Genomic DNA, 72,089 nt, shown 5'->3' with positions numbered 1-72,089 from the left:
CCGTTCAGAAATTCCATCCATCGGTACCTGAGAGAAGAAAGAGAAGAGAACAAGAGTCAGTACAGCAACGAAGGACATACCTGCATAATTCAATCCCATTGGTTTCGCCTTCAGCAGTTCTCCGGACCGCTGCACTTGCTGAAAAGAAGGTATCTGCTCTGGCATCCAATATTCACCAGCATTGTCAGCAGTGGCCAGCATTCGTCCAGAAAACGTTGGAGCGGTTCATCGATCTTGCAGACCAACGCCTCTTTGGGGATAGAAGGGAGAAGTTGTGGCAAGCTACATCATCCACGCAGTGCCACGCCAGAGCAGACATCATTCGTGCAGCCACGTGCTACGCCCCCATAGAGACCAGGTGAGCGTGACAGGATTTACATTTTAGTGTGCTGCTAGTACCTTGGTTCAAATAACCACAAGACTAACAATCACAAGAAGTTTATTTTAAACAAAGTCAAAGTATGGAGAGTAATAGCCAGGAGACACTCCTTACTAATACTGCTGATTATTTAAGCGATCTTTGTAGACAGAAAGGTCTTCCTGTCAAAGGCAAGAAATCAGAAATGATTGATAGACTGTTAGAAAAACAAAGTCTGGATAGTGGTGGTGTAGGGCCTACTACTCCAGCAATTGTAGCAGACATTGAGATTGATAATGTTGAAAGTGTTATTGTTGAAGCAGATGAGGAAGAGGAGGATAACAATGTCACCCCCTCTGGCCCTCTGCCTGCTCAAAGGCCTCACCCTGTGGCTACTGGACCATTATCATGTCCCACATAAAGTCCTGAATTTATCACCTTAGAAAAAATGAGACTTGAGCTAGAATTCAAATGAATTAGTGCCCAAACTGAACAGAGACATCAAGAACTAAGGCTCAAAGAATTAGAGGTCAATCATGAGCTTGAGATGAAGAAATTGTCTTTGGAAAATGCTTCTCTCCCTGAATCCTCTAGATCTTCCAGTCCAAAAAGACCATGGATGTCTAAAGAGATTGTGGGTATGTATGAACCTAAGTTGGATGTATTAGATTGGTTAGCTATGTTTGGATACAATCATGGGCTCCAGGATATCACAGGGAACCAGTTGATCCCCTGGTTATTCTCTAGGCTCCCCTCTGTTGCATCTGATGTGGTAATGTAGTTGGGGGAGGTGGATAGGATGGATTATGAATGTGTGAAACTAGCTTTAATAGCTAGATTTGGGAAGACTCCTTCCCAGTACCTTAAGAGGTTTAGGGCCCTCAAAAAGCATGATAGCACCCCTTGGTCTACTTGGGTGAATGAGTGTTTCAAGAATTTAGAGGGATGGATTAAGGGTTACAGAGTTAACACTTATGAAGGAATGAGAAATCTTGTAATTTTGGAGTCTATCTATGATGCCTGCTCTCCTGAGCTCCGACAGCACTTGGCTGATTCAAAAGAACTAGATTCTAAGAAACTGGCCAAGGCTGCTGACTTGTGGGTTGCCAACATGGCTACTCACAAGGATTCAGGGGTCACTCAGGAAAAGGATGAGGGAAAGCAGCCTAAGAAAGACAACAAAGAGAATTCAAATAATTCCAATTCCAAAGAGGCCCCCAAACAAAATTCTAAGGGTAAGCCCCAAGGGAAACCTAATCAGGCTAGTGTGCCTTCTGGTCCCAGAACAGAAGGAGGTCAGAACAACCCACCATTCATAAAGATATTTGGGAAATGTTATGTTTGTGTCTTTACTGACCATGTGAAAGGGGATCCCAGATGTAAGGGTAAACCTTCAGGGGTCCACACTATCTCCTTAGCCTTCGCTCCAGAGGAGGAAGTACATATGGCCAGTGGAAACTTTCAACTACTAGCTGAAGACCCCATCAGAGTCTCAGCTAGTGTATCTTTAGTATCCCTAGGGTTGTGGGAACAACAGAATTTAGATGTGTATAATTCTATCCCTCCTAATACTAAAGAGTATTATAAAGACAGTGTCCTAGTAAATGGTCAGCAGACCCCTGCCATTAGAGACACTGGGGCCAGTATAACTGTGGTGGATGAATCTTTTTTCAAGGTGGAGGACGTTGCTAAGGCACCCAAACGCCTCACCAAGTTAGCTGGAGGGCCTGTGCAGATGCTTCCCCAATTACCAGCTCTCATCCAGTGCAATGAAATGACTGTGAGGATTCCTGTTAGTGTGTAATCTGAAGTGCCTGGAAGGGTTCTTTTAGGGAATGACCTTAAGGAACTAGGAGTAGTGTCAAGTACTCCCAGACCTCCCAGCAAAGGATTGCAGGAGCTCACCAGTCCTGCAAGGGAGAGGACCTTGAGGGGCTCTCCTGAGGAGATGATAGAAAAAGAAATCACTCCTACTCCACTGGAGTTACTAACTGCTATTTCAAAGCAACCAGAAGCAAAGGGGAAACCCAAGACTTCTAAGAAGAAACCCGCAGAAAGCAATCCAGTGCTTCCAACCAGGCAAATCTCCTAGGTTCTCCAAAATCACACATGTGATTCCTCCTCCAGATGAGTCTGAGAGTGAGGTACAACCCTGTGTGGTTGAACTAGAGCCTGAGGACTCAGATCTAGTAGAAGTCCAGGAACTCATTGGAGATCTTGACCCTGTGGACCATCCTGAGCTGCAGTCTTTACTGGCAGAAGGTGGCCCCAACAGGGCAGACTTCAGTAGGGGACAAAGAGAATGTCCAACTCTGGAAGGTCTTCGCCACCAGGCAGCTTCTCAGCTTGAAGGGCAAGAGCCTGGGAAGTATAGGTTACACTGGGAAGATGGCCTCTTCTATAGTGAACCAACAGAGTCAATCCCTGGAGACTACAAAAGACCTGTAGTGCCCCAAGAAAACAGACTCCAATTCTTGCAACTAGCCCATGAGATACCTTTGGCTGATCACTTGAGTTTCAAGAAGACCAAGAAAAGGCTCTCTCTCTACTTTTATTGGCCTAAAATGGGGGCTGAAGTAGATAAGTATTGCAAGAGTTGCCACACTTGCCAAACCTCTGGTAAAAGTGGCTCCAAGAACGTGGCACCCTTAGTGCCTCTCCCTGTGGTGGGAGTACCATTTGAGAGGGTAGGAATCGACATTGTTGGTCCCCTTGATCCTCCAACATCTTTAGGCAACAGGTTTATACTTGTTGTAGTAGACCATGCTACTAGATACCCTATAGCAATTCCTATGAGGACTGTTACAGCTCATGCCCAAGCTCAGGCCCAAGCCAACTGCCTTGTCATCCCGCGTTTTAATCTCCAAAGATCAGGTGGAACCAGCTTCCCCATCCTGGCAGCCAAACTTTGGAACTCACTCCCCAATGACCTTAGAGCAGAACCTTCCTTCCTGAAATTCAAACACCTTACCAAAGCCTGGCTATCCGCCCAAGACAGCTAACACTAGTTTACTGCCCTACTTGCACTTTGACCTACTCTGCATCCCTTATTAACTACCCTGTAAATCACTGCCTTATCGATATTCGCTTGAATGTATATTCTGTAAATTCTCCTGTAATACTCTGTCACATTGCCTTGTCATGCTTTCATCTTGTTGTAACTAAGTTAAGCGCCCGGTTGCCCCTGGGCCTGGTGCGCTATAGAAATAAATAAAATACAAAAATACAAATGCTGTGGCTAAGGCCCTGCTTGGTATTTTTACCAGGTTTGGGTTTCCTAAAGAGGTAATATCCGACAGGGGGGTCACATTTTATGTCCCACTACATGAAGGCCATGTGGAAAAACTGTGGAGTTACCTACAAGTTCTCAACAACATACCACCCTCAGGCAAATGGGTTGATAGAAAGGTTTAACAGAACCATGAAGAGCATGATAGGAGCTTTAGAGGATCCCCTTAAGAAAAAGTGGGATCTCCTACTGCCATGCCTTCACTTTGCATATAGAGAAGTCCCTCAGGAGGGAGTTGGTTACAGTCTTCTCTATGGCCATCCGGTCAGAGGTCCATTGACCCTAATCAAGGAGGGGTTGGAGAGTGCTCCTTCCCCCACACCAGTCAGAGTTACTGACTATGTGATAGGACTCCGGAGGAGAATGTCACACATGATGGTTGAAGCAAGTGATAGCTTGAAAGCAGGTCAGGCTCTGGTGAAGTATTGGTATGACCAGAAGGCCAACATGGTTGAGTTCTCTCAAGACCAGCTAGTTCTTGTTATGGTACAAACAAGGCAGAGGGCCTTGCAGGACAAATGGATGGGACCCTTCAAGATTGTGGGAAAACTTGGAGAGGTGAACTATCTGGTAGATTTAGGCAATCCTAAGGATCCTAGAGTCTTTCACACCAATCGTCTAAAAGCTTATGTCTCGAGATCAGAACTGGGAGCTTTGCTTCTAGCTTCAGCTCAAAAGGAGGAGGAGAGTGAACCTCTACCTGACCTCCTCAGAGGCAAACCTTTAGATGAGAAAGTAGAAGGAGTTAATCTCTCTTCTAATCTGACACCTGAGCAACAGAAGGAGTGCAAAGTTTTGCTAAATCAATTCGCCCCTCTGTTTTCTCTAGCACCAGGCTTGACCCCTTGATATCAATACTGGTAACTGTTTACCTGCCAAAATCAGGGCTTACAGGATGTCAGAAAATGTAAAAACCCACATCAAAGGAGAGGTCAACAAGATGCTTGATCTCAGGGTAATAGAGCCCTCTACTATTCCAAGGTCTAGGCCAGTTGTGTTAGCACCAAAGGCAGGATCCAAGGAGTTGAGATTCTGTGTGGACTATAGAGCCCTAAATGCAGTCACTAAGACTGGTGCCCATCCTTTGCCAAGGACAGATGAGCTGGTGGATAGACTTGGTTCAGCCAAGTTCCTCAGCACATTTGATCTCACATCAGACTATTGGTAAATAGCTCTGACTGACCATGCCGAGGAGAAAACTGCATTCTCCACCCCAGTTGGCCTATACCAGTTTAAGCTTATGCCTTTTGAACTAAAGAATGCTCCTGCTGCATTCCAAAGGATGGTTAATCAGGTTCTGAATGGGATGGAGGACTTCTGCATGACATACTTGGATGACATTGCAGTGTTCAGTCCTACTTGGAAAGAACATATTGACCACTTAGGATATGTTTTGCAGGCTCTTGAACAGGCCCATCTGACCATAAAGGCAAGCAAATGTCATATTGGTCAGAGTAAAGTGGTCTACCTTGGGTATGAGGTAGGAGGAGGTAAAATAAGGCCTTTGCTCAGCAAGATTGAAGCTGTGCAAAATTGTACAACCCCTTCTACTCAAACCCATGTGAGAGCCTTCCTAGGCCTCACTGGGTACTACAGGAATTTCATTGAGAACTATGGATCTATAGCTTCTCCTCTGAATGTAATCTCCTCTCCAAAATTCCCTAAAAAGTCAAATGGAATGAAGAGTGCAACCAGGCCTTTGAAAGCCTGAAGAAAGCCCTTTGTCAAGCTCCAGTTCTCCGAGCTCCTGACTACCACCAACCCTTCATTGTGCAGACAGATGGTTCTAATATAGGTATAGGTGCAGTCCTCAGTCAACTGTATGAGAAAGGTAGGGAGCACCCCATTTGCTTCATCAGTAGGAAACTGAAGGAACCTGAAACAAGGTGCGCAACTATTGAGAGAGAATGTTTTGCCATCGTGTGGTCTTTGAAGAAGTTTACACCATAACTGTAGGGATCTACTTTCATTATTCAAACAGACCACCAACGCTTGAGATGGTTGATGCAAATGAAAGGGGAAAACTCAAAACTGCAAAGATGTTCAATCTGCCTCCAAGGGTTTGATTTTACCATTGAGCACAGGTCAGGATGTCACCACAAAAATGCTGATGGTCTCTCTAGGATGTTTATAACCGACTAGAGGTAAGAGACTCATCCAGGAGTGGATTAGATCCTCCTGTTCCTTAGTCTGGGGGGAGGAGGGGGGCGAGTGTTAGGGAGAATTCTCATTCTATGGCTAATGTCCCTTACCTAACGGGTCCCCCAGCAGCTTTGCTGGATTTGAAGTTTTTTTTTTCCTGCTAAGAATGTGACTCTTTTTCCTACTCTTAGGCATATTTGCTATTTGTGTTCTAGACTGTGATTTAAAGGGGGCATACCTTTTTTCATCCCTGGGTAGTGCAGTAACTCGAACCTTCCTCCACGACGAGAGCCTCTCTTCCTCTGCTGGATCCCCTGAACTGCAGGAACTACCAGGAACAATCGCCACCGCTGGAGCCTCTTCTTCATTTTAAATTACTTTGTTCTGCCAGGCCTCCCTTTTCGCGTGGTAGCGCTAAAGGTGTTTTAAATCCTTGACCTACCTGTTGGGTTGGCCGCCCCTATCCTCTAACATTGTCTTTCACCTTCTGCATCCACCTGTTTGAATCGTTAACCAAAGACTTGACTGCAGCTACAAGAACATTTTGCTCCTGGGCCCTTTGCCCTCACCATTGACACTGGCACAGGCCTAATGACTCTGGCTGAATTTGTTAGCACTGCTCTCTCTAGATTGCTTCTCAACTAGAACTGTGTTGATGTACCTAATTCTTATAACCACCTTTTCCTTCCCACTTTTAAAACTTGTGAAGTGCCATTTTGCTCGGTTTTCATTTAAGTATTATACATGCTAAAGTACTGCCTTGCCTAAACTTGTTCACAAACTTATGGGAAGTGTTACTAGGGTGTGTAAGAAGATATTCCTGTATAACTTGTGCTTTCCCTCCCTTGTGAGAAATTGCTAGAGTGCCATTTGTGTTTGGTTTTCACTGTGCCGTTTTGCTCAGTTTTCACTCTTGCTCAAACTTGTCTACAATTTACCTAGGGAGTTGTGTATACTTTTCTTGACTGATTCTAACTTGCTTTATTAACTGTGATCAATGTGTTGAACTAGAAGTGTGTAAAATAAATATATATTCTTTTTAATACAAAGCTTTGGTCAGTGTTTCTTTGTGCCATAGTATTGTAGACCTATTGTGTAAACCCGGAATACTGCTCATCTCCCTCTTGAGATAAGTCTGACTGCTTAGCCACAGATACCAGCTAAATCTTTGTGGTACAGACTGATACCGAAGGGGATTTATTGCTCATACCTGTAGTCTTAATCTTCTGTAGTGCTCCCTAAGGGAACTGCACAGGATTCTGCCTAACATACTCCAATTGGTCTTCAGTGTCTGAACAAGGCCTTTCGTGATCACCTGGGTACACATTTCTTAAGAATTAACCTCACAAAGTCTGAAATCATAGGTTTTTCTAGGTTGAAAAAACAACCTATTACACACGGACAAAAGGAAATGTCAAACTTGAAACTATGGAAACTCTGTATCTGGGCTTTCCATTAACTAGACGTCCAAACAAAAGGTATTTGATAGAGTATCTATTTGTATGTGTATTTGTATTTATTGTGTTTACATAGCGCTTTAATCCAAAACGCTTTACCTTTTAACAACTGGATACATATAACATTATAACAGTAGAAGCAATTTACAATTATGAATCAAACCAACAAAACAGTAAGTAGAGCAATTAAACTGTGAGGGAAGAGGGAAGGGTGAGGAAGGGATGGAGGAGGGAAACAGAAGGGGTATAAGGGCGAGAATGGGGGAGGGTGGAGAGAAGGGGAAGGTAGAGGATCATAGGGAATATTCAAGGAAAGGAGAGGGAATGTGGCGGGGAGGGTTTCATGGCGGGCAATGGAGAAGGAGAGATTTCAGGGAAGTGCGGAAGGAGGAGAAGGTAGGTATAGAGTGGATTGAGAGAGGTAAGCAGTTCCAGTGCAGGGGGGCTAAGAGCTGGAAGGAGTGGAAACGGGAAGGGGCACACAGGGAAGGAGGAACAGTGAGAAGGAAGTGGTCAGCTGAACGAAGGGAGCGGGAAGGAGTGTAGAAAGAGAGGTGAGAGGAGAGATAAGGGGGACCAAGGTCATGGAGAGATTTAAAGACTATACAGAGGAAATGAAATTTAAGTTGGTAGTGAAAGGGAAGCCAGCCAAAGGAGGAAAGCGAAGTAGAAATGGAGTCTCGGGAGGCCAGGAGACAGAGGGTACAGACGGCAGATTGGTAGATAGAATTGAGGGGGAAGAGATGAGAAGCAGGTAGTCCAAAGAGTAAGGAGGAGCAGTAGAAGAGGCGAGAGAAGATAAGGGAGGAGATTAAAAGCTTAGTAGCATGGAAAGTGAGAGAGGAGCAGACTTTGCGAATATTAAAGAGCTGGTAGCGACAGGCACGAGAGGTAAGGGAAATATGATGGAAAAAGGAGAGGGAGGAGTCAAAGTGAATGCCTATATTGCGATTGTGGGCAGAGATAGGAAGATTAGAGGTGGGGAAGTGAATGAAAGGTGGAGGAGAGGGAGGGGGAAGAGAATTGGAAGGGAAAAATAAGACTTCAATCTTATTAGTATTGAGGGAAAGAAAGCGGGATGACATCCAGTTTTGAATGGCAGTAAGACAGGAAGAGAGTTTAAGGTGGATATCGGAAGAGAAGGAAGAGAAGGAAAGGAAGAGCTGGGTGTCATCAGCATAGAAATGGCGGGAAATACCGAATGAAGTGATAACAGGGGCAAGGAGAGAGAAAATCTAAAAGAAAAGCGGTGATATTACCAGTACAAATGATAAAAGTTAACAATATGGTTCTTTCTTAACTCAAACGCCTGTCTACGATATAGCGAAAAAGCCCAGGAAACACAAGGTGAGTTAGCTATAAGAAGCTAACATAGATCAGGGTGACGCTGAAGAAAATCCAGCTGTCTTAAAACCAATACAATGGGCCTCATTCTAAGTTTGCCTGTCCGGAAACATGGGTGCCGGTAAGCTCACGGCACCCTTGTTTCCGGACCGGCAAACAACATGTTTGCCTGCCGTGGCCGCTGTGCCTAACAGGTCTGACCGTGCTGGTTGCAGCTGTCACGGTAGGCAAACCCTTCAAGGAAGCACCGGCACCGAGAGCATTGGTGCTGGTGTTTCTGTGTCCCCACTCCATAGAGTCCTCTAGGACTCTATGGGAATGGAGACTTACAATTTACTGGTGCCTGACTTCCCGGGCCGCCTAATGAGCCGGTGGCACCGGAAAGTCAGGCGCTGGTAAATTATTACAGGTCCGTTGGCAACCCGCCATTAGCACCGGCAGGGTTACTGCCGGACCCGTAATGAGGCCTGATGTTTCTCTTTCTAATGTGCAAATATGCAGGATAGAGCATGACAAAGAGTAGCAAATCTTCAATGGGTTCGTTAAATAACGGCCATCGTTCGGCTGACCTTTCCATTTTGCGGTGATGGCTTTGAGTGTGCTCTGGTGATTAGCCATCTATAATAGGTCTTAAGGCTCCATGTCAGATAATCCTGTAAAGTGTCTGGAATGGAAAAAAGCAGCATATCTACGGTTAAAATTGGTTAAAAGCTCTCTTTATTACGAGAATTTAAAAGTGCCTTATAATGTGCATCTGTGTTTTATCAATTTTACAAGATGAGGAAAAAGTGCTTGTGAATTGATTTTAGCTAACCTATTTTAATGTGTTGAAGCAAAGGAATTCTAAAAGCAACGCTCTTTATTAGCAGCTCTTAATAATCTGTGTTAATGTTGCCTCGGGGTTTGACCAAATCCGTAGCCAATGAGTGGCTGCTTCTAGTCACAACTCCTCCGCCAAGAAGCTCATACCTAGCTCGACATGCAGATCGCAGAAGATAATAGGGCTTCTTAAGAACGTCATTTTCCATTACTTGGCTATTAACAACATTACAAAAAACCCATAGCGATGCACCATATATAATGGCTGTTTTTGCTTGTGTTGGGTGTCCTGACCCACGTTTGAGCTATCATGCTGCAACATTTGGTGCTGTGCGCTTAGAAAATCCAAGATGGCCAAAAAGCCCACAAGTGCGCCAGAATCCAGGAGAACCACGCAGTTTGTGCGCACACCAAAATGGTTACCTCACTTGCCACCCACCAGTGTAAAGAAAGATCTTTGTTAACAAAATCCACTGTTACTGATGTCAAAAAGTTGCTGAAATCGTGGCTCACTGGACCACTTTAAAGATTCAACCCTTTTGTGGGGTTCCACATAACCATTTTACTGTAAGGAGCCCATCAAAACAATGTTAAGCAAGGATTATTTACTACCATGTAAGAACCATTCCTGTTTGGAATGCATTAATCCAAGAGAGATCCCAAAAATGGATGCAGTACCAACAAAATCCTCAAGGCGGCGCTAGCGGTCTAAACTCTGACAGGAGAACTAAGTGCAGTTGCTGACAAAGGGATTTGACTCAGCTGACTTCAAAGGCTGCATTTTAATTAAAAATTAGCCACCTGCTGTTCCCAGAGGCCAGACGCCTGGGAAACCCTCTCACCTCAAGAGATTCACACCACAGCCCAGGATATCACATGGTCATAATAGCCAAATGCAAAGTGACCCCCTGGTCTGCTGACCTCAACCTCCTGGAGACCACACAATAGGCTATTGCACTTGAATAGAATATGTTGATTTTGACTGTTTCCTGTCAACAAAGGCCTGCCTGCCAGAAGACACATGTGATCACTGACCCACCCAAGTCTTGGAGGTGGACTCCAACACTCTGAGAACAGAATTGAAAGCAAAATATATATTTTACAGAAACACTGATAACTCTTTGTAATCAAATGACAGGAATGTATAACTTTGCGAGCCTTCATTTAAAAAATGTACCTTCGATTCAAGCCCAAACTCCAATTTGTGTGATGTTCTGGGGCAAAACCCTGCTATTTATGTATACTACAGACTCTGTGTTTAAGCTAGATACATGGTAATTTACTGGCGTATGTATGGACAGGCCGTGTACATGTGTATAAATCTGGAGAAAAATCCGATGTTGCAAAACCCACTAAAAAGCACCAAAGGTTGCCATTTCTGAATGCAAGCCCCCAGGAAGAGCAGAGTTTGAACAGGGTATATCTCATGTGATATGTGATGGGTGCATGTAATTTCAAACCACTGTGTATCTATGAAATATGTCTTTTGGATCAGATATAGATTTGGGTGTCAAGTTAACAGGGGTGGGTTCTCTGTATCATAAACAGACCTCATCATGATGACACTTCATTTCATTCCCCCAATCAAGGGGAAGAGGAGGAAGTGGCCAATGACAAGTGGAGAGGGGTAGGGCCTAGAAAGCTAGCCTCTCCACCCACTTTCAAAACACATAAAAGCAGACAGTCAGGACAGATAGGGACATTCTATTCCATCTGCTGCGGGATGCTCTGCCGGGAAAATCCATACTTTACCTCCATCAACCTCCAGAGAGCCAACATAGAGACTTCAATCTATCCACCTTCAGAGACCAAGACTTTACTTCAGAATTTGTAGCAGAGAGGTCAACTACAAGCTAAATCCCTCTTTAGCAGGCCTCAAATGATTGCCACTATTCACAGCCAGGCGAGCTGTTTGAATTCTTTGCAAGAACTCTGGCCATTTGCCAGGGAGCAGTGTTGTATCCAGAGAGAGACCAGCTGAACCGGAGACCGCTGTATCCGGACCCACAGACCTGATCAGAACCAGAGACCCAGACCAGACCAGCAGAGTAGAGCGGACCCAGACGCTGTGCGCAGAAAGCGTCCGTGGCGAGTGAAGAAAACCTGTTGACCAGATCCGTGGCGAGGCCCATTTCTATTTCTAAATATATTGTGAGTACCTAGCAGAACTGTGCAGAACCAATCGCTTAGTTAAAATAATATAATTCAATCTATTTTAATCTAACCAGAACTGCCTCCTAACTGTCACCTGTCATTTGCAAAGCTGTCACCTGTCATTTTCTAGCTGCAAGCTGTAACCTGTCGCTTTGAACTTTTAAAATTTCAAATCCGAAAAACTACCTTTATTTAATCGTCCATATCTCTGGAACCGTTTGGGCTAGGAACTTGGTTTAACTTTCATCTGAAAGCTTAGAATCCCAGCTTTTCAAAAAGCTTAGAACCGACTTCCTACTCCATAAACGTTCTCCATAATCACGATTCTCGCATTCGCGAATTTTGCTGCGATTTGGCCCGATTTCTTTACTTGTAAAAAGACAGCTGCTGTTGCCTGAGCTACTAAATTTCGTTTGCCTCTTAAGAACCATCCCTGAATCATTGCTAGAGTGAGCCTGGACTAATATTAACTAGATACCACTCACCCTGAACCTCCTAAAGGGAATTAAAAGCATTTTAGCATATTTTTCACTTCCTTGCAAACCACATTCAAAGCATTTTGGGCCTGTGTTTAAAACTCCGACCTGTTTTCCTCTAAGCTTGCTGGGGGGGAACTGAATTTCGTATTGTATTGATTGCATTCCTGAGAACTGTGTGCTTCCCTTCCATTTCCTTGCATTGCATAAAGGGGGGAGTGAATTGCCAGAGAAAAGTGATTACATTGTCTTTTGCTGAAATCCTATCAAGTTTTTTTTCTGTACTGCATTTTCATTCCACCTTGCATCCATTTGAAACCATAAAAGTATTATTGCTATCTTATCCATCCTATAACCACTCATCATTGATTATAAAGAAGTGTGCTAGTGCCAGACTATCCATTATTGATTACTGCTCAGATTAAGTGTGATATTCAATTATTAATTTATTATAAAGTGTGATATATATATATATATATATATTGTTTAAATTATCAAATAAACTGTTTAAAGTTGCAAAACAGAACTACTTCTTGGCCCAGTGGGGTCAGGGGGATTCCAAGAGACGGGTGTTATATAGGGGTAGTCATCCAGAACGCATGAACTGGACATAAAGATACATCAATAAGGGTTTCCATTCAGTATCCCAGACTAGGCATTGACTTAGCTGTAGTGTTGAATTGAATCCTCTTACAAATTGGGGGCTCGAGCCGGACGTTTGGGTTAGATCTATCACTTGTGCAGATTAATACAGTGTGCCAGCTGACCAGATACACATATCCGGTCGGATCACCATGCTGTGTTACGCTGTAAAGCACTCCTCAAAGGAACGCTCTAAGGAAAAGGTCTGTTTTGCAAAAATAAAATATAAACTTCTGTAAGTCAGGAAGGAACTCAAATTCCAGAATGACGACCTTGGTAGATATGAAAATAGCCAGAGAACACTTCTTACATAAGCTATTTGTGTATTTGTGAGAGGTGAGTGGAATCATCAGGACCAAACGGTCTGGTTGCAGGCAATCGCGCAACAGGTCACTGAAACAGGGTCAGATACATGGGGAGATCAGGGTCCCCTACATGTGGCCCTGAGTGAACTATACATGGCCCCGAAGGCAAAGGATGAGCACCACAAGATTGCCAGGGTAGCGGCATATTTATATTTACATATGGGAGCCATGCAGGACAAATGTGCTGAAGGCCAAGATCTGGCGAGTAGGCAACTGCTGGCACTACAGAAGGCCCAATCTGATCTGGACTCTTCTGAGCAGAGGCTGCTCAGGAGCCAGGAGTCAGAAAATGACAGCAGACGGTACATCACTAAAATAAAGGAGGATATGGATGTGCTGCAACAGGAAAAGGCGGACCAGGATACCAGATTTCTGGCCTTGCAGAAGGAGCACCAAGAAGGTTTGGACTCCCTACTGCAGAGCCAGAAAAAGCTGGAGCAACAGTAAGACTTCAATAGGGCATGTGCTGAGCAGGTAGTCACCCTGCAAAGCCACCTAGATAGGGAGAAGGCAGAGAGCAATAAACTGATTTTGAAAGACCTGGATACCCAGGCAGAGTTTGACCAGGAGCACCAGAAAACTGGTGCCTTCCAAAGGCAAAGGGACGACCTGGCGGCACAGATGCAGGCTCTTAGTCAGGAAAGGGATACCTTAGGCCAGGAAGTCTGCCACTTAAAAAGGAAAATGGAAGAAAATCACCTGGCCCTCCAGGGACTGGGTGACCTCCAAAAAGAACACCATAACTTGTTAGAGCACACCAGGAAGGTGGAGGATGCTCTGGCAAGAAAGGAGCAGGCCAATAGGGACACAGCTCAGGAGGTAACCCTCCTGCAGCAAAGACTGGCCCAGTGCTCCAGGACCAATCAGGAAACGCAGAGAGAGAATGAGGCTCTCTGCCAGCACAATGATAGCCTCCAACAACAGGTAGCGATGCAGGAGAGACTGATAGAGTCTAGTAAGGCCTTAACTGAGGAACTGAAGGCGCAGGCTCTTGCATTGCAACAGGGAGCAGGGGCGGATAGAGACCATGTTCGCTGGAAAAGGGAAACTCCTGAGCATAACCTCAGGAGCCCTAGTACCAGAGGCATTTATCTCTCTCAGTCCCTGGACTCTGCCACCATCCTGTCCCCTGGCGCACATGAGCACCGGGCCACAGGGATGGCAGATTACTATCCAACCAGAAGCATGGGGCTCATAGGCCAGTACCTCCCAGGAATGGATGGGCGGGCATCCGGGTATGGGCACCCAAGCACAGTGCAATTTAGTGGGGAACCCCAGGAGAATAGGCCCATTAAGGGCATCCTGAAAACTTCTGGCCAGTTAGGTTAGTGGGGGGGGGGTACCCATCAAATCCTGGCAGCAAGGAGGAATCTGAAGACTCCTCTGAACGGCGCAGGACACAGGAGACCAGGTCCCCACATTCTGCCAGCCACTCCCAGGCTCGCAGAATCCGGGAAAACCTGGAAGAGCAGACAGGAACCTCTGGGAGTAGTGCCTCTGAGTCAGAGGATGAATGGACTAGGGTTACCCGAACCAAAAAGGCCAATAAGGCATAAAGGGCCTTGCTTAAGGACCCATTGAAACAGATTAAGGCAATCAGGAGTGTCATCACGCCTTATAATAAGAACGCCAAGTACTCTGTTTGGGAACACTTGGAGCTCTATGAGCAAATGATGGAGACTTTTCATTTGAAGGACAGCCAAAGCTGTATCCAATATGTAAAGTGGACCTTCTCACCAGAATACTCCAGTTTCTTTGCGGGGCTGGAGGACCAAAATCATTTAAGATGGTCCACCTATAAGGCGGCCATCTTGAAAAAAAATTCTGTTCACAGAAATCCTGAAGAGGCTCCCAAGGCAGCCTACAATTTGCAATGTGGGGAGGATCAGGCCCCACAAGAATTCGTGCAAGAACTGAAACGGGCCTTTGCGCAGACCACCAGAAGGGTGCGCACAGACAGCAGAGAATTTGTAAATACTTTTTTCCATGCCTTGCCCAAATACATAATGACCCAGCTCGTGAGAGATTTTCATGAGAAAAGATCTTTAGAATGGGTCATTGAACAAGCCACCCGCATCTACGAGGTGCAGAAACGGGTGGAAAACAAAAACCAGCCCAAAAACCCCAAAACCAACAGCACCCCTGCTGCTGCCAAGGTGGCAGAGGTAAAGGTTGCCCCCGTTTTGGATTTGGAGATGGGGGGGCCTAAAAACCTACCTGCACCTAATAATGCTAGGCCCAGAAGGTCCTCGGGCCAGTCACAGACAGGGAGCCAAGGAGGCAGCCCCACAAATGGGGTCCCTCGCTCTCCTGATTATTACAAGGGAAACAGACCAATCCTGGGTTATGTGTGGACTCCTCCAGCCCAAGGGGGGGGGATCCAGCCAAGCACCTGACCCGGGGAACTTCCCTCCTAACTTCCCCAAGGAGGGCAGAAATTCTCCAAATCCTGGGCAGAACTTTTTCCCCAGGTATCCACCCAATTTCCAGCCCCAAAATCATCCATCCTTCTTTCCCCAATTCCCTGAGCCCAGACAACCTAATCCGGGAGAGGGAAGGCCAAGGGTGGAGGGGTACCAAAATCTTCCCAACCAGGGGTACTACCAGAGAAGGGATAGCTACCCTTCCCGGGATAAGCCCAGGGGAGAAAATAGAGCCCCGTATCAGTTTGAGCAGGTTTCCCAGTTAGAGCGCCAGGTCCAAAATATGGCACGGGATCTGGGTCACATACTGAGGGCTCAACAGAACCCTCAGATGAGCATGCCACCGCAGAATGCCCCAAACTCTGGACCTGGTGCTCCAGAACAATGACGGGGGCATCACCCCGATAACACACCGGTTCCCAGGGAGGAGGCACAAGGGGAAAGGGGGTGTAAAGCCTTCGAGGAAGCTTCCCTCCCAACTTGTAAACAGCCCCTGGAAAACCAGGAACCGGAAACAAAATCTCCTGCCCCTGAAAGCCTGCCTCCCAAGGAGCAGAGGGGGGGTAGGAGAAACAAAGGACCCAAACAGACCCGTTTTGTGGAAGAAATACAGATCTTCCAATTTGAAGGAGAGGGATCCCCAGAGGATCCTGGGAAAAGGATCTTCTCCTTCAGAGATGGGCGAACTCCTCCCAAAGAAAAATGGGTCCCAAGGGATTCCAATCCAGACTGGGGAGATATGGAGACTGAGCTACCGCCGCCCATCATCTCATCCAAGAACCCAAAATACCAAAATCCCCTGGTTCAAACCCATCCTGGTGACTGCCTCCAAAAAGGGGGGGGCGGCCCAGAACCGGAACCAGGGGAACCCACAATGGCTCTGATCTCCAGTTGCCAACTTTTTCTTTCAGATTCCCAAGACTCTCCACAGAATTCTGCCCAAATCTCTTCTCTAGCAATGTCCAAAACCAGAAAGTTAGCCCACCAGTTGTCCAAAAATGTGCATTATCTGTGCCCCCTTGACGAGAAGGAGGGAAGATATTATGCCCCGGTACAAGTACAGGGGCAGGGTACGATTTCAGCGCTGGTGGACACGGGATCTCAAGCTACCCTTCTGTCCAGAAGGGCCTTTGATGAACTGAATGCAGGAAGGGGAGGGAATTACCAAATTCCTCTCACCTCACTTCCTGGACAACTCCAGAACTTTGACGGGAAGGAAATTCCCATCGAGGGGACGGCAGATTTGGACATTAAAATTGGGCGACACAAGTTGAAACACCCGGTCATAGTTGTGACTCCAGAGGGCACCCCTTGTTTACTAGGGAATGACCTCCTGAGAAGGTTGTCACCCCTAATAGATTGCGTAAACAAGGTCCTCTGGACCCAGACTAGCCGACCCATAAAATTAAAACAGAGTGTCAACCATGTTAGTTTAAACGGCACCTGCCACATGGTTGAACAAAAATCTGACCAAGTAGAATTTCACTTCCAGAACAACCAAATTACAGACGTGACAGTAATAGCAGTAGGACAACAGACTGGTGATGGGGGTCCTCTCTATTTCTGAAAATCAACCTTCCTTCCAGTTTAAGGTGGTATTCCACACTGGAAGGAAACACCCTGAAATTCTTTACTAATCCACAATCAGAAACTCCCACTCCTATGGTCCAGAAAGATGTGAAATCAGCTCAGAGCCTGGCTGATATTCAGCAAATTGGAGAGCAGTTGTTCATCCCTGTTCAGTTAAATGATGGGAAGGACTCTGTTCTCGCTCGAGTGTGTGTGAACAACGGTAAGAGCTTCATCAGCGAAGCCATGTTCCGCCAACTCCCAAAAGATCCAGCCATTCCCACATTCAAACTGATAGACAAATGGGAAATGGACCTGGAAGCGCCTAATTCCAAACATCTCCTGCCAAGCAGGTGTATGCTCAAAATCTCCATTGGCAACAAGAGCATAGTCCATAATTGTTGGGTCGTGCGAGACGTCACTGCCGCCTTTTACTTAGGCAGTGACATTCTCAATCGATTTGCCATTAGTTTGGACCTAATAAACTTCAAAGCTTGGTCCCGATTAGCGGATAATCCCATGGGCTTTGATGATCCAGAAAAAGCATTTAGGTCAGCTCAATTGCTACCTTATGCAGTTGAAATTCAGATTAAAGAGGAAGTCACCATCCCATAAAGGACCCGACAATTCTCCCTGGAAGTGAAAGTTAAAAGAGGACAACATTTGAAAAACCCTGATGCTTACATACATCTAAATGCTTCTCTCCAACAGCAAGGGTTGGGGGTAAACCCAACTCCATTAGTCAACACAGAACATGACACTGAAGTGGGAGAATGGAAGAACAGGCTCCCGCCCTTCCCCTCTCGCGCTTGGCCTAGAGGATCACAGCCCAGACACCCGCCACGAGAGGAGTTTGCCCATCTACCAGACGACCAAACACCCTGGTACAGGAACATACGGATGTGCCCACCTACCTGCCCAGCAGCCTGCCCTGTCCATGCCGACACCTGCGGCATGGATCAACTCGACTAAATCAACACATCGTTAGAGATGCCATGACGACCTAGCCAACAGTCAGCACACCCGTGCAAACATGCACACTGGACACTCCCACACCAATCCACACGAAGAACATACTCAGTGCTATGACGTAGGCGACAGACATACCCACGGACGTGCATCTTTATTATTTTCCACATAGGCTCTCAAAATGCAGAAACGCAAGACGCATAATGAACTTATCTAAAAAGGCTTGCTCACGCTTCTTCTAAGAACCATGTACCATAATGAAGAATATAGCGGAGACACGATACTGAGGATAGAGCAATATGATACCGTAACCTAAAGCGCTCTGCATCAAACGGTTCCACCTATGCACCAGGCCCAAGTAGGCCGCAAGCAAAAGCTTCCATGAATATTGAATGAGCAAGAGCTCGGTTGCTGACCCTGCAGAATGAGCCCGGCGAAAGCACACCGCCAAGGGCACGATGTTGCAATCTCGCACGCCGCAAGCCAACGCCAAGGTCGCACCTGCAAGATAAACCAGGCACACAGTGGGAAAAACAATATTAATTGTGCTGAATTTTGCCTCAAACACGGTCCCACCTCACGTGACTAAGCCAAACCTGACAGGATGCCAAGCCCAGGAGGAAGGAGACGCCTGAATCCCACGTTTCAAGACACAGGCAGATACAATTAAAAGACTCATTGGACATCTGCAGCAGTGGGAGTAGTCGACCTCCCAACATATGAATAAATCCTCACATTGTTTACACCTACCCATAGTAAAACATTGTTGCAAATGACAGGTGCACCGCGAGCTGGGAACAGCGATAGTCTCAGACTGGGGGGCTCGCGAGCGGACCAATCAGAACATGGGGCTCTTATCACTGACGCCATTAACACTGACCAATCCTCAGAGGTCTTCATGTAACAATTTTCATGTATCAAATTGAAGGGACAGCCCAAGTATATCACCTGACTAACCCTCAACCACTAACATCGTTCTCTATATGTATGCTATACTAACCCTACCACTCGATTAACCAATCCAGAGTGGAAATAGGTTTTTTGCTAAACTTTCTAAGATGACGCAAGTAGCGCGTCATACTAAGGTAAAAAGGACCTGCGTGCCCCACGATTGTGTGTGTGTCAGGACGGACGCGTACGATCCTTGACCCATCCCTGCCGTTTTGTCTAATAAACAGCAGAGTCATCTTGCTTCTTGCGTGTGTCTCATACTCTATCTCTTTTGGGATATAGGGGAGGAGTTGGGGCCTCCCTGCCCGGAGGTCTGCGGACGGCCCGGCCGACCCTGGCAGAATTTCCCCCCGACAAGTTGGAGGCACTGCTGAGATCTGTTTAAGATCTGCTTTTTTATTTTTATTTTTTCCAGGTAATCCAGTTGCAAGGAGGCCTGGCGGCGCGGCCCCCTCTGCCGTTGCCCCCTTCTGAGGACTACAGGACCATCGCGGAACTGCGAGAAGACCGGACAGCGCAATCCGGATATTAGCCTTTGGGAGCCGGTTGAGAAATTTCCCGCCCGTGGTTGGCGAGTGTCCAGACGTGGTCCAGACGAGGGGAGGTGGCGAGCCGCTTGGAGGGGTGCACGCAGTTGAGCGGCCCCGCATCAAGAGAACTTGGTGAGCATGCCACGCACAACAAGCAATGTGAAATTGTGAGGGAGGGGGGAGGAATTAAATACGGGAGGTGGGAGGTGTTGCACAGGTGCGCGGCGAAGGTTTGACAATTTAGTGTAGGCAATGAAATGAATGGTAGCCGAACGAGTGCGAGAGCAGTCGGCTACGTTACGCGAGAGAAGGAGGTGGAGCACGAAAACATCACGTGCGGCCGCTCGTAGACACTGATTGGCCTAGGTCGTGACTACGTGTAAGGGTGTGTGTGTGGTTTCCTACGATTTGGCATTTATTGATCAATGAGTAGATGAGGATCCCTATTGTTCGAGCAAGAAACTCGATAGGTAGATGACGTTTCCCTGTAGGCGGTAGCTAGTTAGTTGCCCAATACGGAAGATAATTGGCTGGTTAAGCCCTCCTGTCGAGGGGCGTATCACACGCGAGGCGACGCAGTGTGCGCAGTCCGATTATATTATTGATTACCTTGTTCCAGGAGTGACAGGAAGACAGCTGTGAGGATTAACGGGGGTAGATTGCAAGTGTATTTTGGACTTAAAGAATATATGAAGAATTTACCAATAGTTCGAAGAGATCGAGATGTCACCAGTAGGGCTTTCATAGGATATCCCGAGCACAAGGCATCTTTCTTTCTGAGAGTGGTGGGGAAGAGAACTGTGGTAAGGGAGTGGAAACGGAGATAAATGATGAGTTGATCGAGGAAAGGCGAAACGGGGGACGTGGCGGCGCACGGAGAACGCCGGCCACGGCAAGTGTAGAAGAAGGAGGAGGAGCAAGTGAAAATAGGACGACTGTATAAGAACGTCACAAGGGGTACGCAGCCGCAGAGGGCTACCTGCACCTCGGCCGCAGGGGGCCGTAAGGGTGTTGTGTAAAGGAAGAAAGACAGAAGAAAATATACAAATGTAAATACTATATTTTAATTATTTTCCTTAGCGGACTATCGCAAGTCCCCAAACTTACGGGGCCAGGTAAAGACATAAGGCTGTATATTGTAAACTGCTAGTGAGATAACCGCTACCAAATAGGGGAAGGGTAACAAGTGGAGCGCTACTATGTCACACGGGACAGGATCGGGAGGGTGGGGGAACACCCTCACTACCCCACTACAACACATATGTACAACACTGTCACCCCATAGGGAGAAACTGATCAAGTATAGCATAGAATGGACACAGGGGACGGACAACAAAATGATAACACCATGGCCGCTGAATGGTAGCTTTCGATCCATATACCCAACATTCACTATTAAACCATTTGCATAATACATACAAAGGGAAGAAGTTGACAAACCACGTGGAGGTGTTTAACTTATGGAGGATGTTCCAAGGGTCCCGACCAGGACCAAATGGAATGTTCACTGTGGGGGAAACACCGGAAGAAAAAGAGATTAAGGAGGAAGGAGAGAATGGGAAAAAGGGAAGTGAAGACCCAAAGAACACGGGGAACGGAAAAGAGGGAGGAGAAAAGAATAATAGCCCAAAAGAAAATGAAATAAAAAAGGAACAGAGCAGCGATATACCCCTAGCAAAGGTAGTGAAAACAGAGGGAGGGGGGTTGTACCCTTTAAGAGAATTAGGAGAAATAGAAAGAGGACAGTTAAGGGCGGCTGAGGGGTACTCGAACCCGGCATACAGCCCGCCACCATATGTGGCTCACAGGAAGATGCCAGCAGGGGAGGGGAGGACTGGAGAAGAACAAACTGTGGAAATAGGACATGATGAGTGGGTAGCTGCGCAGATACTATTAAAATTACGAGGTTCATTAACAGGAGAAGAGAAGGAGGTAGTAAGGAAAATAGACGAGGATAATACCAGGGAGAGTGGAATGAGAGGGGAAGAGCTGTTACGACAAAAGGAAGAGATTTTGGAGGAACGACTAGCAGAGTTAAGGGATGAGCAGAATGAACTGATCAAACAGCTCGAGAGGGAGGAAAGAGAGAGAGCGAGGGAAAGGAAAGAAGGTAAGAACGAATTGGAAAAAATAAGGGAACGAACTGAGGAGCAAAGGAGAGAAGCTGAAAGGGTAAAAGCAGCAGCAGAAAGGGTATCAAGAGCAGTGCTACGAGAGAGGAAAAGGGAAGAAGAAGAGAAAGAAAAAGAAATGGCAATGTGGAAGAAGAGATTACTATCAGAAACGACTAAGAAATACGAAGAAGGGAGGGTGATAGAGAGTATATTAGAAAGGGAGAGGGTGAGATGGGAAAGGAAGAAAGAGGATGAAAGGATATTGGAAAAGGTGAGTAGTGAAGTAATGGAGGAATTAAAAAGGAAAAGGGAGGAAATTGGTAGAGAGATGGAGGAGAGAAATGAAGGGGAAAGAGAAGATAGGAGAAGGGAGAGTGAAGTAAGGGGGTATGTATATAGAGACACAGAAGTAGCAACAACATCAGTGCAAAGGGGAGCGGTTGGTAAAGAAGAAAAGGGAGAACCGGACCTAATAGACTTAAAAACAGTAACAATCAAGGGGAAAAAGACAGGTGCCGTTTATGAGTGACTTTTGTAGTGAGGAAGAAGAAGGAATGGAGAAGGAAGTAAGAAACAGTGAAAGGGAAAGCCTAGATAAACTATACACCACCCGGACCAACATAGACTCACCATGGATTTGTAGGAGAAAGGATGAACTGGAGAGAAGTGAGGAGGAAGAGCAAGGAATAGCGGAAAGACAGACACATGAAGCCACACCGTCACCATCACACCCTCTCCCATCCCACCCTACATGCTCAACCACCTCACGCTCATTACGTACAATCAAACATTCGCCCTTCACAAACGAACTGACACCCTATGCATGTCGGCTTAGAGACCTCCCTAGACGCAGGCAGGAAGGACGAATACACACGCCCACATTAAATACAGGGAATGATGGAAGAAGGGGAAAAGATGGAGAAGAAAGAGTTACGAGCAGGGGAAATACGGACGAAATTGACGATGTAGGAGAGAGGGAAGAAGAGGAGGGGTGTGAGGACTCGATTTTATGGAACCCAAGGGGTAAAACGAGACACAACTTAATGCCACTTCTGGAGAGGGGAGGGGTTAGACCACAGTACGTCCCTTGGAAGCATACAGACAAAGAGAATATAAAGTGCAGGCTCCCATCATTAAGTGGAGGTGCGGGTAAATGGATATATGAAATGGAAAAACACACCGCAGGACAGAAACTGGCAGTGGGAGATGTAAAGGGCCTTCTAATATCGATATTAGGGGATGCAGCGGATGACATTTGGAAGAGAGCGGGATTCCCTGGGGTAACAATAGTAAACACATCGCACGATGGGGCACCATTCGCAAACTGCAGACATGCACTATGGCAGGCACTGAGGGTACTGTACCCAGACACATCAGACATAGGAGCAATTACCTCACGCAAGATGCGTGAGAACAAAGATCCTGTTGATTATATCCAGGAAATCCAAGAGAAGTGGCGCATGGAAACTAGAGAACAATGGGACAAAACACCAGCAATATTTTATCATATACTAGTACAAGGGCTCCCAGAAGGAGTTCAGAAACAACTGAAGAAAGTAGTGGGAATGGAAGCAAAAGCATGGCCAGAAATACAACTGACAATAGTGCATCATTGCAGGACATGGCAAGGAAAAATGAAACAAAAGGAAGAGGACAGGAAAATGGAAGAGGCTAAACTAGTACAGAAAAAACTTACTAAATACACAATGGAAGGGGCACTAATAACTACACCTACAACAATGACCCAAAGCCCCACACAAGTAGTGGCTGCACAAGATCCCTCCCAAATACCACCCTCACAGACTATAACACAACAGGTGCCGCCACTCCAACCATACACGACCAACATGGGAGGAGGATACTCAATGCCAGGAGCTGGGTATTATAATTACAACAGGGGAAGAGGAGGAATTATGAGAGGGAGAGGATACGGATATAACACACAACAGCAGGTGGGAGGACTTAGAAATTCCTATCCCACCGGGCAACCAGTATACCAGGACAACACAGGAAGCTTTCCATGGCAGAGTAGGGAACCACCGGTGTGTTGGAGTTGTGCATTAGTAGGGCACATGTCGCGCACGTGTAGAGTAAGACCAGGAACACCATCATGGAGTGAACAGGGACAACCAAGGCCCACACAGGAACAGCAGGGCATACAGCAACAGCAGACGTTGCAACAGGGAAATGAACAGCAACAACTAATAACACAACAACAGCCACAGACATATTCACTGCCACAACAACAGGTAGCGATAACACAACAACCCCAAGTACAACAAACACAACTGGGTAGGGTGACGGTCCTGGGACACAACCCTTACACAGGAAATGGTCAATCGTTGTACCCACAATAGGACAGCCCACAGACGGCCTTGGCGTGTCCCATCCTGTCGGTAACACCTAATAGTGCGGAGGAACCACGCATAGAGGTAACGATAGGTGACAAAAAATTATCATTCCTTGTTGACACCGGGGTGACCCGGTCTTGCATAAGGGAAGGTAAATTTAAGATGTCGGGCGAAGCCATGAATACCCAAGGATTCTCTGGGGCTAGAGGGTTGGTTCCTTTTACTGATAACATTCCCTTATCTATAGGAGATTATGACATGTCAGTCCCACTTTTATATTATAGTGCCTCACCAGTAAATATACTGGGGAGAGACATTATGAACAGGTCGAATATGACGATCTCCTTTACGACGGACGGCATAATTTGCTCTACTCCAGGAATTAACATGCTCACAGCACGACAGATTATGCAAGCATACTGCGGACAGACAGCGATTAGGGCTGAGCCAGTAGATGGCGAAATCTTCCAGTACGGGACAGACATGGCATTTGCATGGATGCCAGGGATAGAGGGAAAGATCTGGAGGAGGCCAGCAGCCTATTTGTTCAGACCAGAAACACCAGTCAATGAACCAGAAGGAAAGGTGGTTCCAGTGGACATTGAGAGCATTATAGCAACAGCTGATTACATTGCTGTACATGCCCAAGACAGAGAAGGAAGAGCATGGAGGGCAGTGATAGCACTAGCAGAAGGGTGTAGACTCACCCAGGTGTCAGATGAGGAGCTGTTCTCAGAAGAAAAGGAGGAAGGTGAAATGGTGTTTATGATGAGTGTGGAAGTATGGCTGAGAGTGGCGTACAAACAAGTGGCACAGAAAATTGCAATGGCACTTGAGACACCCACATCCACCCCAATCCCCTTCTTTGAGGAGGATATGACAAAAGTACCCACATCATTATGGACTACTAGCCCCTATGACGTGGGGTGCATAAAAAGTATAGGGGGAGTAAGGATAAAATTGAAAAAAGGTGCAATACTCCCCAGAGTGAAACAGTACCCACTATCAAAAGAGGCAGATGAGGGCATATATGAAACCATAACGGCCCTTATAGATAATGGCATATTGGTCCCCTCAGAATCACCATGTAACAAGGCTGTATACCCAGTGCGCAAGGGTAGAGGGGGGTCTTGGTGCTTCATACAGGATCTCAGGCCCTTGAACAACATAGTAGAAGCAGAATACCCCATAGCCGCAAACCCGGCCACAATATTGTGTGGCATTCCAGCAGAAGCATCACGATTTACAGTGATCGACCTTAAAAATGCTTTTTTCTCAATACCATTGCACCCAGACTCACAAGATCTGACAAGCTTCACTTACAGAAACACAAAGTGGAAACACACCAGATTGCCACAAGGGTACTGCGAATCACCCTCAATCTTCAACAGAGTAATACAGATGGATTTGGGTAACATTGAAGTGGAAAGCACAGTGTTGCAGTATGTCGACGACATAATGATTTGCAGTACAAACGAAAGAACATGCAGAGAGGACTCATTAAAGATGCTGACAATATTGGCTGAAAAAGGTTACAAGGTAGACATGGAAAAGTTACAGTACTGTCAAGAACAGGTACTTTACATTGGTCAGCTCATATCCCAACATGGAAGAAAGATTGCACCACAAAGAGCACAGGCCATTTCAAAAACGCCAGTGCCACAAACAGTGAGGGAACTGCAGCAGTTCCTGGGTCTGTGCAACTACTGTAGAGCATGGGTATTTGATTACAGCTCATACATAGGACCCCTGCTTGAGGCGTTAAAGGAAGCTAATAAAGGGGAGAAAAAGTTGGGGTGGACAATGGAAATGAAAGAGGCTTTTGATGAACTGAAAGATGTGATATCAACTGCTCCGATACTGGCAACCCCAGACTATGAGCGACAATTCTTTATATTTTCACATTGCGACTCAGCAGTAATGAAAGCGGTGTTGGCTCAAAAAACAAGCATGGGCTACAAACCTGTAGCATTTTACAGCGGCCACTTAGATCCTGTGATGTTAGGTCATTTCCCTTGCGAACAAGGTCTCGCCGCAGCTGCTTTTGCGGTAGAGAAAGCATCAGCAATAACCATTGGGTGCCCAACTACACTGTTTGTGGAACATGCACTATTTGCAATATTGAATAAAGCTAAGCCCACCCTAACCACGCAAAGGGCATCAGGCTATGAGATCATTTTATCCAGAGCTGAACTATCAATCGTTAGATGTAGCACGGTCAACCCTGCAAGGTTCCTAGCAGAAGTACTTGAGGAAGGAGATTATGCCCACGATTGTACGCAAATAACTGAAATGTATTCATGTACTAGAAAGATTGAAGAGAACGCACTAGAGGGAGGTGAGCTCCTGTTCATTGATGGGTCATCAACTATCGACCAAAGGGATGGTATAAGGAGGACTGGGGGAGCAGTGGTAAAAATGATGGAGGTACCGGTGTGTGTGGCAATGAAATGTGTGCAACTACCACAGCATTATTCCGCTCAAGCAGCAGAATTAATTGCACTAATCTTGGCATTGAAGGAAAGCTTTGACAAACGAGTGACCATATATTCCGACAGTGCATATGTTACGTCCACTGTCCACTCAGGGCTGTCGAAATGGAGAAGAAGAGGGTTTAGGAGAGCTGATGGCACTCCAGTGCAACATGCCCTCCTATTGGCTGAACTAATTGAAGCAATAAATGACCCCCAAGAATTAGCGTTGGTCAAATGCACCGCACACACCAATGGTGAAGACCACATTTCAAAAGGGAATGCAGCTGCAGACGCACATGCGAAGTATGCTGCATATTTTGGTGAGATATGTAACCCCCCAGAGTCAAAGAGAGGGAGAGGGAGGGGAATGGCTAGGGAGATGTTGATAAGAGAAGGGTACCCCCATCTCCCAGCCATACAGATAATGGAGCTACAAGTGGCTGCACCAATGGCCGAAAAAGAAATATGGGTAAAAAGAGGATGCACAATGTCACCAACTGACGCACTATGGCGCCAGGGTGACACTGGAAAGATTGTAATACCACTGGCACTATTGAACACCACCCTGAGCCAACTACACCACCCAGCCCACACAGGCAAGGAAGTAATTGCAGCACGAATTAGGGAAGACTGGTTCTGCCCCGAGTTAAATTCTCATGTGTCAAATTTTATCAGCAATTGTCTCACATGTCAACAGTTTACGGCCGGTCACACTCTGAAGGTGATAAGAGGTACTATACCCCGGCCAGAGGGACCTTTCCGACATCTCCATATTGACTATGTTGATATGATCAACGTATGTCAAGGAAATGGGTATATGATTGTAGTAGTATGCCCATTCTCGAGGTGGATTGAAGCAGGGCCCTGTTCACACCCAGATGCATTCAGAGCAGCTAAATTCCTAGTGAGGGAGGTCTTCCCCAGGTGGGGAGTGTGCAAGGTACTGCGGTCAGATAATGGCCCACATTTCGCAAACGAAATGTTCCAGCACATCACATCCTTACTGAACATCAAGCATAAATTTGCATGTGCATACCACCCACAGGCCAACGGTATATGTGAACGCCTGAATGGCCTATTAAAGGAGGCAATTGCAAAAATACAGCAAACAACAAAGAAGAGTTGGTTGTATTGCCTTCCACTAGCCCTATTTGAACTAAGGAATAGACAAGGTTCGGACCACCACCTCACCCCTCACGAGGTGGTTACCGAACGTCAAATGCGCCTTCCCCTAACGCCAACATCAAGAGCATTTACCGACCACGAGAGTACTGCAAATGTCCTTGGTGATGAAATGTACCAATATGTGTCTTCTTTGATTACTAGTGTAGTGTTTGTGTCTCAACAGCTCGAGCGCACGCGGGGCGGGTCTAACAGCGATCAACAAGAAGACGCGGATAAATAATTGGAAAAGGAAAGACTGTGCAAAGTTGCTAAAGGTGACCACGTACTACTTCGCAATTTCAACAGAAAGTGGAACAGCCCACGCTTCACTGGCCCCCATCTGGTAGAGGAGGTATCAACGAGAGCAGTAAAGCTACAGGACAAACGTGCCTGGAACCTCCTACACGACGTAAAGATCTACAAACTCCAGACCCGCCCCAGCACCACCGACAGGGCCACTGGGAGAACAACAACAGCGTCACCAACGGAGGAAGAGACATCTACCACAACTAACGGCTTAAGTGTCCCCATACCCTGCCACCCCCCAGATTCCCCAGGGACAACTACTAGAAGAGAAAGGGGTGATCCCCATACCGCCCACCCCATGGTTACACGATCAAAGAGTAAAGAGACTTCCGCCAGTTGAGCCCCAAACCCTCTGCCCATTGACCCCTTACCCACTGTAGTAATAACTGAACTGAAGGACATTGTCTTGCACATATACACATGTAAACACCTGAATGTTCTCTTTCTTTTCTCTCGCACATGCAGGTACAGCGTATTATTGTACTACTAAAAAAGTAGATAACTAACCAATTCACTGCCCAGGAGTAGATGGTACCCTCAGACGATAATTACCTGGAAGAATTGTCACACCAATTTGTATATGAAATAAAAAGGCCAACGTACCTGAAAAGAAGGATGGTACGTGTCTACTACACAGCATTCCTCTTGGCCATAGAACATTCAATGCCCCACCTCCAACCATACTTGCCTGCCCTAAGAGATAGATCGCTTAGATTGGCGTGGGAACAGCTCTTCGCCTGGGCACTGAATGACTACTTGATAGGGAGAGCTTAAAAACGACAACTAACACTAATAACAAGCATATTAAGAATTTTCAGGCGGGCAACTGTAACGTCGCAAGAATAAGCTGCCAGACTGCAGCAAGGTAAGAGCAAAATGCCGGTGAAATTAGCATCTGTAATAAAATTGATAGGGATTTTAATGATCACCAGGTTCTTGGCTGCCTCTGTATGGCAGTACAGCTATGCTATCGATATTATTGCTGTACCCAAACCTAATATACCCCCACCCCCAGCTGCAACAGGTGTTACGTCAGGTGGTACTAGTAAACTCCCACACAAGGAAAATAGAGTTAAACGCAGCACATACTCAGATAATAAAGGTATTGACAACTACATACAAGATTCAGCACACATCTCAAACAACATATGGTACCAACACATGACCCACATAGGTAAATAGACAACAGAAGACAGCTGCTACGTTTGCTCATTAATCCCATACGCCATGAGCGCTTCTCGAACATTTGTTGCCACGGAGATAGATGAAAAAATAGCACAATGTATAATATACCTGGCACTGTTCCAGACGAAAGGAAGATTTCAAGGGACAGTGGTGCCACTGGTGTGGAAAACACGAGATACATATCCATATGAAAACAACTGCCTCAAGACTTATTTGAGTTACCACAAGAGCAGTTTACATGCTGAAGGATTCAAATACATAACAAGTGGTCCTGAAAAAGGAGAAACAAAGAAAGTAACACTACAGTACCTACCATGTGATTGGTACGCCACTGAAGTCCCTGGTAAGAACGGATGTTGGGAAAGACCACTGATGATAATAACAGGGAAAGTGTACATGAACAACAAATGGGACATAGGAGTGGTTGGCAGCAACATGGTAACAAGAGAAAATATTTCAACTATTGATGGACAGAACCATAGATGTTGGATGACTTGGGTCAAGTACGTACCCATGCTCACGTGGATGGAGAAGGATGAAGACCCGATAACAATACTGCCGCTAACTGCGCCTAAGGTATGCTACCAACATAAAGGGGAGGTGGACGTAGGATACAACACCAACTGTGAAAGCGTGATGGAGTTACCTGAGGGGGGAGCAGGAACAGCAGTAGTAATGGACCATTACTGGGCCTGTGGAAATAAGGCATACCACACACTGCCCCCTCTGTAGAATGGTATATGCACAATGGTGCACGTTAATGTACCATCACTAGTGGTACCCCAGAAACATGTCAATATGGCGAACTTCCCCAAAATGGATGAAGGAAACAAAAGGAAGAAGAGATCTGTACAACCTCAGAAGGGGCCAGAGAGCAAAACCGACGGCAATAATACTGTCCTGAATAGAAAGAAAAGACAAGGAGAACCTCTGACAGGAAATTACCTATGGGGAAGGTCGGAAACAGCACTCACTTCAATTCCGCCAGAACACAGACTATTCAGCAGAGCAGCAATGTTCTTCTCCTCAATAATACATCCGGGACGACAGGCTTACGCAAACGCAAAATGGCTCCAGATAACTAGATGGGAACTAATGATGACAATTAACTCTACAGTAAATGGATTCAACGCAATAAAAGAGGAACTGCGAGCAGTAAGGATGGTAGCACTACAGAACAGATATGTACTGGACCTCCTCACAGCAATTGAAGGAGGAGTTTGCGCTAAGATAGGACAATCATGCTGCACATTCACCCCTGCCAACGATGCTGACAATGGTACACTGACAGAAGCAGTTTTACAATTGGCCCAGATGCACTAAAAAATGGTTGATGAAAGTAAAGGTGTGAAAAATGATGAGAGCTGGTTTTCAATATTATGGTCATGGATGCCATCTTGGCTGTCAGATGGACTGAAGATTATAGTTGGATGTACTATTTTGGCTGGAGCTACACTGATCATAATAAGATTTTGGAAGGCCCGGAAGGCACGCACCACAGACGAGATGATCGAAATGGTTGGTATGCACCTCTTGATGCCAACAGATGACGGCAAACACACAGGCACAATCATAAAAGAGAGAAAGAAGTTGCGCAACCAGATCATCACCAACAACCTGGACCCACCATCTGTGAAGCTCGAAAACCCAAGAAACCCAAGGAGCTACATAGGGAAATGGGTATACTGCACTCCTGGAGGAACCTGTGCATATATGTATTGGTCATTTGAAGACCATGTTAACCACTATGGACATTTGGGAGGAATAACTAAAATATGGAAAGTAAGAGGAGATAAAGAAAAGGATATGTTTGTGGTCGACAAGTCGACCAGAGGGGGGACTGAAGTGGGAGAATGGAAGAACAGGCTCCCGCCCTTCCCCTCTCGCGCTTGGCCTAGAGGATCACGGCCCAGACACCCGCCACGAGAGGAGTTTGCCCATCTACCAGACGACCAAACACCCTGGTACAGGAACATACGGATGTGCCCACCTACCTGCCCACCAGCCCGCCCTGTCCATGCCGACACCTGCGGCATGGATCAACTCGACTAAATCAACACATCGTTAGAGATGCCATGACGACCTAGCCAACGGTCAGTACACCCGTGCACACATGCACACTGGACACTCCCACACCAATCCACACGAAGAACATACTCAGTGCTATGACGTAGGCGAAAGACATACCCACGGACGTGCATCTTTATTATTTTCCACATAGGCTCTCAAAATGCAGAAACGCAAGACGCATAATGAACTTATCTAAAAAGGCTTGCTCACGCTTCTTCTAAGAACCATGTACCATAATGAAGAATATAACAGAGACACGATACTCAGGATAGAGCAATATGATACCGTAACCTAAAGCGCTCTGCATCAAACGGTTCCACCTATGCACCAGGCCCAAGTAGGCCGCAAGCAAAAGCTTCCATGAACATTGAATGAGCAAGAGCTCGGTTGCTGACCCTGCAGAATGAGCCCGGCGAAAGCACACCGCCAAGGGCACGATGTTGCAATCTCGCACGCCGCAAGCCAACGCCAAGGTCGCACCTGCAAGATAAACCAGGCACACAGTGGGAAAAACAATATTAATTGTGCTGAATTTTGCCTCAAACACGGTCCCACATCACGTGACAAAGCCAAACCTGACAGGATGCCAAGCCCAGGAGGAAGGAGACGCCTGACTCCCACGTTTCAAGACACAGGCAGATACAATTAAAAGACTCATTGGACATCTGCAGCAGTGGGAGTAGTCGACCTCCCAACATATGAATAAATCCTCACATTGTTTACACCTACCCATAGTAAAACATTGTTGCAAATGACAGGTGCACCGCGAGCTGGGAACAGCGATAGTCTCAGACTGGGGGGCTCGCGAGCGGACCAATCAGAACATGGGGCTCTTATCACTGACGCCATTAACACTGACCAATCCTCAGAGGTCTTCATGTAACAATTTTCATGTATCAAATTGAAGGGACAGCCCAAGTATATCACCTGACTAACCCTCAACCACTAACATCGTTCTCTATATGTATGCTATACTAACCCTACCACTCGAGTAACCAATCCAGAGTGGAAATAGGTTTTTTGCTAAACTTTCTAAGATGACACAAGTAGCGCGTCATACTAAGGTAAAAAGGGCCTGCGTGCCCCACGATTGTGTGTGTGTCAGGACGGACGCGTACGATCCTTGACCCATCCCTGCCGTTTTGTCCAATAAACAGCAGAGTCACCTTGCTTCTTGCGTGTGTCTCATACTCTATCTCTTTTGGGATATATGGGAGGAGTTGGGGCCTCCCTGCGCCGGAGGTCTGCGGACGGCCCGGCCGACCCCGGCAGAATTTCCCCCCGACAACACCATTCTAATAGAGGTGGATAACAGCGACTTAAAGAGTATTACTCTAGCCGCAGGCACCATTATTGGAATGGCGGTTGATGACCGACATTTTTCCATCGATTTAGGAAATGAACTGTTAGGACCAATCCCCAAGGACTGTTTTGACAGTGACAGTGAGGACAATACAACACCAGACAGGATTTTTACCCGCCATGGGGGGAACTTCCTGGTGTACACTTCTTGCCCTTATGGTAAGGAAGATGTGACTTGTGACTTCAGGAGGGATGAGGTGATTTTCCAGGTCCATGAGGGCTGCCTTTCCCACCTGAAGCCTCCAGTCCAAATCAGCACTCTGACCAGGGACTTCTCCACCCAGCTGGAGGAGGCCGCTGAGATAGCCAAACCAGAAGTCTTTCCAGGCTTCAGGCAGATGGTGGAAGAGAGAGTCAACCTAGCTGATGCCTGTGTGACTCTGGAACAGAAGCAAAAGTTGAAACAAGTCTTATTGGATTTCCAAGATCTCTTTGCGGTAGACTCATATGACTGTGGTCGCACCGACATCCACACAACAACAATCCCCACGGACCCTGGCATGACTCCAGTGTTTGTGAATCAATATCGCTTGCCTCTCGCATCAATGGAGTCCCTTACTGAAATAATTAAGAACCTTGAGTCCAGGGGAATAATCTGTCCCGTCCACAGCACCTTCAATAATCCGGTGCTGGGAATATTAAAGCCAAACGGCCAGTGGAGACTCTGCGCTGACCTTAGGGAGCTCAACAAACGGGTCCATACTTCCCGATGGCCTCTTCCCTACATTGACCAAGGGCTGGCCCAGATTCAGGGGTCACAGGTATTCACTGCAATAGACCTGACCAATGGATACTGGACCGTGCCGGTCAGTAGGGAGGACCAATACAAGCTGGCTTTTACCTTTGGGGGCCAGCAGTATACATGGACCCGGACTCCCTTCGGATACCTCAACTCCGGCAATGAATTCAACATTTTCCTACATAAGGCCATGCCCGACCTGGGTGCGAGGGGTAACCTGGCTTATGTAGATGATGTCCTCATCAAAAGTTCATCTGTGGAGGAACACATAGCGGAGATCCGTTATGTTCTGACCCAGTTGAAGGCCGCCGGAGCAAAACTTTCCTTTCAGAAAGCAAAGTGGTGTAGAACCCGTGTTAATTTCTTGGGGCATGAGATTACTCCTCAGGGTCTCTATCCCCAGGAAAAGAAAGTGGAAGCACTTCAGAAACTGAAAGATCCCGCAACTCTGCGGGAACTAAGGACCCTCCTTGGACTGACTAATTACAGCAGAAAGTTCATTGAGGGCTACGCAGGAGAGTGGTGATGGGTTGGACTGTTCGGGAAAATTCCGGGATGAATCTTCGATAGAAATTGGCAAAGCCGAGCATGCTCTGAACTCCCTTCACTGAGCTTGGAGATGGCCATTCGAGGTTGGCGTCCACCTTTCGCGAGTCCATTCAGACTCCTTGAGGTGTCAGGATGAATCCGAGAAACTCAACTTCTGTGGTATGAAAAACGCATTTTTCGAGTTTTGCAAATAGTCTGTGCTGGCGCAGTTTCTCAAGAAGTGCCCTAACATGTTTTCTGTGATCAGATTCTGAAGAAGAGTACACCAGGATGTCATCAATGTAAACAATGATGCAGACATCGATAAGTTCCCGAAGAACATCATTCATAAAGTACTGAAAGGTGGCAGGTGCATTGCACAAACCGAAGGGCATCACCTTATATTCGAAGAGCCCAAATTTGGTGCGGAATGCAGTCTTCCATTCGTCGCCTTCTTTTATGCGCACCAGGTGATAAGCTCCTCGGAGATCTAACTTGGTGTACACACAAGCGTCTTTCACCTGGTCGATAAGCTCAGGGATCAAGGGCAGAGGATAACGATTCTTAATCGTTATTTGATTTAGGGCGCGATAGTCTATACACGTTCTAAGGTTGCCTTCTTTTTTTGGCACGAAGAACAGAGCTGAAGAGACAGGAGACTTGGACGGGCGAATAAAACCATTGGCTAGGTACTGATCTAAATACTGACGCAAATGCAGGTTCTCAGGTTCCGTAAGAGCATAAATCCTACTACAAGGTAGTTGAGCATTGGGTACCAGATCGATCTGGCAATCATAAGACCGATGGGGACGTAACGTGTTAGCCTGTTCTTTCTGAAAAACGTCTTGGAATTCTTGGTATTCTGACGGTAGCTGTACAGGGGTGGAAGTTGCTGTGGCTAGACCCATAGCTGGATTTCTTGGATAACAAGTTGGTTCACAATCAGGAAAACGTATCTTCTTTGCTCGCCAGTCAATTCTGGGATTATGTGTTTCTAACCAAGGAATTCCAGGAATTACTTGAAATTGTGGGGCCTTGATCACATCAAACACGATTGCTTCCCGATGTCCATCCTGACCCACCAGTGTCACTTCAACAGTGGAATGCGTTACAGGCCCTGAGGCTATTTTGGTTCCATCTACTGTAGTAATGACATCTTGGGTTACTTTCGGGCGGAGAGGAAGCTTAATCCTGGAAGCCAATTCACGGTCTATGTAATTTCCAATAGCTCCACTGTCGATGTATGCTTTTATAGCATGCAACTGCTGAGGCTGTTTTGGGTCCACGAGCACCATTGGCATGACGAAATGCGAGGTCAAAGAGTTAGTTTTCAAGCTCGGCAAGCAGACCCCTACACTTGCCGGGCTAGGTCGTTTCCCGAATCTGGTGTCACTAATTCGTTATCAGTAGCTCCAACCACCTTCTTAAGTGGTTTAACTGGACAATTTCGAAGAAAGTGACCGGAAGTCCCGCAATACAGACAAAGTTGCATTTGCCGCCTTCTCTCTTGTTCTTTCTGCGTTAATGGTCCTTTAACACCACTGATTTGCATAGGTTCAGATACGTCGGTACTCTTGGAGGTAGCGTGGGTTTTGATCGGTGCTCGGTTTTCATACTTGAACCGATCTGCTTTTCTATTTTGAAGTCTGTGATCAAGTTGAACCACCAAGTCAATGTAGTCTGCGCAGACCTGGGGTGGGTTTACTATCTGAGCTAGAACATCCTTAAGCTCTCCGCGCAGGCCTCGATGAAACAATGTGATCCTTTTGCTTTCTGGCCATCCAGTTTCCACAACCAGTCTGTTAAAGGTGGCTATGTAGAACAGAAGATCCTGATTACTTTGTCGTAAGGATAGCAGTTCGTTATCAAGGGCCTGTCCTTGAGAGTGTCGAGCGAACAATCTTTCCATGCTGGCCTGGAAGCCCTGAAAATTCTGGAGAATGGGATCATCCTGATTTACCAATGGAATAGACCAATCAGCAGCACTGCCACTGAGATAAGATAGTATAAAGGCTACCTTGGTCTGGTCATTAGGGAAGGCTCCGGGTCTGCATAGAAAGTGTAAACGACATTGGTTCATAAAGACGGCATATTTCTTGGGATCCCCCGCAAAACGTTCAGGCGGGGCCAAAGGCTTGTGTCCAGGTAGATTAATTTGTACCGGGTTACTCAAACCCATTGATGTGGAAATGTCTCCAGAATTAGGTAAAGGAGTGTGCCCTGCCTGGGCCTCTAATAACCTTTTGGCTAGGTCATCAGTTCTTTCCTTAGATAAGATCAGTTCTCTTTTGAGAGCGTTAGTCTCCTGGCGGGCTGAGTGCACCTCTGCCCGGAACTCCCCCAAAAGCTGGGCCAGCTGGTCAGTCTCGGAAGTCTCCATAGCGCCCGGGTGGGAAATTGTGGGTAGGCTTCTCGTTCTGTAACGCTCACCTGATTCCCACGGAGGCGCAGGTCTGGCTTCGAGTGCTGATGCTTCTTCAATGGTGAAGCGCAGGACTCTGAAGATGGACAGGAAGGGCCCTCTACTCTGGCTTCTCCGGCTCGCAGGAATATTCCCCTGTGCGTGAAAAGGGAGTATTACCTACTGACTGAGTTATGCTCAAGCCTACCACTCTCTTCCAACCCTCCACGATACCCTTCCGCGATTCCCCGGGAAGTCTCACCTTAGGGTCTGAAAGGACAAGCTCTCCATCCTGCTTCTGACGCAGGGGCGCGTTGAACCCAGTTACTTCACTGGATTGAGGTTGGATGGGAGTTCAGGTAAGCTTCATTATACTGGTAAGGCGCTGTAAAAGTTCTGTTGCAAGTTCAAAAGTTCAAGCTTTAAATAATAATGTTCATTGTGGTTTTTCAGGTGATGAATGAAGATTCCTTTGGAGACTTCTTGCAACAAAGCGCTGATGTTGATGTCTTTTCCCCATAGGGGCCGGGGTTCGGAATGCCGGAGATATGGCGCCACCCGAAGTGAAACGTGCAGTTCCAGTAAAGATCTGGTAAGTCCTAGATGAGTGTTCAGGTAATGTTTTTGCATTCGCTCATCTAATGTCTTTGTCTTTTTTCCCCATAGGGGCCGGGGTCCTGCTTGGAAGCAGCAAGACCCGAAATGAAATGGGAATGACCCAACAGGTAAGTCTTAGAAGGAAACTGAGCTTTTTCCTATTCCCTTCCTTCTCTCACCTCTTATTCTTGTCATTTTCTCTAGGCTCTGGGAAGTGGCTGTGTATCCGGATGATCGCTGCTGAAGATGGAGGAACCCAGGAAAGGTGAGTGAAATGCAGCGCTGCAGCGATCGTAACGAAATGCTTTTAAAAATGATGTCTTCCCTTTCAGGATCGTCGGTGATGTCTCCGTGGTGCAGATTAGCTGGTAGGTCTCTTGTCTCCCTTTGCAGGTGACCCAGGATGCTGACAGGCGTGGCTGAAGTCCAGATGCAGGAGCTGACACGGTGAGCGTCCAGCTGCGAGGAGCAGAACAACGCGAAGCGTGAGTTGCTGATCGGGTGTGGTTTAAATAGCTTTGGAAGAAGTTCCAAGTGTGTATCCTTCCTCCGATCAGGTATGTATCCTTCCCCGACCACACCCGGGTGAAAAGTAGTCCCACAGTTAAAGTAGTTCCTATTCAGGCCTCAAGAGGGCCTGGATGTGGCAGCATGGTCTGCATCAGGTAAGTGCACATTAAAACACTTGAACACATGTCTAGCTTTATGAGCCTGGCGCCTAAGGCGCCAGGACAGAGGTCCAACATGAGCCTGGCACCTAAGGCGCCAGGACTGCGTCCAAAGGGCCCCAGCTTGGGCCCGCTGGCACTCCCCTGGGGGAAATGATACCTGCCTCTGGGGTTGCTGGGTCGGACCTGGCTCCTTGGAGGTAGGCATCATGACAGTGCGTTTGAGTTCGGTTCAATAGGACATCTACAGAGTGAGGCACCATCAGGGTTAGATCATGGCCTAGGAGCATTCCCTCACTCTGTTTTACAGACGTGGCAGCAGCAGCGACAGCCCGCAAACTTCTTGGCAAAGCGCATGCTACAGGATCAAGGGCAGAAGAATAGTAACTGCACGGCCTATTCTTCCCTCCATGTTCCTGCTTTAATACAGCCAAAAAACATCCATCACATTTATGCACAAACAATACAAAGGCCTTTTCATAGTTTGGTGTGCCCAGAATTGGTGCAGGGCATAATGCAGTCTTAAGCAAGTCAAACGACTGCTGGTGTACCACGTTCCATGGCAATGGCGAAGAAATGGCCTTCTTTGTCAAAGCCACCATCGTTTTGATCACTAGTGAGAAATTCGGGATCCACAACCTACAGTAAGAAGCCATACCTATCAAGGCCATAACTTCCTTCTGTGTATTTGGGACAGACATGCCAGAAATGTGTTTTATTCTTTCAGGTGTCAATCTTCTTCCCTCCTTTGACAGGAGATAGCCTAAATAGGCGACCTCCTGACAACAATATTGAAATTTTTTAAGCAAAGCTACGTGACCATGCCTAGCTAGATGAATAAGTAATAACACAGTGCCCTCCTTACAGGCACTCTCAGAGTCAGCAGCTAGAAGCAAATCATCAACGTACTGAAGCAAAGTACAGGTAGAGGGCAATTCAAGGGTATCAAATTGTTCTTTTAAAGCCCTACTATAAATACTAGAACTCTCTGTGTACCCTTGAGGTGCACGAGTAAATGTAAACGAGCGTCCCCCTAAGGTGAACGTGAACAAATATCTACTATCCTTGTGTATAGATATACGAAAGAACGCATTCTTTAAGTCCACGACACTAAAGTAAGTAGCTGTAGCTGGAATCATGGTTAGGATCGTCGTTACGTCAGGCACATTGGAAATTGTGGTGCCACAACTTTATTAATGTCACATAAATCAATTATAAAACGGAATGGAATTACATTATCGCCTTTCTTGTACACGGGTAAAATTGGACTATTACACAAACTTGTAACCTGAAATTTCTTCAATCACACCGCGATGCACAAAATCAGAAACAATACATTTCAAAGCTTGCTCGCTCTCAACCGAAATCTTATACTGGGGAATGCGTGGCAGTTCAATTTCATGTTTCATAACTATCTTAACAGGCTCGATCTGTAAAACACAGACATTATTGTCGTCGACAGCCCACAAGCTCTCTGGTACATCAATGAATTTTGGAGGCAAAGGTCTAGTCAAAAATTGCAAGGCAGAAAATTGCTGTGGTGAAATTGTCAAGCGCACTCCATCAGAAGAACAATAAATCACTGCATTTAATTCTTTTAACAAATTCAACCCCAGCAAGTTCTCTCCGCAATCCGAAGTCAACAGAAAAGGACACTGGTCCGTAAAGGGACCCAAAGAAATAGGTACCGGCATAGAAACCGGACAAACAACTGGTGTACCGGAAAACCCTACAGAAACATAAGTTTGCCCTGACAGTGGAATCTTTGGAACCAGCGAATGATCAATGGAACACTTCTGTGCTCCAGTGTCTATCAAAAACTGATGTTTCCTATGTCCCACCACCACTTCAACGTAGGGACCTTTCTGATTGACGGGGATAGGTGTAGGTTCCAAACCCTGCTTCAGGCAATCCTAACGAAACAGAATATCATCAAAAGGAAGCTCTTCAGATAAATATGCAGAGGAAGGATGATCAAATATATTCCTAGTGTCCGCACTCAGAGTCTGATTGTCCTGCAAAAAAGGTTGTTGAGGGTCCTGTGTAAACTGACCTCTACCAGGGCCCCCTACGCCAGGCGACCTCTGGATCGCCTACCCATATTACCAAATCTATTATTCGACCTTTGTTGAAGGACGGGGCATTGTGCTCGCCAATGACCCTCTCGACGACAATAAGCACACTGGTTAATATTCACAGGACCCAGGGGCACATTCCCCTACGGGACATACTGACCTCTAACATGAGAATTACCTCCTCTGGGGCCCCTAACAATTTGCTGCAATAGCACTTTAGTTTTTAAATCGCCTTTCCGTTTTTCAATCCTATCTTTTTCATTATTGACACGGTTCTCATAGTACTGAGCCATGTGCAGTACTTCTGATTGTGATTTCGCCTGCCAAGCGCTCTCAGAAGACATAATCTGTGACTGGATGTCAGGCAGTAATCCACGTACAAATTTGTCAACAAATAATCTTTTCCCAGACTCTGTGCCTAAGTCTTGTCCACTGAAATCCAAGAGTACCTGTTCGAACCGATTAAAGAACTCCGTAGCACCTTCAGACTTTCCTTGGACACAGGCCGTAAGCTTGTCCCAAATAATTGTCTTTTTGGGAATTATGGTTTTTAATTTAGCAATGATTCTATCAGGCAGAGTTAATATCACCTGTTGCGGTCTTTCGCCAGCTGGCCTTTCTCCATCGAGTCTGGTTATATTCGCCCATGTAGCTCCCAACCCGGATACATCATCAATATTTCTAACTTGTTTCCATAAATCTACGGGCAGGAGTGCAGGAAACAACAAATCAATGTCACCTAAGGTGAACAGTGAGGATTGCAAAACAGATTCCATCTCTTTATATAACCCTGTCGGATTTTTCCTAATGTCAGGAATAGACTGTCTAATGGTGTTCACTTCCTGCCGTGAAAACGGGACGTGAACAAACTGTGATACATATGTGCAGGAATGTTCACAGCGACTATATTATTTACAGGATCGGCCTCATCCTCAACCTTCGGGACAAATGTCGGAGGAACCTCTCTCATAGGCAACTGAGATGTAGGCAACTCCGAATGCTTACTAAGCAACAAAGCCAAGTCGAGCGCTAAAGCAGTCGAAGAAGTGTCAAGTGAAAAAGCTCTTTTATAAATGCTCAATAACTCTGTGGGACAACTAATCTTCCTTTTTACACACTCATCCTGCAGGTACTCTACCATTACCTGTATCACTTTCCTCTGCATTTCCAACGTATATTGACTATATGTGTCATATACCTCAACTGGAGTTATCGATATGTCTGAAATCCATCTAATCGCGTCTTTCTTACAAATTCGCATTTCCTCCAATATCGGTTTACGACACGGAAGGAACCGTTTCTGTACATACATATTCTCCTCTTCATCATTCTCATTCTGTATCTTTTCTAACTCCTTCCTATACCCAAATAACCTCTCGACATGCTCATTTACCTTCTCCACAGCGTCTCTGGAAAGTGCTAGAGTATTTAGATACCTTAACGCTTGAGGAACATCCGCATTATTTAATCTTCCCCACATTATACATAACTGAATCCATAAACCTTCAATAAAAACATTTTTCTCAGGAAAATTATCCGTATTACAAAGTGTGGCAAAACACTAGCTTGATCATCCTTCTCCATACAATGCTTAGCCCATGCAATTAACTTACATTTCTTCACCGACGGTACAGTATTGCGAGTGACAACTTTTGTTCCCGTACCTCGATCGATTACAAGCGGCTCAGGACCACTTGGAAGAGAGGGAGCAGGCAAATTCGATGGAGGTACTATAACTGGTGCGATAAAAAGAGGCGGAGGAGCAGGTGGAGGGACAAAAACCAGAGGAGTAGGAACAACAAGTTGAGCAGGAAGAGCAGGAAAAACAGCAGGAAGAGGTACAGCAGTGGGAAGAGGAACATACGGAGGTGGCACAGAGGCACCAAGCCTTCGTTCATGTAATATTTTGTCAATAAACTCATCAGAAATATGAAGATCTTAAGAAGGATAGATTTTCTGAATTCCAAGTGAGAAAGCCCTATCCATATTTTTAGTCGCCTCAGCCTGTTTGTTTTGGTCATATAACAATGCTTTTTCAGCTTTTTTTTATGACGACGTGCATGTTTCTCTCTACCTTTAAGTTGTTGCAACGCTTCTTTTTTCCAATTCTGCAAAACATCAAATGCTGCAGGTCTAGCCTTTTTCTTTAACAAGATTGACTCCAAATATTCAATGCGAGGGATCTCAAAACTACCGTTGATTGGCCACTGAAGTTCGGAGGCATGTCTGGTTTGTCTGTGCCAAATATCATTAAATACTATACTTCCAATGCTGTACTTACAGTACATAGTACATGCCTGCGACCCCTCCTGTGGTGCGGGACGGCTAAATTCCAACGATTGTCTATCACTGCGGAATAATGCCCTAAAACAGGTAGACAATTTCCCAGGCATATCGTAAATTCTTGGTGTTACCTGGTCAAATAATTGTGTCTGCAGATACAATGCGCCAAAATTCAAATTGTCAGGGTTAAATTAAGAATCGGGTTACGACTCACCTGACCAAAGCTAAGGAGGACCAATCGGTACTTCTAAGAATCTTACCTAACTAATCTTATCTCATGTATGGTGATTTCGGCAAATATGCCTGCCTCGATAAGTAGACCCTCGTCAAGATGCCGTCTCAGACCACAAGGTAATCGTCCAGGGATCGGGTCGTGCAGCGCTGCTGAGGTGTCGCGTCTCATCCAGCGGCCCCTTTATGTCACACAGTCCGATCCCGGTCCGATATTGTGTGTCAACCTTCAACAATCCGGCATCAATCTTGAGGGTCCCTATTCGGGCGCCAACTGTGAAAACAGAAAAAGAATATCGAGGCTGAGTACCCCAAAAGGAAATACACCGAACACGGGTTACAAAGGAACATACAAAGTACTTTATTCCATACTGAATCCAATTACAAAAACAGAGCAAAATCAGATAGCTATCGGCCCTGAGTACAACACAACGAACTCCAGCGTGGTTCAGTGTGTTCAGTGAGAGTCCCTGTACATCAGAATGCATTCGCTTTTTATACATTTAGTGGGCGCTATGCCCAGCCCCACTTCGGGTTAATATTCCTTTTAATATATCACCGATCTAGGGTTCGTGCCAAGTCTCAAATAACCGCATATAACTGGTTTGCCTTTAATACATGTATCAACAAGCGTATGCAATAGCTGTGTATTCTAAAGTTTTCCATGCAGGAATTCTTAAGCATAAATACAATGTAGTTAAACAGATGTTCTTTGTTCAGTATTTGAATACATTGTCTCAACATATGCTTGTGGATTAGTTTGCATTGCACGAGTAATCCTCCTACACATAGGTCAGTGAAGGACAAGGTCTCAGTTCATGACCTAAACAAGTGGCCTGCAGGCAAATTACACATTGGCTATGTACTGAGGTCAAGACGGCCATGTTATATTCTGCAATGACATCGTCCACCATTTTAGCTCTCAGGGTGACTTTTACACAACAAATCCTAAAATGGCGGTTTGACCTAAAATGGCGGCCTACATGGATTTAAGGTTAGGACCTTGCAACACAGATTTCTTTTCGCAAGCGACTTTCGAGCATCTTGGCGTAGGCCAATATTAAATATATTTATTACAATAGGAGGCACGATATACTTTCTATTTCGACACCACCTTCTTCCTCCATGGTGGTGCACAGAGTGTGCAGTGAGGTTATTGCTTGTATAATGCTTCAATTTTCAGTCTGCATCATTGGAGGGTCTGTAAGGGCAGCAAGAAGTTCCTATGTTTGAACAGGCCCCCCACCCCCTCTTTGGCAGTCATTAGATCAAGGGCATACCTATTTTGCAATGTGGTTATCCTTATAACTCTGAGTTCTTCCACAAACACATTCAGCCATTCTCCATATCATTGCCCATTTCAATGAGCTCCCACCTTGTTATTTGTAGCTACTTAGTGTTTGCTCCTGCTTGCTCCACAGGAGTGAGAAAAACATGCCAGCTTGGTTAAACAGGTGGTATTCCTGCGATATCGTTTTCAGCTTCTCACTTGACTCTTGCGAAAAATAATTACTGCAGCATTGATAATGCAGGCCCTGAGATTGCTGGACCCGCTGGTGCAGTAGGTGCATAGGCCTGGTTGTTGGATGCTTGCGGAATGAATGTAAGGTTGACATAAGGTAGCACCAGCACAGGAGCTTGCAACGTAGCCATCAGGCAGATCCCTCCCTGCGTATAGGCCAGTCCTCTGCAAACCCAGTAAATGTCCATGAGTGCTGCAGTGTCTCCTGATTGTTGGGAAGGTGGACAGTGGTGTTGAAGTTGATATTTTCTCCAACAAAAATATTGCTGTTTCGTCTGAAACACAAGGAAAGCTGTGTAAGTTTCATAACTCTTATCGGAGGTACATGCTGATTTATCCACGTTAAGCTGTTCTCATACTTGGTCCATATAGTAGAGCAAGTCTCATTAATCTTTAGGACCACACCCTTGGGTAGTCAACACATTAATCCTTCCCAGTACCCAATCAGCCCTTCAAATTATTTGTGTTCATATAAACAGCGCCCTTCATCTGCCACCTGGGCTTCCCTTCACAGGAAGACTGACTCTGCCCTGCTCTATTGAGATAATGTGATGCAGACAATGCTTTACAAATCGATGTATTTTTCCTAAGTTGCTTCTCCTGAAAGTCAGTCATTTGCACCTGTGTATTCTTTCATATGTATGTATAAGATTGTTCAGCTTTTTGTCCTTTGTTGTCAGTTTTACATAATTGTCATCATACACTGTTGCATTTACCAACAACCACTGTACTAGGACCTTGTGTCCCTGCATTGTTCCTCGCACCCTACATATAGCCAACTGAACTGAACAGCTTGCTATCTCTGATTGGATCTCTTGAGGTAAGAATGACCTAGGTGGGGCTGCTGCATGAGGAATCAATAAACAAACAAACAAAACAATGCTCACTCGGTTTCTCTCTCCCCACATGTTTTCTTCTGTGTGGTGATGGGATAACACTTGGTTTAGAAATATCCCTCTTAATTCTAGTCATAGAAGCATTCATATTTGCTGATGAATTTTCACTTTTAGTAAAATTATAGGACCCACGCTTTCGAGGAACAAAACATGTAAAAGATAGCATGAGAAAACAAAAGATGCAAAGAATAAGAACAAAATAAGACATATACTGCCTAAGTTCATGTGTGTTTCCCTGATCTCGTGGTGAAATGCCTAGTTGCCCATATGGACTTTTGGAAGTTAAAATATAACTCCCCTTGTAATTCCCCCTTCTTCTTCCTCTTGCTGTTGGAGGGGGTGATGGAGCTCTTGCCCCTCCGGATGTAGCTGAGTTAAATCCATGATTTGTGTCTGGTGACTTTGACGGCTGTGGGAGTAGTGTAGATCAATGTGTACAGTTCAACAAATATAGGCTCTTTCGACTTGCGCACAAAGTTGCAGACAAATACCCAATCTCCTGGAAAGAGTTGTAGTAGCTGACACTGTGATATCTCTTGTGATGCTGGCAATTCATCTTTTACCATTGGGTTATGACCACTGTGATGGGATCCAACCTGGTGAGATATAAATCTGACAGATTTTGTTTGTTCCCTACGGTACCCCTGGAATTCTTCTCCAAGAATTTCTGCAGAGGAATGTGCATCAGAGTCAGTGTGTGCAGGTGCGATAGGAGTGTGTAGCCTCATGCTTGTGATTATTTCATGCAGGGTGAGATGATGATCAAACCCTGGCTGATTGTGTAGTGCAAAAAGAGCAAGCACAAACAGTGCAGCCAAGGCTTATGTAGCATGTCACACTGTTTTGCAAGCTTTGTTTTGACAATCCATCGAGGCTCTCCACTATTCCGTTGGCTTCGGAGTGATAAATGGAGCACAATTAGGTAACAAAAGTTACTGCACCTGTTAACCATGTTCACATAGTAAATGTGCACATGTGGAAATGGCCCTCAGGGATGTGGCAATGTCACTTTCAGTGTTCACAGAGTGTGGTCAGTAGTATACATTTGCAAGTGATGCAATTTGATATGAAATCACTAATGCGCTCTTGGAGGTTTGGAAAAAATCACCCTTACTGCAAATCGGCAGCAATTTATTCCTTGGATGTGTGTGAGGGAAAGTGCAACTGTTCAAGGGCGACAATGAGCAACTCCTGGGACATAACTGGTTTCTTGAATAGTTTTGTCTCCATATGAGTTCTGTAGGGGAAACATGACACCCCCTCTTTGTCCCTAATTGCTTTTCAATAATCTCAGTCAGGGGAAGTGCACTAAGAGTGACCATCATTTCTACATATTGCAAGGGACATTCAAAGGACACCGTGACATCAGAGCTTTCTAAATTGATTGCTTCTTTCCTGCCAAATCTGCTGCACTGTTACCATAAGAAATTGGGTCTGTATTGTTCATGTGAGCTGCTCATATCACATTCCCGCAACTGCTGTAGGGAGCGCTAATGCATCCATTAACCTGGTAAGTAATGCGGCATGCTGCATGCCTGCCATCTGATTTTTTAACCCCTCTCCTGTGCCACCTAGACAGGCCTGAATGAACTGTAGATGTGACAAATGCTGAATCTGATTAAATGATAGTGGAGCACCACCGTGACAGTTCCAATTCAGTCATGTTGGCCACACGCTCTGCTGCTTGCGAAGAGTAGTGCAAGGGCACTGGCACCTTTGCTAACACATGGTACTCCCCTGATTTGAGGCTCCCTACTGCTGCTGCCGTGTGCCTTACTCTTGTGTTCTGATCTATCACTGCGGAGACATCAAAAAAGAGCACATTCCCCTCCTTGAGTGCATCCTCTTTACAGTGGGTAGTGTCATCAGTGGTGTCCTCATATGTAGTGCAATCATGTACTGAGTTCTTTGGCTTTACTGCTTCTGCGATACATGTTGCTGGATTGACAGTTTAGCACCTGACAGTGTGAATGGAGGAGTTTGACAATATCACTTCATACCCTGATGCTCGTTGGGTGGCGAGAGTTGATCTTCATTTGCAGAGGCTTATGTCCCACTGAGATTGTCTGTGTGAGAACAGACAACATCACCTGACCATTGGAATATGAGAACTAAAGGAATTGTCTTTTATAATCAGGCATAGCCATAACTGGGGCACTGCTTATCGATTTTTTAAATTCCTGAAATTATTTGATCATCTGATCTGTCCAGACAAAGGGTCCTTTTGCTTTCTTTGCTTCTTTTAGCACTTGCTGTAGGGGTTTGGTATATGTTGAATAGTCAAAAATCAATGCTGGAGAATAGTTACATAAACCTAAAAACCTGCTGCATATGCTTGACTGTGGTAGCGTTTGGTGTGTTCTGTACTGCTGTAACCCGTTCTGGGATTATTCTTTTGCCTGCTGATGATATTATCTGCCCTAGGTACACAACTTCTTGCTGGCAATACTTCAGTTTATCCTTGTCCACTTTGTAACCCTTCACTGCCAATAAAATCAAACGTTTTACTGAATCATTCCTACATAGCTCTTCGGTAGTGCTGCAGACCAGGAGGTCATCCACATACTGAATTGCTGTGCTCTGTGCTTTTATGCTTCTTAGATCCATTTGCAATACCTTGCTGACAATGCTAGGGGACTCACAGTACCCTTGGGGCAAGCAAGTGTGTTGGAATCGTTTCCCCCCTGTAATTAACCACTGTAAGGGGTTGGGACTCAGGGTGTAGTGGGATGGAGAAAAAGGCATTCTTGAGATCTATCACAGTAAAATAGATAGCTTCCATGGGGATATTACACAGGAGGGTGGCGAGATTAGAGCCAACTGGACAACTGGATAACTTTACAATGTTGTTCAACATGTGTAAGTCCAGTACCATCCTCCAAGTTGTTATGTCTCTTTTTTCCAAAAGATAAATAGTCATGTTACTTAAGGACTCTGATGGCTGTATTATGCCCTGCTGCCATAAGGCCTCTAGGGTGGACTAAGTGCCTTCCTCCACTTCCTTTGACATGGGCTTTATGCGAGGCAACACTGCTCCTGGCTTTAGTTTAATGAAAACCATCCACATGATTTTTAGCAGGCCTACGTTATGTGGGCCACTGGTCCACAACTGGCTGGGAACCCTATCAAAATCCTCCTGCGAGTGTGATGTTACTGTGTTGACAAGGAGCTGGGTGTGCAGTACTTATCTGTGTTCCACTACTACCTGGCAGGGTACAGAGATTTCAAATATCATTCCCCCACCTCGTCTTCGAACAGCTGTTCATCAGACACATCCCTCAATCGGTTGTATACTAATTGACCTTTTCACAATTGACCTCGGGAGAATTGACCTCGGGAGAATTTACCTAATTTAGAAGGTCAATTAGGACATATATGCGGGGGAGTTCCCCTGCATAATACAGGATTTGGTAGATCCCGTGTTGACCAAAAAATAAAATGTTCGATCACTCGAAGCTCCTAATCAGGCTTTGTATTCTGGATCAAGTTACTGAAAGTACTGGGCATGCCAAAGCTCACAGTGGGCTGTCCTATTGAGTTTAAGTGTTCATTCTGGGGAGCAGGAAAGGTTTTCCCCCAAGCACACTCGCTCCCGTGTAGTGAGTCAACGTACCATGGGGTAGGGAACTTTTAACCTATGGTTGAGCAGGTGACTGTGTAAAATGTAGTGCTTGCAACTGGAATTGTTGTTGTTGTTGTATGGGGCCTGGGCATACGGGCAAATTGGGCTGTGGATTAAAGGTGGGGTGGTAGGCTGGGATGTTATAGTTTACTGACATGGTTGACCCACTTCTCCAGTCTTGAGAAAAATAACCCATCTTCCTGCAAGACCAACAATCAGGTGCAGATCGGGGTCATAGGTTTCTCATACCTCCTGCTCTGCCATATAGAGATTTCCTCTTCTTCTCTGAAAACCTCCTGCTTCTCTCCAAAACTCTCTAAGCCCGTCTACCCACACATGTGCAGGGATGTGGTGAGGCTGCCCTTCGGAGGTGTTAGATATTGCCGCACCTTCCACCATCAGCTTTGCTAATTTCTTCTGTACCAACTTTGCTTCTGCCCTATGTGTTTATTGTGTCCACTCCTTATTTTTCTCCTGTCTCTGTCGCAATAATGTGTGATATGTGCCTGTATCTCAGGCCATGATTTGTCTTCCAACCCAGCCACCTTATTTCACGCTGCCTGTACTTCCAAAGGGAGCCTCTTGTGTAACATATGATAAGGGTGGGGTCCTCATCTGCTTTCATTGTGCGGGCCATGATAGAATTATTATCGGGTCTGTCAGTATACATGTTGCTCAAAACTTCCCATACCTGCATTTGAGAGTTATTAAATGTGGCGACATAGTGAGCAGTACTGTTCATTGTTATCCCCTTGAACCCAGCCTTAGGCCATATCTCATCTGCGTGCTCAACCCTAGCTAGGAGGTAAACAAGCTATTTATATCCCCACTGCTAGGGTGATGCCTGCTGTATGCTTCTCCACTTGGCAGCTCCTGTGGTAAGGGAGGGCAAGGCATGCATTAAGTTTACCCAATACATGTGGGGCAACACCACATAATGAGGTTTCACCGTTCCCTTCTGTAACAACGGGAACAGTGTTCCCTGCTGGTTACGCTTGGAGGCCCTTACTCGTTTCTTACCTTTGACTGGGGCTATTTGGCAAGTCTGCGATCATAGTCTGTGGCTCCATGGTGTTACATCCTGTGCGGTTTCTGAATCCCTTTTGTTGCTGTCTTCCCCCTTGACTTCTCTCCGCACTTAATAAACCTCTGGCTATCTTACCCCTGTCCTCGTCCATGAATTCTGATTCCTCACCTGCACCCCATTGTGTGATTTTGCTGGGGGTGGTCTGAGCTACCGAGATTTGGGGTTTGTTGACAACTGTACCATCGATCGTAAAGAGGATCTGCCCCACTATCTTTCATCACTACCTCCAGGTGTGTTGTGCCCCTTCCTTTCCCCCTGCTGTCTGTTCTGGGCCTGCAAGTATTGTGTCAGCTCTTGCTCTGCTTTTTGTAATGCCACTTCCACCTGCTTGCGAGCCTTGTTCTCAGCTGCTGAAATCGTCTGATCTTTAGTGGTGCCCCCAGGCTTCCCTGATGTCCCTTTCCAATCCACCATTAGGGTGAAAGAAAACTGAGGGTTGGTGTAAACTACTGCAGGTTGTAAAGGGTATGACCTATATGGGGGTGGTGGGACGGTAAATGTTATGCCCACATGGGTGGACCCCTTCCCCACCATTATCAAAAGCTGTAGACGTGATTGTGGGCCGATGGCAATTTCAACATTAACATTAACATTAACATCTTCACCTACTATCAATCGGCTGTTTAGCTTCATCTCCTATAATGCTATTGCTGTCATAAATATCTTAAAGGAGGCAAAACTAGTGGATTGTGAGTGTTTTGTGGTGTAAATGGTCTCTAAACTAAAATACTGCTTGGAAATTATGCAATCATGGACCCTTGAAAAATGTGATCATTTGGAGACATTTGGAGGAAAAAGTGTTTTTTTACCAAATTGTGTACCTTTAGTTGCTATCTGCCATGAGCTCAAACTGCGGCCCTTGAAAAGTAGGGTTATATGGAAACAATTGCTCCTTTACAGGACAATAACTTCACTTTATACATATTTGTATTCTATAGCTATTAAAACCGTCGGAATCATGGCCTATTCTTTGGCAAATAATTGCAGGAAACTGATCTTGGATTTAGACCAATCAATGAGGTCTTGGTAGTAGGGTTGTAATAGCCCTGATTCGGAGAGATTGGATTGTTACCTACAGTGTGTTACACAAATATTCCCTTTTTGCTGGTTTGGGGACTAAGCAGAAAAGCATGGGGACACTGGAAACCTATTTGATGAAGTTCTCTAATGCTAAATATTGTGCCAATTAATGAGATTTTATTTCAATGTATTTCAAACGAAGGAACTTATATGTATACGAAATCAATTGCCAAAGGGTCTGGCCTTTGTCTGTTTTTGTGATAACTTGAACGAAATCGAAAATCCTAAGCATTTGATCATGCATTGTCCAGCTTTAATGCCATTACACATTTTATATTTTAAACGCGTTGTATATAGTCCGTCAGTTATTGAATCAGAATTTTCTGGCAACGTATATTGGATGGTGAAAAAATATCAGTAATTTTATCTGACCTTAGATTCCTGGTAAAACTTGAATTTCTCAAAGCCTGAGGTTATATGAAATAGTGATTACTTTGGATATCTGACGAATCATGCGCTTTAAACGCACCCATAGAAACACTCTGACAATTTATACTGGAGGGTAAACACCTATGAACTGTTTTTGGTTGTTCATAGATATTTGTAAAAACTATAGAAGTGTACTCAGGTTGAGGTATTGTGAATATGTGATTGTTTTTAAACGCTCTTAGCCTCCTGGAGAATATTGAACTGCATAAAACCTGTAGTACTATGACATTTTATTTTATCATGAGATTTTATGCACTGTCACTACGCACTTTCTCTGACTGTACTGAAAGGCTCTAGCAATGCACATCGGAGGGCCGTTTGTATTTCCCAGGAAAAAACTTGACATAGGCCAGTGGGTGCCAAGGGAAAGTGCTCTGGCGGGTGGGGTGGTGGAGGCTGTAGGCAATTGGGTGTGGAAGGCCAGGACCCGCAGGACACATAAGGGACCTAGTCACCAATCTCAGCAACTGTGTGATTTAACACAGGAGGGAGGACGGGAAGGAGGAGGTGAAAAGGAAATCCTTAAGGAGTTTATGGATTTGAGGAGATCTGGTTCAAGACGAAGAGGAAGGGGGAGGTTATTCAAGAGGAGGGAGCCTGCTGAGGACAGAGATAGGCCACCAGCTCGCTGTTTAGAGAAGCACTTAACATGCAGAGAGTTGGTGCCGGAGGAAAGATCTGAAGGGAGAGTATTTAGTGAGAGCAAGTTGTAGATAGTGCTGCTTCCGGGCTCCAGACAGTCTTGTGGATGATGCAGAGGGATTTGAATTTGGAGCCAGTGCAGAGTTTTTAGGGCTGGAGAGATGCGGTCCCTGGGCTTGAGGGCAAGGATAAGTTTCACATTCGTATTCTGGATTAGCTGGAGGTGTCGTACAGAAGAAGATGGTAGATTAAGGAAAAGGAAATTGCAGTAGTCTAGACTAGAGAGAACCAGAGATCTAGAGACATTGAGATTCTGGGGTAGGTAGGAAAGGAAGAACTACTTTGAGAAGGTGGAGTTGAAACTGAGACTTCTTGGTAAGGTCCTGAATATGAGGGATGAAGGAAAAAGAGGAGTCGAAGATGACTCCAAGGTTTCTGGCTTCCGATGAGGGAGAAGGGGAGAGCCCATAGAAGATGGCCAGAGTGAGAGACAGAACGACGGAGCAGGAGTCCCAATAGGAAATATCTCAGTCTTGCTGGCATTGAGGCAGAGATCATTGGAAGTACACCAGGGCAGATAGGAAGTCAGGAATGGGGGAGTAAGTAAGATAAGGATCAGAGGGAAGTTTGAAGAAGAGTTGTGTGTCATCTGCATAACACTGGAAGTTTGGGGAGAAGTGAAAATGAGGTGTGCAAGCGGAGCAGGTAGTTGTTGAAGAGCTAGGGAGAAAGGTTGGAGCCCTGGGAAATGCCACAGGTGGAGATAGAGGTGGGGGAGGAGAAGGAGCCCAGACTAACCTTGGAGAGACAGTGACTGAGGAAGGAGAACAGCCAGTTCAGTGCCCGCCCCAAGATAGCTAGGGTATTGTGGAGTCATTTTATGAAGATGGAGTGGTTAACTGTAACAAATGCAGAGGAGAGATCATGTAAAATGAGAACAGCTGGAGAGTTGGAATCAAGAGATGTGAGGGCTCCATGTGTTAATATCCCAGCAAAAGTATCAACATACAAAAATATCAACATATTTTAGCTGTGATATTAAGGCATAGAACCTGCGGGGGACAACCCTGCAACCCCTGCATTATTATTAGAGTAGCGGGGGACACCCCCACAACCCCCATGCCCAAAACCCCCAAAAATTATTCCCCCCAAAAATATTGCCTATTGACGTTCCAGGCGACCATATATACAGTAATATTTTCGGTGGGGATAATATGTAGTGATACCGATGTGAGCAGTTCCTCACAGGTGTTCAGTAGAGAAGTTTCCCTGCCTCTGGATGCTCGGAACCCAGATTCATGGTCGAGGAAGGCAACCAATGAGTTCAGTGTGCTGGGTCAGTTGGGGGAAGACCAGCTTCTCCAGGAGTTTCCTAAGGAAGGGGGTGATAGATATGCAGCAGTAGTTGGCTGGGCAAGAGGGGGCGCACAAGGGAGTGCTTGAGATATAGAGGAAAGATCAAGATCAAGTTGGTTGCTGAGAGCGGAGTCAGAGGTAGAGTCCATATTTGGGGAGATAGGGGCTGAAGGTAGCTGCAAAGGCAGCAAATGACATTTGTTTCATTGGGAGAATGTTCAGCAACGAGGTTGGCATTGCTCAGGGAAGTGCGGTCAGAGGGCAGAGAGTGGTCTGACCAGAAGAGTGGGGTGGTCAGTGGGAAGGAGAGTGAAAGGTAAGTGTGGATGATGGCATCAAGTGTCCAGCCAAGTGGTCATGGAAGAGAGTAGATGCTATGATTGAGGAGTCAAGGTGGATGTTAAAATCATGCATGAAAAGGAGTTTAGTGGTGGTAGTGAGCAGAGAGTAGGAGAAATCAGCCCATTCAGAGAGGAACAGAGTGGTAGAGCCGGGTGGCCTGTAGATGGTGGCAATGGTCAGTGAGAAGGTGGGAGAGATGAGCAACTTGCAAAACATGCTCTTGAAGGAAGATTAAGGGTGAGTATGAGGGAAGAAGGGAGCAACTCAGTGAAGATAAGAGAAACCCCACTGCCTGTATGGTTAGGGCCAGGCTTGTAGATGATCTTATAGCCATCAGGGATAAGGGGGTCAAAAGCAGTGACTGAGCTGGCCTTGAACCACGTCTCGGTAAAAGCAAGCATATCGAGGTCAAGGTCTTTAAGAAGGAGGAGGTTGGGTTGAGGACCCTAAACCAAGATAGTGCCAGTGTGATCGACATTAATGAAACACCTGAATGATGCAAAGACTGCCAAGAGAACTTCCCATTTAATGCCAACATTAATGGGTGAGGATGTGAGAGGAGAAGGAGTAGAGATGAGATGAGGAGTCCATAGATCTGGAGAAGGGACAGAGAAGAGGATATCAGTAAAGATCTGTCTTGAAGTTGTGCTGACATAGGTGTCTGTGATAGGTTGGCAGGGTTAGTGGTCAGGATATGTTATGTTTTGTTATATGCATTTGTAGCGCTCACTTTCACCTGAAAACATCTTGGTGCAAGGAAAACAAAGACACACCCTACCCCTATGCTCTAAAAAAGGAAGGTCTTCAGTGCACGCCTAAACTGAAGTTGGTTTGTGGTGCCTCTCAGGTAAAAAGGCAAGCCATTCCACAATTGGGCTGATGCAAACAAGAAGGCTTGTCCACCAACACGGGCAAGGCGCACCTTTGGAATTGACACCAGCTTGGCATTACTAGAGCGAAGAGCCCGTTCTGGAATAAAGGGGCGGAACCTAGCTTGAAGATATTTAGCCCCCTGTCCATCAAAGGCCCAGTGGACCAGGCATAGGGATTTAAATGTGATGCTGTCGACAACCGAGAGCCAGTGGAGGGCCCGAACCAAAGGGCTAACGTGGGCTCCATAGGGAGAGTTTGTTGCCACCCTGGCTGCTAGATTTTACAGCAGATGGAGACACTGTATAACACCCAAAGGCTGTGATAGGTACAGCACATTGCAATATTCGATGGAACTGATGACGACTGATGCCACCACCATAGGTCGTAGATGTACAGCCAGAAAGGGGAGCACTTTTCTGCAGCACCCTGAGCAAAAAGTGCCCAGTTTTGCACACTGCGCTGATCTGAGGTATCATCGAAAAAGTGGATGACAGAAGGATCACTAAGTTCTTGACCACCGTCATCGGGATGGGGAGATCATCTAACGTGGGGGGCCAAAAGGAAGAAGTCCACAATGCGGTAGAGGAGAACCCACCACCAGAACTTCAGTCGTGTCTCCATTCAGCTTCAGCCGGTACGCACTCATCCACATTCCCACTCCCACAGTTCAAATGCTGCCGTCGCTTGGTCAAAATCATGTCAGACCAAGATCTGAGTGTCGTTGTCGGTGTAGGAGTAACAGCAGAAGCCATAGGAACAAATGAGGTGAACCAGTGGCTGAATGTAGATGTTAAAAATCATAGGGGACAAGGCGGGAGACCACAGGGTAGTGCATAGGGTGATGAAAGAAAAGGGGGAGGGATAGTGACTGACTCCTGTCAGTTAGGAGTGAGACAAACCAGGCTAAGTCGGGCCTCAAGAGACCTTCTGCCTGTAGAAGGCACAACAGGATGGAGTGGTCGACCATGTTGAATGCTTCAGACAGATCTAACGGGATCAGGGCGCCCACTACGCCCCGGTCCACCAGCATGGTAAGGTCATCAACCAAAGACACCAGGACACTCTTGGTGCCACGCCCCGGCTGAAACCCAGACTGAAAGGGGTCAATAAATGCCAGAGTTTTGAGAAAAGAGGAAGAAGAGGTGCTCTCAGGGACTCGAGCAGCATCATAGAAAAAGGGAGAAGAGAAATAGGGTGAATGTTAGCCAGCACCGAAGCATCCAGAGATGGTTTCTTCAGAAGCAGGATCACATCTGCCTGCTTCAATTCGATAGGGATCAGGCATTCCTGACAAGCAGAGTTCACTGCCTCCACAACCCAGGGAATCATACCAGGCATGACAGCTTTCAGAATTTCCAGTGGGATAGGATCTGAAGGGGCCGCAGACTTAATGCATCCCACTGCCTGCAGGACCTCGTTGGCCAAACATTTAGGGAACCTGCTCCAACCAGAGCTACCAATAATGGCTGATTCACAGGAACTGTAGGTGGCTGTGACATGCTTGCTGGTGGAGATCTTTTCCCGAACACCCGCTACCTTCATGTAGAAGAAATCTAATAGAGAATCGCAAAGTGTTTGGGAGACTGGCAGTGAAGGAGAAAAGCGGGTAGCCGAGGACAATGAATTAACCACAGAGAAAAGCTCTTTAGATTGATTTAAAATGGGGCTACCTGATTAGCAACATTCTGTAGGATGCCTGAGAGAGAGGAAAAATCATTAGCCTCTGTTGCCCTACATCTATCCACAATCAAGGACGATAACTGCTGATGGTCCACTAAGTGCCAGTTTCATCTCCAGGAAATGGCTTGGGATGTTGTAGCTGGCTGCACTGCACCCAAGATATCAAAGACAATAATCCTGTGGTCAGACCACAGTACCTGTTTACCCTGGACCACCGAGATGCTAGCTACTGGTGAGAAAATCAGGTCCAAAATACCACCCTGAGTGTGCGTTGGGACACACATATATTGTGGTAGTCTCAGGTCTAGCATAGCTTCACAGAATTGAACTAGTCTAGAAGGCAGGGGAGCATTGAGCCTCATGTTAAAGTCTCTCAATACAACCAAATGCACATATTTCGACTGGAGGGTGGGTACTAGATCTAAGAAGGTGTTAAAACTGTATTCGTATAATACCGCCTTGTTATGAATAGTGGCCTAAACCCATTTGAGTTTCACGGAAACCACATCTGAATTGTTCCGATTTTTGATCAACTTTGCTGCCATTTTAAGAATCATCCGCCATTTTGATTTTGACTCTTGCTTTTTGTTCTAAAATGGTGGACTGTGTTTTCAACTACAGCCGAGCCGAACGACCTTTGAGTTGTGTCAACATTTAGGCTGACCAAGAGCAGACTTTTTGTTCTATGCAAAGAAACCTTGGACTCGTATGAACTGCAATCCAAGTGTTGTCTGCGCTCACAAGCCTCATCCTCATCTAAACAGTGGAACAATGTAGAACAAACTCAGACCGTGTGTTTTTGCTGGACTGCATTGTAGCGATTCTTGAAGCAAGGCTTACTATGGATCAGAGAACCAATGTCACCATTGTATCTTCATGGACATGCAAACTTGTTAAATCCGTTGAACAATATTGTAATATTTGTCATATGAACTGGGCAAGAACCCTAGCATGTAAATTATTAGTTTGGAGAGGGGATGGACAATGATTTTGAACTGTATAAAAAAGCCAGTGTTAAGATGTCCAGCACTCTCACCCCTCACTGTGTCTGCAAGTACACACTGCAAGGTGTTGGGAGCCAGATAGATATCTGTTTGCTTTGAATTCTGTACAGAAATAAAAGATACTTGTATGTTTTTGACCCGTGATTGGTGTATTTCATTTTGTGGTACTAAGCCTCAATATTTCTTTGGTCTTTCAAAGGGGTTAAGAAAAGACAGAGGAGCCCGGAGGGCGATATACTACAAAAAAATGCCAAGATATAGAAGCCAACACTGTAAGGCGTACTAAAAGTGCTTCCATCTGTAGCTCATGCACTAAGGATATCATGGAGATATGAAGGGGTGAGCGAAATATTGCAGCACCCCCCCTAGGTGTGTGGACATCCGATCCAGGTAAACAATATTGTAGCTATCCGGAAGTGCGTGGGAAAATACTGGAGTAGATGTCTCTGTCAGCCAGGTTTCGATCACAAAAAACACACTTGGATGGGTTTCTGCTAATAATTAAAATATAAAATAAGCATGCGCCACCAAGAAGCGCTTATTGATCAATATGGCAGATAGAGAGTCCTTTTCAGGCAGCTCAACCGCACTCCCCATATGTCCTTGCAAAGAAATTTGATTAGGCTAGAACACCCCGGCAGGGCAAAGTGCAAGGAGAGAATCCCGCGAATACTGCCCGAAGGCCACTCTCCCCTCCCCTCTGGGCCCGACCACGACCCAGACGGGCCCAAACTAGCTTTATCAATCTTTGGCAAAACTTTGGTGCAGTGAGCGGGTGCCGGCTGCGCATGACCACTTCGCTGTCTGTGAGTATACTCAAAATAAATCCTGTGATATTACTGGAACCAATCCCATCCTCCAGCCAGCAGCCAGTGAGGACAGATTGCCCATGAAGGCGTCTGTGTCCAGAAGCAAAAGAAAGACTGTGTGAACCGAGCACACGATTCGGAGCACAACTGAGGCCAGGCTCCCACTGCTGCTAGTCGTCATACAAGGAAAGAAGGAGTAGAACCAGAGGCTGATTAAATTAAAAAATAAGTAAAAATGTTGGTGCTATCAAATAGCATTAGTGTGTGTTTCAGCGGTGCCAAGTCATGCGCCGTAAACCGCAATGAAACTGGAGCTAATTAAAAGGAAAGCAATATATGAATAGTAAACACAATGTAGCAAAAGAAAAAATGCACAGCGGCGAGGCCACACCTTTCTAATCCGCTGCTGCACTGCACAAAGCAGCCTAAAGATCCACAGTCACCAATCTGATCCTCTAGTCAGCAGCCAGTGAGGACAAACTGCCCCAGAAGGTGTGTGTGTCCAGAAACAAAAGAAAGAATGTGCTAACCGAATACGAGCCTCGGAGCACAACTGAGGCCAGCACCCTCTGCCGCTAGACGGCGTACAAGGAAAGAAGGAGTAGAACCAGAAGCTGGTTGAATTAAAAGATGAGTAAAAATGTCAGCGCTATCAAATAGCATGAGTGTGTGTGAGAGGCGCCCAGTCACGTGCTGTAGCCCGGAATGAAACCGGAGCTAATTAAAAGGAAAGCAATACATGAATAGTAAAAACAATGTAAAAAAAGATAAAATGCACAGCGGTGAGGCCGTACCTTTCTAATATCTTTTTTAAACTTTTTTCTTCCAGACTTTTTGAAAGAGGGGCGGTAGGTGATAGTATAACAGTTAGAATAGATAGGGGAGATGGTGTGTGCCATAGGGGTGGCAAAGAGTTAGGGATGGAAGATAGAGTAGAGTGTCTGCATAGCACAAACTCAAACTCACCAGGCAGCCTAGTAGCCAAGGGAAAGCAAAAAGCAGAAGCACTGGAATAGCAATCAAAGCACAAAAAACATATGTAGGACACCTAAATTCGATGTTCAATGCAAGGCACTATAAACCCACGAAACGAAATTGGCAGCACAGATGCAAGGGCAATTAAATTCGATTTTTGATGCAAGGCACTCTAAACACACAAAAGAAATTAACAGCACAGCTGTAAGGGCAACTACATTTTATATTTTAGAGGGAAGGCAATCTAAACACACAATGCAAAATTTGCAGCACAGATGCAAGGGCAACTAAATTCGATGATTGATGTCAGGCACTCTAAACACACAAAAAGAAAGTGGCAGCACAGCTGTAAGGGCAACTAAATTCGATTTTTGATGCAAAGCACTCCAAACACAGACAAACGAAATTGGCAGGACAGGCGGAGGGTACATTTGAAGAAATGTTTTGGATAGTCAGGCATTCAGACGGATGTGATACAGGTGATGATGACTAATGCTATGTGGAAGTAGGAGAGAGAAAGTTCCTGAAGGAACACACCAAAGGGCCAGAGATGTAGCAGAGATGTTGTAAGAAACACGTACCAGGCTTCACATTGTCAATGTTCATCTGAAGTTGCAGGGGCCCAAATTTGTGTGGTAGCTGGCTGTTTATCTGGGGGATGCTCCATGGTTAGTAAGGGGAGAAAAGGAGGGGGCCCTCCGTGCCCTGAGCCCTCCTAGGGCTGGATATGTTCTACGGATTTAAGAAGCAGAGTTTCAGAAACATTTTGCACGTTGATGCGAACAGCTGTTGTGGCTTTTTAGGTGACAACATAACGATTCATAGTACACACTTTCCATTGTATAAACCGGACTGAAAAAAGACACTATTTCTTTACAGATGAGCTCCATGAGAGTCGACGGTTCTCATTGTTTGCTTGCTGGAAGAGAATTCTGCACCCACACTTAGCCTTTTTTGTACACCTAACCTTATTGTATTTATTTATTCATTTATTTATTTTAGCATTCATAGCAGCGCCGCAAACCCTCAGGCATCAGGACACTAGGTACAGAAAGTGCAAAAGTCATTCATAATAAATCAAATTTAGAATAGACAATCACAAGCAAATGGTATTATATACATAGAAAGACATAGCTGTGCGCCATGGTATGGGGAGCTAAATCCAGTATACAAAAGAGCAACAGTCAAATCAGATAGTTATGTGATCTGTCATGGCCCTGCCTCAACGTAAGCAGGGCTGCATGCGGTATACATAAGAGCAACCGTCAAATCCGATAGGTATGTAATCTGTCATGGCCCTGCCTCAACGTAAGCAGGGCTGCATCTGGTGTACATAAGAGCAACCGTCAAATCTGATAGGTATGTAATCTGTCAGGGCCCTGCCTCAACGTAAGCAGGGCTGCATCCGGTATACATAAGAGCAACCATCAAATCCGATAGGTGTGTAATCTGGCAGAGCCACGCCTCATGGAATGGGGGCTACATCTGATATACATAAGCGCAACAGTCAAATCTGATAGGTATGTAATCTGGCAGAGCCATGACTCATGGTACGGGGGCTACATCCAATATACATAAGAGCAGCAGTCAAATCCGATAGGTGTGTAATCTGGCAGAGCCACGCCTCATGGAATGGGGGCTACATCTGATATACATAAGCGCAACAGTCAAATCCGATAGGTATGTAATCTGGCAGAGCCACACTTCATGGTACGGGGGCTACAACCAGTATACCTAAGAGCAACGGTCAAATCAGGCAGGTATGTAAGCTGGCAGAGTGGGAGGATAGCTCTGTGGCAATGCGCAGGTCTTGGAAGCAAGACCACGCTGAGCAAACACAGGTTTGACTCCCGGACCAGCGCTTGAAAAACAAAATGAAAAAATCAGTGCGTTATATATAACTTGCCCTTCCACAATGAAAGTAGCGCCTAGATACCTATGAGTTATGTACACTGTAAATACATGCAAAAAAAAATGAGCCATGCCTCAAGGTGTGTGAGGCTACATCTGGTAAACGTTACATTCCTGGAGGCAGGTAGGAATGGAAAAGGATAATAAATGAAAGATGAGGATTTAATAATCCCAGGATTCAAAGAAGCACCCAAAAACTGTAAGGGCGTTTCACTCTCAGCACATCCCCACTCTCCCCAGTTCACACTGTGTTTTGGTTGACTGGGTTTAAAACTCAAAAACACAGATCACCCTGGCATGAAACCCGGGCATGCAACAGCACATCCACGTTATAATGGGTGCTCATGCCCATGTCAGCTCTTTGACACACAATACCCCCAGTGAAAAGAAACAAAAAAATGCCCATGATATAGTTACAAAATGTTAAGCAAACACACAGCTTTACTGCTTGCTTCCAATATAGAAACACAATGGCTTACTTGCAGAAACACAGACAGATCACAGCTCAAATCACATTTTTCTGACATCACTAACTACATATTCAATCAGGTCGTGTTTACATCACAAGACATTGGAACACCACCCACAAATCAGTGCATGGAAAATTTGAAAGCCATTTTACAAAACATGTATCTTTAACAGTAACGTCTTAATTTTGAAAACCAAATTCATTCAAATATATAACATAACAAAATCTGCAGTAAATATTTGTAAAATCATTAATCAAGTAAAATAACATTTAAATGACAGTACCAGTGACGTTTGCAATTTTGGATGTAAAAATGGCTGTCAAATTCACCACAGAATACGAATTCAGCCAAAGAGTGCAACAAGAGTCATGTTTGGAGAGAAAATGAGTGGGAATGTGAGGAAAATCCTATCAAACTCACTTGGAAAGGGGCGTGAAAGGGGTGGGACACATAGCCAAACTACATAAATCCATCCTCATATATCATCTGCATTACACACCTACGTTAAAGCCCCTATTTCAAGCTCTTATGTTAAAACTCTTATTTTAATGACAATATTTCCGGCTTTAAAGGTAGCGCTTTCAATGCCACCTAATAGCCACAACGAACAAGGGGTTGCATCCGCCCTCTGAAAAAAAAGTTACACTATCCACCTACATGTGTCCTTTACTTGTGCCCTGAAAATCAGCCATAATCAGGGGCAAATAACTGCACCAGTGTTCAGGATTGCAAACTCCCTTGCCACATTGTGGGTAAATACTCATGAATTACTTGACCTCTCATTTCCTCTCCTCACCCACACGTCTGGCTTTCAACAATACTCTGCTTTATAAAGATAACTTGAAAAGTACACATACCACATTGCCATTCAAATATATAAATCTTTATCGAACTATGTTTGGCAGAAATTGTGGCATTATTCCCTCTATCTTGACCGGGAAACTACAAATACCAGAATACAATTCAGTAAAAGGCAAAAGAATGGTCTCTAAGTGCAATAGTTTGAAGGACTGACATTAGCATGTTTTAAATAAAATAATTTGGATGCCGTGTGTTTTCTTATTGTGTTATGAGATGTTTAAAAATAAGAAAACAAACACAGCATATGGAACTCCCATTCATGCAGTAACTGGGATCGACCCTGTTTAGCTTCAAAGCAAGAAAGGTGCTTGTCCCCTCATGCCACGTTGCTCTAAGTGGTCTTTTAACTTGTCCTGGTGCCTACCTTGCTTTGAAACTAAGCAAGATCTGCTCTGGTTACTGCCTGGATGGAAGACCCGGTTGCCTATTGTGTCACTGACCATGGCCATTGATTTTACACCCCCGATGTCACTGTACATGTCAAAATATCTTTTTTTTAAAAAATGTTTAGCCGCAGGTTCAGAACTACAGATAACCTCTACTATCTGTAGCCATTTTATATATGTACTACAGATAGCCGTGGTGATCTGTAGTTGATTATAGCCACAGATATCAGAAAAACGTCTGGAAAATGCTTTCTTGCCCCCCAAAGGCCTCACCAAGTGCCCCTATCACCTGTGCCAGTTCCCCCCACTTGTGCATTTACAACCCTGACATCACTGTACCTGCAAAATATATTTTTTAATTTTATTAAACTTTTTTTGTTCTAGCGATGGGTACCGAACTGCATATAATCTCTGCTATCTGTAGAAATGTTGTATATGAACTACAGAGAGCTGCAGTTCTCTGTAGTTTATTATAGCCACAAATATTTGAGAAATTGCAAATAAAATGTGCCCCCATTTCCCCCATTTCTATGAAAGCACCCCCCCTAACCCTCAGAAGGCCTCCTTACCTCTCCTGTCCTCTCCCTTTCCCCCCCACAACAGACGCTGTTTCTGTGATACAGTTTGCTTTGAGATGTGACTATTTGTGGATATAGCCGGGGTTACAGAAAAGCTTTGTGTTGCAAACTCAGTCCCTAGACCCCATCCAACTCCCAAATTTCACTTTGTGCCCTCTAGCCACCCCTCCACCTCCTCTAGGATGATGGCATTTGCATTTCTTTGACCTGCAAATGGCTTTCGTCCTGTGTTTTATTTCCAAAAACCTTGCATATAATCTCAGCAATCCGTCTCATTGTGCAATAACAAAGATTGCGGCTGTTCCATTTCTTAACAAAACCTGGTTTTGGCAACTTACCTAAGATATAGTTATCTGTTTTTGAGAAGGGGGCACCTCCTTCACCATCAAATATTTAAATAATGACTGCACAGAATAACCCCAAACCACAATAAGGGCTCTTTTAAACGCTTCATGCCCAAGTTGCTTCGGCGCTGGTCCAAATCCATCCAGCAGTTTGGGCTGTGCGGTGCAGCACAAATTGAGTTTTTTTGTATGTGGGAAAAATAAATGGGAAGTGGGACGCAACTTCAGAATTTGTTTTATTTTTCTCTTCTTAATAACTTTTGTATTCTTTAACAAATCTTTACAAACTTTTGCAGTCTGGGGGGGTGCACATCCCTAACCACCTTCAAGAGGAAACCCGACAATTAAATTGCTAATACCTTTTGACACGAATGCCAGATGTAGCTGATATTTCGCAAACAGAAAGCTTGTCATGGGTCCCCCCAGACCAGAGATTTTGGGAAAGACTAATAGAAAACTGAAAATGTTATTAAGAAATAAACAACTGCTATTTTCAGCCTACTCCCATTTATTTCCCAATAGAGAAAAAGTGAAAGGTTCTGTGCACCGTACAGCAAAAACCACTCAATGCAATTGGACCAGGTACAAAACAACTTGGGCACAAAAAATTGACTTGATTTCAGGGAGGGATCTGAGTTATTCTGTCCAGTAGGTGTTAAAATATTTAGAATATTTGACGGAGACGGGGTGCCCCCTTCTCCCAAAATTATAGCTCTATCTCCCATGGTGTTTTGCAGCAGAGAGGCTTTTACGGAAATGAAAAAGCCACCATTTCCTTTCTTCAATGAGAGAGATAAGCAGGTCTATTTCTGAAATAACCAGGGTTAGCCAAAGAATGCAATTTGGAGGAGGAAAAAGGATGAAATGGCATCTGGCTAGAGGCAGCAAGGGTGAAAGAGGACATCAAGTAAAGTGAGGAGGTCAGGGGGTGGACTGGGTACCAAGTTCAGAGCTCAAACGTTTGCTCATAATCGTGGTTGTAGTAGAAAACAGGATCTGGAATGAACGTGGATCACATGTTATGAATAAATAACCAGGGTTATTTTATGAATAACTGGGGTTATTTGCAGTAAGTGTATTTCATTGAGCGAAGAGGACTGTTCTGTCGCCGCTGCTGTATTAACTCTAATAGGGAAACAATCAAGCATGTTATGTCTGAAAGCCCCAAAATGAGCACTATTCACATGAGCCATTTGGGAAAATATGTCCATCACCTGGAGAGAATCCAGGAAGCCCTTTTTTGGAAACATTGCATCAATTCTTACAACAGGGGGCTACATATGGCCTTGTTCAGAATCTGGATGGTAGTGAATGGGTTATTAACACAGTCCCAGGACAAAGAGGTAGAAACAGTCAACCCTAAATGACTTAGTAAGCCTCTCGAGACTGACGGTTGATAGAAGCAACTAAATGTAATGTAACAAATTAACAAGGGTACACAATGAAACTAAAAATGTCACATGATCAAATGTAAGGAACCTGAAACGACTGCCCCTAACTGGTTCCTAACTGGTTTGCACTGGTAACACTCATTAAGGTTTTAAATTGTAAATTGTAAATTCAAATTGTAAATTTCAAATGGAAAATATTATTTTTACTTGAAAGATTTGATTTCTGGATCGGTTACATTTGGCAAATCATTCACTTTACTATTAATTGCCTGATTGTCATTGTTGCAGGGATTGTTTCTTTGTATTCCATGCTGTGTAATAATAACAAATGTAATTCATGTAAATTCTTTATTTTACATGTGTAAAGGTTATGTTTAAACTATAACACATTAAATAAATAAATACATTGAGGAATGTTACAGCTACAGTGATGTGGGGGGGTAATCGATGTGGCCGAAGACGATGGCTACTTCGATTACTTTAAGGAACCGAATGGTGCAATATGGAAAGTGGTGATCACTGGCCATTGACCAAGGCCATGGCTAGTGGGTCCCAATGAAACCTTTTGGGGTAACATGTCAAGGAACCATGGCAAAAGGCAGTGGCCACTGGCCAGGGCCATAGCCCATGGGGGAAATCCATGGCTAGTGTGCCAAAAAGAAACCTAGTGTTGTGGCACCAGCCAAAGGCCATGGGTAGTGGATCCATTTAGGGAACTTATTGGAGCAATATGCAGTGGCCACAGCCGAAGACGGTGCAAACTTGCCATGGCTAGTGGGACTGGAAGAAAGGTGTTGTGGTAGCATGTAAAGGGGCCACGGCCGAAGGCTGTTGCCAATGATCACAGGTGAAGGCCATGGCTAGTGAGCAGGAAGAAAAGGTAGTGTTTTAAACGATCCTGTGGGCATGGCCAAAGGCAGTCGGCCGTGGCCATTTAGTGGGTCCAAAAGAAACATATTGAGATCACATATACAATGGACACAGCCGAAGGCTAGTGGCATGTTTAAAAAATGGTATAACAAAACCCTTGAAATTCACAGAAAAAACCTTAGTTAAGGTGCAGTTAAGTTGTGCAGCTTTAACGTAACAAAACCCTTAAAAGTCAGTGGATGTGGGGAGTCATGAGCAGCATAACTCGGCATGTTCCCATTGCAAAGTCCATGAGCACATACATATTATAAGAGAAGGGATTCTCAATGCCATACAAAATGGTATTATGGGGAACATCAATGGGAATTCACAGAGTTAAGCTGTCATGACTTCCCACATCCGTTAAATTTCAAGGGTTTTGTTGCATTAAATCTGCACAACTTAACTGCACTTTAACTAAGGTTTTTCAGTGATATATATATATATTCACTGAAAAAACTAAAGTTAAAGGGACGTTATGGTTAAGTTGAACTAATAAAAACCTATGAAATTCAATGAAAAACCTTTGTTAAAGGGACATTATGGTTACAAGTAAAACCGAAAAACCCCAGAAATTCACCAGTTGTGGTAAGGTAAGCAACCATAACTCGTGCCACCACCCTACACTGCTAAGACTAACACCCAGGAAATCAAAGATGACATCACAAATGTCATTGATGACATCACTAGAACTAAAAAAAATATAGACTCCATCTACGTTATATTTCTCAGTAAAGTACATAGGCTCACTAAGATTTTCCAACATTTCCATTTGCATTTTATGTTATGCTAATGGAAATATTGTGGCGTTCATCCTCCGTTCCAGGTACTGGATCGATAGCTACCGTCACGGCAGTCCAAGTTATCATCCCAAGCGAAGCGAGGGTGTATAACGAGGTCTCTGGACCATTATCCCCCCATTCCAGCCCCTGTAATGGGGTATGAAGGCCTTTAGCACCCTAGGTTCCCAAAGTGGGAATCCGGGGTGCTAAAAAAAGGATGTTTGTTCCTACACCGGACGCCTCCGGCATCCCGGTTTAGGAAGGAAAATACTTTTCCAAGATGGCCACCATGGAAGGGGCAGGGAGGGTTCCATACAGGGCCTGCTTCTCTTTCCATGGCAGCCTGCAGAGGCAAAAAGAGAAATCTTTGATCATATTACCACAAGCACATTTTTCTTCCTTTTCAAATCTATCCCAATATCGAATAACTTTACCACAAAGCCAGTCCCAGGTGGACATGGTCAATTTAACCCCATGTTTTGTCGTGGTCATGGCAAGTAGCCAGATTGTCGGGATGATGACCTTATTCCATGACCCGCAAAATCTGGCCACTGCCCATGGCCACAGGCTACTACAACTCAGTCACCAAAGGTATATCTGTCATGATGCCTGCCCCCGGAAGACCAGACCAGGCCCAACAGCCCCGGAAGCAGGCATCATGCCACTTGGAGCATGCCCAAAAGCCCCAGTTAGGGGCTGTTTGGGTACAGTCCTGGCGCCTATGGCGCCAGGCTCATAAAGATAAAGTCAGTCCTGGCGCCATGGGCGCCAGGCTCATTATTGATAACTTACCTGAAGCAGACCATGCTGCATACTCACCTGAGGCAGACCATGCTGCTTGAAGACTCAAACCAAATGAGGCTTAGGAGAGACTATTTTACCGAAGGGACTATTTTGTTACTTGGGTGGGGCTGTGGAAGAATACTTACCTGGATCTTCTTCCAAGGCTATTTAAACCACGCCCGGACAGCCACACGTGCTTTGCGTTATTCTGCTTGCTGCAGCGTAACGCTCACCGTGTTTTCAGCAGCTCCAGTCTTCAGCCACGCCCGCTTCAGTCCTGGGACTCCTGAAACAAGAAGACAAAAAGGATAAAGGTTAGAACAGGAGTTTTAACTTTAATCCTTACCTGGATCCTGATCCATTTCACCACGGAACTGAAAGACAGAAGTCTTTGAAGCATCGCTTCGCATTCCTACGGTGCGGCGCTGAACTCACCTGCTTGGCAGTACTTCAGCATTCCATCATGCTCTCTCCATCTCGCGGCCGCCCTCCGACACCTAAGGAGACAAAGACAGCAAGGTGAGCAAGGGGACTCTCTAAGGCCATACAAGCTACCCCCAAGGACTTACCTGATTTACCACGGGAGGTACTCACCTCATTTCGGGTCAGCGCAGTCAACTCTGCTTCATCGCCGTACCCCAGCCCCTAAGGGGAGAAAGCAAGGACAATACCAGTTACCCCCCACAAAACTTACCCGATTTACCACGGGGGTCTCACCTCATCTCGGGTCGGCACAGTCAACTCTGCTTCATCGCCGTACCCCGGCCCCTAAGGGGAAAAACACAATAGACTTACCTGAATCTTACCGAGTGCCATTTGGAAATCTTCGAGTGGATTAATCGGCAACTTGCAAGGAATCGGACAGAGTGAAGAGCAGACATTTGAACTCTTATGAACAATTGGACTTTAGAGTCAATACTGGAACTCACCAATTCCTCTATGCCAGTGAAGTAACTGGTCATCAACGCGCCCCTGGGGTCGACGCAGGATGGAGAGCTCATCCTTCCAAACCATCAGGTGAGACTAAGGAGGGGACATCAAGAGTGATCAGTGGGAAGACAACGGGAGTGGGGAAGGTGGGTTCACACTCAATTCCACGGGTGGTTAATTCCTCTTCTCCTTTGCAGAAGAATATTCTTGCGAGCCAGACAAACTAGGCTGAGCGGGCCAGTCCAGTCAGTCATCTCAGCGCTACACGTCACGCTGGTGGAAGTAACAGTGGCTCAGTTCCGGTCGACGCCCCCGTGGGAACCAGGTGAGCGTAACAATATCACTATTTTTTGTACCTACATTATGACACTTGTCAAAAAAAAAAAACCACAGGCACATTTGCAAAACCATGCTTTCAGGTCCTTCTCAATGCTCCTTACACAAGTTTGCTGGAAATTCACCCATGTTTTATTTTTTCAAAAGTGTGAAATGTATGCACATACAATCGTCATATAACCTAGCCCCCACTTGACAAAATCCATTCAGACTTTACGAAAACATTTGTATCTAGACCTATAATTTATTTGCAAACCTTTGTGTAGATTTGTTAAATGGCACCACATTTATATGCCTTTACAATATTTTGGGACCCCCTCTAATTCTGCCCCCTCATGACAAAATCCCGACAAACTTCGAAAAACATTTACATCAGTTTGCCAAATTAAGTGTAGATTCATCAAATTGCATCTCATTTATAAGCCTTTACATTATTTTGGGAGCCCCCCTCTAATTTTGCCCCCTCTTGACAGAATCCCACCAAACTTTGCAATCACATTTGAGATCAGGTCAGGAATATAATTGCAAGATTTCATGCAGTTTCATTAAGTGACACCAAAGTTATAAGCCATCCAAGAACTTCTTTTCCCCAACCCTGTAATGCAGAGGTGTCCGCGAACTTCACAGGACTGTTCGCGAACATCTGAACTGTTCGTGGACTTTTGCAGTGAAAAACACCCGTTTTTTGCTGCTTTCAGACATATTCCATCCCATCCTCATCACCCCTCACCTCCCCAGAGACTATTTGATAAGTTTGATAAGTGCAATGTTGTGTTTTTTAATATCTTTTTACTGCGATGTCCACGGACACCGGTGGTTGTCGGCAAATCCAAGATGGCGGGCATTACCAAAAATCTGATGCACCTCACACTTCATCCCAGCCAATTAGCGAACACGTTGGATGTCCAGCGACATGACGCACGCCGACTAACCAATTGGTGTCCTGTCCTCGGAGGGAACAGGGAAGTGTGTCCGCGGAGTGGACATAAATATCACTAATTTTTTTAGACCTACTTTTTGGTCGTTTAAAAAAAAACTACTCAACGGATTTTCACCAAATTTACAAAGCACGCTTTCAGGACCCGGCCGCTGCTCCTACTGCAAATTTGAAAATCCGTCCAGCGGTTTGGGCTGTAGGCGTGACAGACATTTTCTCTCCATTCAGTCTATGGGAAAAAAATAAATTTTGGGACCCCCCCATGACCTTGACCCCCCCTTCACCAAACCTCACCAAACTTTGCAAAAAAATTCAGAGTGGGCATATACTTTTTTGCAAAGTTTGGTGAGGATTCGTCCAGGGGGAGCAAAGTTATAAGCTGCCCAAAAAGTGCTCTTCCTATGAGATGAGCAACTTAACCATAACTACATGGCCGCTACCACAGGCCATGTAATCACTCTGTTGTCGGTTATGTATTTGTTAGGATTCTTTTATTCGAACCGCTGCTCTTGTTTTGCATGGTTGTAAAATGTTCTTATTTTTCTATTATACATCTAATACAACCAGTGTAATGAATTAAAAAATTTCTCAAGAAACCGTAAAAAATACATAAATAAGGTTTGTTATGCGCAGCTTTGCACGCAACAATGAATTGGACTGGCCAGTAAAAGTTGGTGCACTGATTTACATCCGCTAAAAGTAATCTCCCTCCTCCTGCCTGCCAAGATTGATAAGACCTTCTCTCTGCAACTAGTATTTTTGCTGGCCACAAAAAGAGGACATACTGGCTTAAATCCACTGGATGTACTTTCATATCTCAAAATAATTCTAAAATGTGTTATTCACAATTTCCATGTTACAAGATTGTGCTCTGATTTAAAGCCACTGAATGTTATCTCCTGCCTGACACTAACAATTGTGTGATGTTCCTCTGCTCATACTGACAAGAAATATCACTTGCGTTCATGTCTTGCAACGTTGTTTCTGGGGTCTAATAGAGTCAGTGATAATGACAAAAAGGTAATCTTATTTCTGTGTACTAGCTCTCCCTCCTTCACAACCTTTATTCTCAACCAAGGCCTGATTTAATGTTGTAACATCTCCTTCAGTTAAAGCCTATTATAATTTTCTATATCGCTGACTCAATTAAATCCTACTTACAGATTTTTCCAGTTTTCAGCTTTGTGAATCAGGGATTAGGCAGCTGGTGCAAATATGGCATGCTCACATGCATCTCCTTATTTGCGCACATGCAGATATTTCAGAATCATATCCTTTAAATTTATATTCATGGTCTGGCTGCTCTGTTCCTTTCCCTTTCTCCAGCTTGCTAACGGCGACTTGAGGATGTTTTACTGCATACTTGTCCTGAACCTCTACATTTTGCGATATGGGTTTTTGACCAATGCGACCCTCACCAGAGGGACATTTACTTATGATATGCCCAGCCCGACCTTTAAGGTGAGCAACTGTGTGGCCCCGCTCATATTAAAGGGGTGGACAGGTAGCACTTTCTATGTTGTCACCCTCTTTTTGATAAGGGTTTCATTGTATCTTGGTCGTTTTGTTTCCATAATTGCAGACCTGGAGGTTTTTCCTTCTCCTTGCCACTACCGTGGCAGCAAAAATTCTCCTGGGGGATCGTTCTACCCCTTAAAGTAAGTTGAGGGCTTATATAGCCCTCTATATACACTACCTTGGGCACTGCGGATTTCACAGTCTTGGGCTCGGCCTGCTGGGGCGCTCATTGGGCATAGCATCACCACACACAATCATTTGGGGGTTTAATATTAATTTCCTTTTATTTCCCTCTCTCCTCTTTTCTTTGATCGTGATTCTTTTCACTGCCCCCTTTTCTTGCCCAGTGACGGGGAAGGGTATAGTGAATGACACGTTCAGGTGGAGGTTCTTTTATGTAGATGTCACCCCTCTGGCTAGATGTGGCTTTCTGCTTACACACAGTAGCTTGGTGTTTTGTTAGTGGAGGTTCTCTTTCTCCCCGCGTTTTTACATATTACTTTTCCAGCAGCTGGTTTTTTGGTTGCTGGCTCTTTAATATGTTTTTATATGACAGTAAATTTATTATTTATCACATCCACAGAGCTCCATTTCCCTTGGGGTCCTGATGAAGGCAGTATAATTGACGTCCTGCCGAAACGTCCGTTGCATCACTCTATGTCATCGAGTTATGCTGTATGGTTCAACGATGCCACCATGGACGTAGACCTGGGATGTGTTTTTTCGGTCATGAATAATTAATTTTGTCATGTATAATCAATTTTAGAACAAGAAATAGGTGACACCGCTTTATGGAGGATATCTGTGACTTATTAGCCAGATAGGACCAGGAAGATAGTGTTTGTGCTCGCTTTACTCCACACTATAGAATTTTTTCCGTGTCACTTTAGGTTTTATGATTCAATCACAAAATGCCATTGGATGTATGCATACATCTTTCATATTGACATATGTATTTATGTGGTTTGTTTTATTCTGTAAACATAGGACCAATGGTCTATGCAATAAATTGTAACCATTTTAATATAAAATGACAAATACCTTGCACTGTGTGTAACATTCTTTGTGGTGATTCGAATAGCCTATGGAATGGGACCCAGTATGAGCTAATACTGGGCCATTAAATTAGTTGCTGAATGGTTCATTTGGAGGACCCCCCAATGTGTGTTGATATTTCAGAATCAGGCCTGTATTGCAAAATCTGTGTTACAAGGGTCCACTTTGTCTGAATAGACGACCAGCCGCTTTGGTATCTTAGAGTCCGCTGTCTTAATTTCCATTGTTAGTACTAGCCGAGAAGGAATGTCATATGTAGAATTGGCACGATGAACAAATCAGGTTATGCATGTATTTATTCCTTGCATCCAAATACATTATAATGTGTACATGATATTGTTTACTAGTGTGTTTACTAGTCTGTTTTGTAATCTCTTTGATGTCCCATATTTGGTTTATCTGAAAGTTCATTTCTTTCAGCTTTTGCTTTGCTATAATTTCTGCTGGAGTAGACTATGTGCTGAGAATATTTTAAGCATGCTCAGACCTTTACATCCTCTGGAACAATCTTCCCCCAGCATATTTCAATCCCCCGCATTCCCAT

General features: G+C 45.2%; 1 long non-coding RNA gene across 1 annotated transcript; it reads right to left on the bottom strand.

The window, feature by feature from the left end:
- Window positions 1–42,373: 42,373 nt before the first annotated feature.
- LOC138467146 (uncharacterized) lies at window positions 42,374–59,046 on the bottom strand. Its single transcript, XR_011268073.1, has 2 exons — window positions 58,935–59,046; window positions 42,374–43,833 (listed from the first exon to the last, which is right to left on the bottom strand). It is a non-coding gene; the product is annotated as an uncharacterized lncRNA (long non-coding RNA).
- Window positions 59,047–72,089: the final 13,043 nt, after the last annotated feature.

This window comes from Ambystoma mexicanum, chromosome 4q (assembly GCF_040938575.1).
Source record: "Ambystoma mexicanum isolate Mex_15411 chromosome 4q, UKY_AmexF1_1, whole genome shotgun sequence".
NCBI classification, from domain to species: Eukaryota; Metazoa; Chordata; class Amphibia; order Caudata; family Ambystomatidae; genus Ambystoma; species Ambystoma mexicanum.
Note: the sequence above shows the minus strand (reverse complement) of the source record. Positions and strands in the feature narration are given on the sequence as shown.